Source organism: Strongylocentrotus purpuratus, unplaced genomic scaffold, assembly GCF_000002235.5.
Source record: "Strongylocentrotus purpuratus isolate Spur 01 unplaced genomic scaffold, Spur_5.0 spur5_scaffold_15, whole genome shotgun sequence".
Classification (NCBI taxonomy): domain Eukaryota; kingdom Metazoa; phylum Echinodermata; class Echinoidea; order Camarodonta; family Strongylocentrotidae; genus Strongylocentrotus; species Strongylocentrotus purpuratus.
The window spans coordinates 2,647,819-2,712,450 of record NW_022145600.1 but is presented as its reverse complement, the minus strand read 5'-3'; the positions used below and the strand labels follow the sequence as shown (position 1 = coordinate 2,712,450).

Here is a 64,632-nt window from a genome sequence, read left to right as displayed (position 1 = left end):
TTTCAAATAAATTTTAACCTGGTATTCGAGCCATGCAATTTTTTCAGTTTTAGATATATAATTTGACTGGATAATCAGATAAATATTGGATGATTTTTTATTTTTTTTTTTTTGAAAAAGAAAATATTCAGTAACCTTTCTGTTGGTGCCGGCAAACCACAGGAGGAGTCCAATCAATTCTTGGAGGACTTTGTGTTTTGCTGGACATCTTACGAAGAACAATTGAGCTGCTATCATTGTGAGCCGAACATCATCCTTCTTGCTGAGTTTTCTTTCCACCGTGCTTCCCAGAATGGTCATGAGGGTTGGACATTTATTCTTTAAACTTTTGTTTGCGGTTTTCCAGGAATAACTTTCAAATGACTTAGTCTTATTGCGGGAATCAATGTTGAATATGGGACCACTTGATTTCATCTCTTTTTGAATTTGCTTGCATACTGATCCAATGATAAAGTCGTTGTAAGTCTTGGATGATTTCATGCTCTCCAGCGACCTCTTATAACGCCCACCTTCGAGATGCCCTGCAGCCTGGGAAAGGAAGGAATTTTTCTGCAAGGATAATGATAAAAAGTTGCACAATATTATTGTTTTTGCAGATATTGTTTTACATATAATTACATAAGTTGAAACTTTTCATTATCGATTTTAATTGCAAATGTAAAAGGAATATCATATAATTGCCGCCCCCTTCCCACAAACACACACGCACACAAAGGAGTGTAGGGCCTACCTAAATCATATTAATTGCAAACTTCAAAGGTATACTGTAGGTAAACAGGAAACAGACTTCATTTGTTGGTGTGTGTCTGTGTGTGGCTGTGGTGGGGGTATGGGTATGATTTACAACAAATATGTTAGGGGCGTACAGGGCATACTTTGCAGGGCGGTGCCAGGACATTTTGATAGAGGGGCAAGATGACCCATATGTTAGTTTATTTGTATTGTAAATGAAGAAGACAAAAATGGTTACATGACCCAGCCTTCTTTTCCCTATACTTTTCTTTTTTCTTTCTCCACTTTTGGTCTCCTCTTTTTTTTTAATCACTTAAAGAATCACAAAGGAGGCGGTCGCCCCTGCCCCTTTGTAGTGCCGCCCCTGCCACCTGACCAGTGTTTAAGATGTTTAATAAATAAAACAAAATCTTGTTTTAACCTTTTTATACAAATTTCGTCGGCCTTATAGGTCCATGTAGTTTTTTTTTTCTTCCTTTCTTCACCAAAGGTACTACACTTTTATTTCTGCGGACTCCTCAGAAATAAAAGTGTAAATATTTTTTCCTAGTCAGCAAAAATTATATAACACCCCAAATGCTGATGCTCTCCCCCTTCTTTTTTATTTTATTTTTTTACGGGTGGGGGGGGGGGGGGGCCTTGTCAGACAATTTCCAGAATCTCGGGCCTCGGTCCTTCCTTCGTAAAATTCTATATCTGAAATCTGTAGAAATTGAAACTCTCGTGGTTCGCAGTCCAACTTCTAATCAACCGCGCCACAAAGGAGGTGATTTGATTTATTCTAAAAGATATGGGTACGCACGCCTAGGTTATGAGAATGTCTTTATCAAGCCGATACCATCGATTGTGAAATGAACAACTAGGAATGTATGTAATTTTCCCCAGCATGTCAGTTAAATGTGAAAAAATAAAATAAAACAAACAAACAAACAAACATAGAGAAATACCATGGGCGGCGATTTCTTTTCATGACGGGGGGGGGGGGGGCGAAATGCGAGGGACGAGGGAGCATTGGCGTAATGACCAACAACGTCTAGGGGGGGGGGGCAGAAAAAAAAATCCGCATCACCACCCATTCTTACATTTTATTGGGGGGGGGGGGGGGGGGTGGGGGGTAACTGCCCCCAAGTCCCGCATCAGTACGCCAGCGCGAGGGAGCACAGTGAACGATAGGGATGAAGGTGACGGAAGTGACTACCCCTCACAGTTTTTGAAGTTTTGTTGTATTAAAAAAAACTATTGTATAAAAACAAGCAATATATTTTGTTCACACTTCACTTTTCTACAATATCTTCTTGTACATTTTGAAGGATATTATGCGAGGGAGCGTAGCCCTCCAGAGCCTAAAAATGTGTTGCAGTCTTCAGTCAGTATTTGCTATACATTTTTTTTGCACTTTTTCAAATTTTCCATAAAAAATTGAGGGGGGAGACGTGTACCCCCCCCCCCCCCCGTCTCCCCGGGATCGCCGCCCCTGTAAAGTACAAACTTACCCGTTTCCTCGACTGTCCCGAGTGACAAGTTCCAGTCTGTGTTTGGGCCGTCTTGTGTATTGTCTCCTCTTTGACAGGCGTGTTGCTGGTTTTTCTCCTTTTCATTTTAGAGGCCGAGTGTGGTGAACGTTCTTCTCTTTTAATTTTCAATCCCACGTACGTGTGTGTTTTGGTGATCTTTTTGAGGTTTTTTTTTGATTCCTTTAAATTTGCATCGGACTCGGATAGTTTGCCGATCAAGTTGGAGCACGTGGGACATATTAGATTTACTTTTTCTTTACCAGGGGTCATTTCTATTCCTAGTGATTTAAGGGCATCTGCTGATGAAAATTTCTTATTTTTGATTTTAGCATTTAAAGTACGTCTCTCTGAATCATAAACCAAATCACAACCACAATTACAACACCAATGATCAGCCATGATTGTTGAAATTAAACCCTAACGGTTGTGTACTTAACGTTCGCTTAATTAGGAAAAGGTCGACCAGAGAGTTTAAACTCTCATCTCCCTGATTTGACCACCACCTGCACCCGTTACCACACGGTACTGTGGGGCGCCAAGTGTTACCCTAGTTTTTCGGTATAAAATCACCTCATTTTGTTACAAAATTTGTACCGAATTAATTTTGTTACAAAATGATTTGTACCAAATTTATTTTATTACAAAATGAACAAAAAAAACTTATTTTGTAACAACATTTTATTTTGTTAAAAACTTTTGTAACAAAATGAATTCGGTACAAATCATTTTGTAGCAAAATTAACTCGGTACAAATTTTGTAACAAAATGAGGTGATTTTATACCGAAAAACTAGGGTAACACTTGGCGCCCCATACGGTACACACCCAGTATCCACCATGCATTTCCAATGCGAGATGTACGTGCACGTACGCGCACGTCTATGAATGAGGTCAATGGGGTGGAGACTAAAAAACTTTGTCATGAATATTCATTACTTTGATTCAAGATGGCTGACGTCTGAAGACAGTCAAGTGGAAGAGATAATAACACTTTTTTGAAGAAGATTTCATATGCAGAGGTCCAAGGTACATATTTTCTTAATGTTTATCATGTGTGGTTTCATTATAAATGGCAATCGTATATGTAAGTGCATGCGATAATACCAAAAAAAGGATTTAACTTAGCGTCAGGGCAGTATCGTCCCGTAGACTGTATCTTCAACATAGGCTGGCATAGGCGATCGTTCAGTCTCTATAACCGGAGGTAAGTGGAGCCAGACGTAGTCTCAGTGGAACAACCGACGGTATAGAGACTGAAGCTTTCGGTCTATCCTAGACCTAGCAACAGTCGTTTTGGTAATCGAAAATAGCTATCGCGAGCGCGAGCTAGCTAGATGCCTCCCCCCCCCCCCGAGATCCTGCCACAAAGTACATAGGGGTGGTGGTGGTGGTGGGGGGGGGGGGGGGGGGGGAGAGACATTGCAACCGGCTTGTGCCCCCTTATAAGACAAATTGACCTACCTCAAGTACACAATCCCCCAAAATTGCAAAGTTCTCTTAAAATATAACATCCTGCAGTGTGGTGATACTCCTCAGTTAATTAACACTTAAAATGACAGCGGAAATATGATATAGCTAGCTATAGCTGGATAACAGCCCTTTAAATATTAGTAGGGAAAAGAGATCAGCCTTTTGGAGGGAGTTCATTTACACAAATTCACCTCACTCTAGGATCTATGTTACGTATATATAGGATTTTTAATGAAATCTTAGCGAGGATATTATACAGAGAGAGAGAGAGGGGGGGGGGGGAGAGAAGCCGGGGAAACTAGCGAGAGATAGCCATCCATACACAGAGTTTGGCCAACTTGCTTTCAGTTGGTCACTACATGTACATGGCATATATTATTCGTTTGCTTTGTGCTTGCATGGGCTACAACGCAGAGTCCACGGTGCCACAACTCGAACCGGATTGGTCAAACTCTCATAACTTCAATGACACGAAGATGTATAGTCAAACGGCGCCATCTCAGAGCACCTCCTATTGGTAATGCACGCAATCTTAATGCATCTAGCCCTTTTGTTGGTGACCAGCCAGCCCTTGATAGCATAGTTAACAGTGCATGTGCACAGTTAAAATCTAAATAAAAAACTCACCTTGATCATGACACCTGTTTTTGAACAAGTATAGATTAGCTTTTATTATTCTTTATATTGTAACTCCGTCAAAAATTATGGAGAATATCTATATGAAAAGTTGATAATTCGATTATCGAGAACTACTACAAGGCTTAACAAAAAGCAAGATATCAACAAGGAAAGTGGACAAGGGAGCTGCAGCCACTGAGAACGTTACATTACCGACATTCGGGTATCCGTCACTTCGTAAACAGGCAGCGAGGTGATCATTTTTCAAATTTGTATATTTTTTAAAGTGTGTTTGGATAAGGAAATTACATACTAAAGTGTATTAATTTTTGCTCACTAGCTTTGCTCTTTCTCAAAATGTAGAAAACAGAAGTTGATATGCGGACGAAATATTTGTAATGCGAATGTAATTTTTAGAAAAATCATGATTTTTCTCATACATGTTAATAGGTCTATATAAAATCATCAAGTCAACTTGATGATAAAGAATTTCAAGTTTTCAAGGACAAATTGTATTTTCATCTTACAGACTGCGAGCATGTAACTATGATTAATTTTCTATACGTCTTGTAACCATTTCTCATGATGTATTGGCAATCGGTTTATAAAAGTGCCTCACATAAAATATTTCAGTGTGTATTTTGCTATGTGTATCTTTATGGGTTGCTTAATAGTAAAAGAAAAGAGCCACTCAAGTTCCAACAGGCATTAGTATGGTCATCGCTCAAGACTAAACAAGACTAAGTTTGTTTAATCCAGAATTGAATGGACCGAGGATGGGGGACCGATGAAAAGAGCAAGCATTCTGTTTGAGTTTTGGTCATGAATCCCGTTATGTTAGCTATCATGATGACTAATTGCATATAGTGTGAGTAATCCTTGTACTCTTCTATGAAAAACTTAGATACGAAATTCAGAACGAAAAAGTTCAGTTTGTGTTGGAGATTTCAGCAGAAAAATGCATAATCATACAACGAAAATCTGTTAATCATTACTCCAAAACCTACATGCTACATAAAAGTGAGATACTATAGAAATTGGCTTCTCTTTCCCACCATGAATACCCATATCATATTTTGTAATGTACAGCAATTACTGTTCCTTTCGACAAAATGTTGTCCATGGGGCTTAATGGAGAAAAAAGAGACCCAAATTTGTAGGGGCTATCCGACATCCCAGCCACCGAAATTGGGGATGGTTCTTATGTGCCCCCCCCCCAAAAAAGTCATCTTTGGCCAACTTTCTTGCCACCTGTGTACCAAAATTCATGATAAATATCTTTTGGTTAAATCTATCATTGCACGGTATAGTAACCGTTGGTTGTAATCATTGCAATTGGGTAGTTGATGAGAAGCACGCCGTTAAGACATATGCATGAAGCTGATGTGTATTGTAGGCCTTGTTCATATTTCTTCCGTTATCTGTAAAGGAATTAAGAAAGAAGACATAATGATAACTTAACATATTTACGCCTGATTAAATCGTTTATTTTCATTAAAATAATTAAAGCTGTAAAGTATTGCTTAAGTTAGTTACTGAAGGTTGATACTCTTAAACGCATCTTAACAATATAGGTAAAGGTGAAAATAAGCTTGTCATTGTAGATTAGCACACCCAATCTCTTGTTCTTTTATTTTTTTTATTTTTCGTTGATTCTTTTGATAAGGTTTAAAACAGAAAGCGTCTAAAAAGGCTCACCATGAAAATGGTTTTCCTCATCTTTATTCCGCCATTGCAACAGATCAGCTTCATGATCAGTATGATGCTCATCACCACATTACCAACCAATATATTTGAAATACATTCCAATTTCATAGAAGCATTGTCTCTCATTTCTCCTATTTCACATCGCGATTAGGCGGCAAAACCCCTGTGATGTACTAGCCTACAACTAACTGGGCAAGGGGCGGGTAGCGATTGTGGCTCACTGATGCTGCTAGTTCACTGTTTGTAATAAAATAGGCGAGAACGGTTAACTTACTATATTTTCAACATCACTCATGTAGTTTTATAAAGCTTGCGTTGAATGCTGAATGGCGGCGATTCACCTTTAGCAGCAAAATGTAGGGTAAGTTTCAGTAACTTAGATAAATTCGAAAGAAATACACAGAATAATGCTTATCGATATTAGGCCGCTTTGTTTGTTTCATGTAGTACATTTTGCATGTCATTTATGATGTTCATCGCAATCAGCCTTGGCCCACCCCCGGTCCTGTGCGCTGGTCTCCACATTTTTCATGGTCATTGTCACTGTCCAAGGAAAGTCCTGTTGAGAGAACAAGGAGAAGAAAAATAAACTTGTTTAAAGATTTCGTGATTTGTATTGATGTTTGATTTGTCAACTCAATTCAATTCAGTTCAAGGTTTATTAAAACATATTTTCGCAGCCGTAAAAGGCTGAATTGCGATACAATTCACAGATAAAAACATGCACAATTACAAAAATATACATATCTAATTACAATGAACATAGTTTGACATAAATTAAAAATCAAATATAAAATATATAAACAGAAAACCTAAAAGTTCAAAGGTGGGTTTTAGAAAAATGGGTAGTTCAAATTACATTAGGAGTTTAGCGATTATTTAAATTTTAAAACCATTGTAGACATCTAAAGCCAAGATGAGAAATTGCAAAAGATTATATTTCAAATTAAAAACTCAACTTTGGAATGATAAAAGATAAGTTTGTTCATTTAAACAATAAAACAACTGAAAGAGAATTATAGAGGGGAGAGCCAGAGAGAGAGAGAGAGAGATAGAGAAAGAGAGAGAGAGAGAGATAGAGAAAGAGAGAGAGAGAGAGAGATAAATTATGTCGAGGGGGGGGGGTGTGAGTGATATAATCAATATATTCATAGGTGAGCTATTGAAGAAACGTCTAACTGATATCTTTTGAGAATTTATAATGAAAATAATGTAGAAATGATACACGAATTTGTTTTAAAAAAGCAAATAACAAGTAGATATTCAGCTCACCTGTCTGGTACATGAAGACAAGGTTAAATCTCATGACCATCACGACCTGGTCAGTCTGTGAGCTGCTCTCATCCTCACTGGACTCTTCGACTGCATCCTTGGTCTCTCTCTCCTTCTCATTCTGATCAACAGTGCACTCATCGTCGGTGTCTTCTCATCGAATAAGAAGCATGAAACTATGTAAAATTATATATATATATATATTTCTTTAGCTAATCATGAAATGATTTGATAGAAACACCGACCTGCATGAAACAACATATTTTGTTTGTTCTCTCTCTCTCTCTCTCTCTCTCTCTCTCTCTCTCTCGGTGCCCCTTTCTATCTGTTTCTCGCTTTCTCTCTATCCCTCCATCTGTATTCTTCCCCTTTTCTCTCTCTCTCTCTTTCTTTAACGTTACTTATGAAGCGCTTACCTCCGAAGTCTCTAAGCGCCATTTCATCAAATTTTTTCTTCCAAAATTGAATATGCCATCTTTTTTCTCTATCGGTTCATGTTATCTCCGTATTTCAAATCATACCTCCAAAAGTAATTTTCTTTCCCTACTCAATAGAAGTGAGTAATTAATACTACAATTTGACTCGTCTCTTGAACCATTTCTTCATAAGATCCTTACATTCATCCTCAGTATACACAAGGCCAGGGACTGCGGTCGTGTCGTCATCAGCGTTGGACTCGACGTCAGCATCGTTGTACTCGTCCATGTACTCGATGTCGGACGACACCGACTCGTCATCCTTGATGTATCGATCTTTTAGGAGTCAAATCGAAAAAGCAATTTCATATATCCATTTTTTCTCACAAGTTACAATTTTTTTCTTCTCATCTCTGTCATTTTTCTTCCCTCAGTTTTTTCTGCTTCATAATTATCATAATTATCTTTATAAAATGTTCATCTACTTGTTAAAATTACTCGTTTGCCTCTCATTTTTAAATATACTTGGTAAAACACTAACATGAATCATAAAGAATTAAAATCGATATTATGCGCAAGGAAATTACGCCAGTGTGTTTTCTTTCAGTCACCGTCATAACAATATTATGAAAAGCAAGAACATAATAACACATGTTTCATCCCCTTTGGCTTTGTGTGTTCATTTTTTAAACTGTATAATAGTTGCAACTTGTCTTTGATAAAAACATTGTTATATTCTTTTTCATGTAAAGTCAATTCAAAAGGATTGTAAAATTGAAAAATGATTTGGTTTATTATATTCTTTTTCATGTGATGTTAACTTTAATGAATTGTGAAATTATGGACATGCATAAATAAATAAAATTAAAAAAAAATGCAAGAGAATAGGTCTCGTGTGATGTGAGGTTTAAATCTAAATAACGAGCTTCCAATTTACAAACTGTATACAGACAATTTCTGACACATTTCTTCAAATTGATATGAAGGAAATAAATGTAAAATATAAAGAAACGATCACCGTGTAACTTACTAGAACATGAGGAAGTAATGAGAGGAAACCATGACGTCCTTCGGATAGGATATAGAGGGTAGCTCGTCCTCGGCCTTGCTGCTTTTATTTCCCCTATTTTATAGTTCCTTTTGTAGTTACATATTAGATAATTTAATTACTCATTATTCCCAAGTTTCATTTGAGGTGTCCACACTTGTACAAGCATTGCTTTTTAGTGGACCCCTCTGTTTCCAACATGTATTTCTTAAATTTGTTTTAAATGCTTATAATTGATTTGTAATGTTTTGTTAGAAACATGAATAAATTTGAATTTGAATTTGAATTTAGTGATGGCATCAAGAACTGGTGACAATCCTGGTCAAGTACAGCAGGGGCAGACCAAGATGTCTGAATTGCCCATGGCTCGACGCCAGTGGCCGATTGGATCGAAGTGGCAGATGACTTGCTGGAGTCGTTGACAAGGCCAGCGTAGACGCCTTCGTTGTCGTCGTCATTATACAATTCGTCCTCCATGACGTTCAATATCATCCACTTTGGCTTGAACACAATACATAACAACAAAAATATATACTTGTTATACAGTGCGTTCCAGAAAAAACGAAACCCAGATCTATCGATGTTTCATCATAACTTAGTCACAATTATAATTAATTTATGACACATAATTTGTAAAGCTTAGATCCTCCTCTTTCATTTTAATGCAACTCATATGATGCATATGTTAAACATGGGCGATTGAAAATAATTTTAAGAAAGGGTACCAAAAGTCATTTGGCGGACGGTATCTGAATTCCAAAGAGAAAATCACATTTCTAGAAGGTTTATTTTCTGCCCTTTCATAATTATGACATCTCAATCAGAAAAAAAATGAGCTAGGAATAACAAAGTTCTGTTTGTTTAAAGTAATGCTTGCATTTCCATACTTTTATTAAACGAATTAGTGTTCACTGGCTACCTGCCGTAGCAAAAAAAAAAGGATTTACAAAAGACTCACGATCTGTTCGGATTGTTAATAATTGGGGCAGGTCTTTTATGTGTTTTTCTTTATAAATGTATCTTCTTGCTGTTTTTGCTGTGTTCACCTGCTCGTTTCGTCTATAAAAAAACAGTTTGGGCTCATTAGATTGTTAACAAGTTGTCTTCTATTTTATTTTCACCGTGACTCATTCTCAAATTCACTATTCTGATCTCAAAAAATATCTATCTTAAAAAATATCTATCTTGTCATCCATGATGTCATTTTGGGACATCCATCTCTGACTGAAACTCGAAAGGTTTTGTGCTTTCTGTAACTTGATGTTGTCCGTTCAATTCCAACCCCTTATGCATCATGGTCATGATGATGCAAGATTGGTTGATTTTGTAGTAAGTTTCACACTTCAAGCTTCATCACTTTCAATTTGTTCTGCGGTCCCTTTCCTAAAGTTCTGTTTATTGTTTGAGACCGTCCTCGTGAAGGGAACTTTGTACTTCGATTATTTTTTTTTCAAGGATCGGACGTCATTCTTTTTATCATCATAAACTGTTTTTGCGAATTTTCATTTTTCTCTCCTTCTTGTGCATTTCATCTTGGTTTGTTAACTTATCATCATGTGAACTATTTGTACGTCTTGCTGTCTTTCCCCCGTTCTGATTATTATATTTCATCTCAACTCAACTTAACCATTGAGAGCGATGACAGAAACACTCCGTGGTGTTTATTAAGGGATGAGGTCTTTGTTTCGAAGAATTTCTTCTGAAATATTTCGTCAGCAAACAAAAGCACTTGGTTGAAAGATATATTTTGATAATCATAGCGTGCTGTGGCAAAACGTTATGATTTTCCTTTTAAAGGTAAAGACCAGTATTGGAAACGCCCCAATTTCAAAAAAATGAAATGGAAGCTCTCATTACCAATCATGTGAAAGAATATGTTTTGACTAATACATGATGATAAAAAAATTGCCGGGAAACCGCCTACTAATTCATATATTTGGTAAATTTGTTTCTCTCATGGTCTGTGAGAGATGTAGGGTAGTCCCATATACATCTTTCTGTGTATAGTGCTTGTAACTTTACGAAGAATGGGCCAAATTTCTTATCATTTTGATGATTCCAGAACCTTGCAGATGCTAGATGCTAGATGATCAACCTTTTCTGATCGATTCCACAACGTTTCTTTCACAATGCAATCGCATGACCAGAACTAGTCTTTACCTTTAACGAAAGCCTACAGTTCCGCCAATCAGACAGATTCCCCCTACGATCTCTGCGCGCGCACAGCGTACGGTCAAAAATATGACGTCATGATGAAGGCGACACAGGGCAGTATCTACTTCAGTTGAGTCCGAGCAAACATTATTGAGGTGAAAAGGAACAAACTCTTACTAAACCGATGTTTTCCCTAGCTTTTCATTCATGCTTTCCATGTTTGCACTTCTTTAGGACTTAACTTAACCGCTTTCTAAGGAGTGGTGTTTGCCCCCGTAACTCTGTATAGGGGATCATGCTATAAGTTAGAGGAAAACACCGTTTTTTGTTTTATTTCACTCCAATCATGCCAGTAAGCCGCCTCTATTAAAGAATGCCGAAAGTGAAGATTCGCGTGATATCATCAACGTCTATTGGCACTGCAGCGGGAACAAGAAAATAACCTGTATACTTGAACAAGAAACGGTGTTTGTTCTGTTTCGATGAATTTCATTGTAGCCCTGCATTGTAGTAATTAGAAATCTTAATCAGCTATGTATTTTATTCATCAGACTTCTAGTTTCATAACCCATGTAGTTTTCACATGGCACTCTATTCATCTTCTTCGTAATACTTACACTCCATTTTATATCATTATATTATATGTTAATATTATTCAATTTATAAATGTATTACTATTGAATAGCTGCCACAAAGAAGATGAGATTAACTGATTTTAAAATGATGTTTAAATAAATTATCTAATAAAAACTCGATATGTCACCAGAACATGTGATATTGGGTTGTGTCGAAACAATCTGATAATTGTCAAAGACTGAGGGTTAGACTATCTTTAATGTTGTTTTACGTTTACATTATTTGATATCATTTCAATTTTTTATATTGTATAACCGCTAAATGGGTCATTCTAACAAGCCAATTTCTTTTCACTAAAATAACTTGTCAATGATTTCACATGTGACGTTTTACACCCAGTGGAAAGTAAATGATTTAGTTTGTTTTAATATATTATTTTACCTCAATATAATTTATCTTATGGATAATGTACATGTATTGCTTTTGTAGCGCGTTTACTAAAGTTCAGTGACATGTATACGTTATGATCCAATACAATTGCAATGAAATTATAATGAAGAAACAACAAAAAACCCAGCATCGTTTATGATTTATATACGCCCAAACGTGTTTCCACATTTCATCAATATTGGAAAAAGAAAAAAATGAAACTGCCAATACTAATATTTTTTAAATCTCGAGATTCATCAACTTTGGCGCTATATCATTTGTAAAGAAAAAGATGAAAAATAACAATGTAAGATACTCTTAGATACATTACAAATAATATGAAGGATACTTTTATTTACATTGCTTAAAGATAAAATTCATAAAATTAATTAGAAGATTAGCCCAAAAGTACATCTCAACAAAACAAATGTTGTAAGAAAATGTCATATTCGATAACAAATTATAAGTATATAAATATATCTCCTGATCGTTTTTTGTTGTTGAAATAATACATTACCTCTGTAAGATCTCGCATTGACTGATATTAAAAACTATAATAACGACTGTTTAGTGCCATGATTAAGGCGCCAGAAAATCAAGGCCATACATGTTCGAAGAAAACCATCTAAGTTTAGAAACTTGAGATAAAAATAGAATACAATAACGAAATAAAAACAAACATATATATAACTTATTCAAATAAAATGAAAAAACGGTTCTTACCAAGCACAGTATTTTTAGAGTGTACTAAAAAGTCACATATAAAACTAATACCAACCTAAATACAATAATAATTAAAAATAAAAATCCTTTTTTAAAACATGTATATTACCTACAAATACAACATTTGAGTATAATATGTATTTCTTTAATGGAAGAATAACAAAGAAGCAAATTTGTTGAATATATGAATATAAATGTACATTTAGTTAGAATCAAACACATACACTTTTTAATATTTGTTTTAATAGTAATTTTGTTTTATTCCTCCAAATGTTTAATACAAACAAAAAGATAGTTGAATAAAATAAATAAACGTTTTCAATATTGATATTAATTGCTTATACATACACATTATTGAACATAAACTCATTTGCAGTATATAACCTGGCAACGAAGTAAATTTAAAGTATATAAACATAATTTATAGGTCAATTATACGTTATTCACTTAATATTTTAAAAAATTAACAAATCTGGAGGTTATCATACTGGTGCAATACCTGCTCCACCCTGCCCCCTCCCTCACACACACGCACACTCATGAACACACGCGTAAAACACACACACACTGCACACACGCACACCATACACCCACTCACGTTGATGTGAGAAAACTAAAGATTTATATTCTGTAAAAGATTGGGGAAACTTTGTCTTTTTTCTGTTTTTGTCTTCTAAATAGTAACAATACTTTGATATAAAGAATAACCTATCCAATAACCATCCTAATCTCGTAATTCTTTCATTTCCCTTGTCTTCCTTTCCTCTCACTGTTATAGATTTATTTAAAGAATATAAATATTGTTTCATCTTTGACGTTGGATAAAGTAATATATTATTGTAAACAGGCATTTCATACGTGTATATAACAATGTCAGTCAAACTATTGTAATGAAAAAGCACGAGAAGTGCACTGATTAAAAAAATAAAATCGCGTATCTCTTTACATGTATAATAAACCACCAATGTGAATGATAATATGATTAGCCCCTCTTTAATTCCCGGGAGAATAGCTGATTAATTAAAGAGCAAATTTAGTTGTCATTCTTTATCTACAGGGGGTGGGCCCAATGTGGTCTAAACGACGCGATTAAAAAGATAAAGAACTTGATACGATTGTGTTTTGTAATTTGCTGTGATTCTTTCCTTAAAGAGGATTTACTCGCGAGGTGTGTTGGGTAATCTTTTTAGAGCTCTTTTGCATTCAAGATTCTGGTACAAGTATAATACACGATACGAATGTAATTCTTACAAGATTAGTTCCTTGACTGATTGACTTAAAAGATTGCCTTCCCATGCATTTTGATAATGGTTTACTCATAATTTTGCCTAAATATGTCCAATATAAGTCATTATTGATAGAGATCAGAGATTTAAACAATATTTCCATTACTTGATTTTGTTTAAAAGCGGAGCTCGCTCAACTACTAATAACAAATACTGCCAGAATATTTATACTAATGATAATTTATAAAAATATTAATAATAATACCAACAAATATTAATAAATAACAACAACAAACATTTGTACTTATTTTATACCTCAAGCACAGCCGGCATACAACCAACGCTATATTTTTCATGCTTTCAATTTTCATGAAATAACCATGAACTTCGTTATCAGATATGAGGCTAAGATATCTGACGAATGATTTAGTCGATTTTCCTTTTACAGCAAAGGACTTGTAAGTACATGAGTGCAACGGAGCACATTTAAAAAGCATCAATAAGCATTTTTCGAATTTAAACAAGAACTGAGGTAAGATCCGAGTTCTACCTCTCCACGCTATATTTTGATACTTTTAAAAATTGTATTAATTAAGAAACCTTGTGTTGAAAGCATGCATGTATCACTAAAAGTAAATGTTCTAATACAAAGAAGCTCCGATACGCCTTGACAAAATAAAACAAAGCTTAAATATATCAATATTATTTCCTAAACGTATACCTTCTTTGTCATTCAAACAATGACAATAATGATCAAAATATTAAGGGAGCACACTTATTCAGTATATTGAAACACAACCTTACATCAGATGAGATGGAGTAGAAAAGGAAGAAGAAGAAGAAGAAGAAGAGAGAGAGAGAGAGAGGGGGGGATGGGGTGGAGTAAAAATTGCTCGTACTGAATCTTCAGCTTTTAAAAAAATAGAGAGAGAGAGACAAATGCTGCTGTTATCTTATCACGTGTCTGGTTGTAGTGGGCTGGTCATAGACTCGTCATAATACCGGGCGTCATATAGCAACCAGATTTTGGCCGTGTTACTCGCGCTCTCTCCGTCAATGAAAAATCACGCCGCTTTTTTATCTGCTCGAGGTACCGAGGGTTGGACGTTTAATATTCGCGGTGGAGGAAGGGAAAAAAATGCTTAATTAAAAACCGCTATGAGGAGAGGGGAGAATGAGAGTCAACGGACCCCGTTCTTTTAAAATTGTCTCATAATTTCTGACGTCTACCTAACTAGAGGGCTAGGGAGTATTAACCGCTCAGTGAGCTTTTGCACTTGACTGCCGTTTCAGACTTTATGCTCCAGTGCCTAGAATCAACATTATTTTTTAATCGTTATGCGAAAATTTTCCTTCACCTTACAAAATTAATTTAAACACAGAACAAGAGAAATTCGGTGGCTATACAGTGAACAGTATCACCTTTTGTTGGATGTATCCCCTTTACTAGCTAGTGGATCTTTCAGCTTAACCATGTTGTCGCCACAATTGAGTGAATTTGATATTCTACAGAATATGGGGATGGAAGCGAGTACACCCTTTTCACGTCCATCCCCGCGACGAGCAAATTCGGCAGGACCTCGGTCTAACAACACCTCCAAAATTGACCCCAGGTAAGGTATCTTTTAAAGTATCCTTCAAATCTGCAAATATCAATTCGTTGTCATTCTTTTAACTGCTTTGCCACGTTTCACAGCAACGCGTCCAGCCCCCGAAAATTTTCTTGAGTGTTTCCGGTATTTGGTTATTTTCTCTCTATTTATCCTCTCTCTCACAGTTCCAAGTTGGGAGAAAGCGAGGGATAAAAATAGGGCTAATACAGCTACTCAATTGCCCCCGCCATTGAATACTTAATGAAGCTCACGCGAGCTTGCTTCGTAGCTAACATAATTATGCATAGATCCATCGGCATGTAGAGTTCGTGTTCCTTAGCAATGCGACCCAGAGGTAGATTGGGTGCACCCCCAACAAAGCCACACGTTTCTAAAATCATTGACGTATTAAGAACAAGCCCAAACTTCACAACACTCAAACAGAGGGACAGACAGAGACGCCGCGACCGCCCAACCATCCACCTTGCTAACACGATCCCCCACTTTAGTTCCAAATCACAACTCTTCGCACATTTACATGCACTAACGAAACTTCAAACTCCATCTCCCCCCTGTCTTCTCGCGAAATTTAATTGTTGGCGATCAACAAGTTCGTTTTACTCATCATCTCCTCAACCTGAGCACGTTCTTATACTTTTCTTTGTTTCTCTTCACCTTTTTCCTCCCAAACTTCCTTGCGGACATTATCAACGTGGTTCTGAACGCTTCACCCGTCCATCACCCGTCGTCACCCCGTACCCTCCCGGGGCGTGTCTCTCCGTGTCTCCGGTGGGCGCGTGTTACTTCTCTTCGTTCCTTTTTATCCGCCACTACCAATCGCTTTTTCTACATCTCATCAACATCATCATGGTACTTCATGCGGACAGCTTCAAGTCCAAACGGTACCGGGACAAACTCCGGGAACAGATTAAAGCTTTAGAGAACCTTCTACCAGTCGACAAGGCTACACTTCACAGGAAACTGGACAGTCAGACCGTCTTTAGACTTGCCATCTCTTTCTTCAGGATTAAGAGTTTCATAGCAGGTAAGCAACGTCACTTTACCGATAGCTATTCCTACAACTTTACTCATTGACATTTTAGTCCACCAATTTTGTTCCGTCTTGAAATGTATGTTATGCCTACTCAGTCGCTTGTAACTTGAAGCCCACCCATGGTGTCAAAAGGGTTAAAATATATTGGCAGTAAAATCATATCTTCGATGCACAAAACAATATGGCTATAGAATCGCTGTCTTGTATATGCTTTTGCGAAGGATTTGTGTTATGAGACAAAATGTCTTTTAAAAGTTAAGCATATTACGAGTGATGTCACTATTGTACTCGATCCGTCTGACATGATATTTGATTGTATTCACTTTCAATGCATCAGTTCCTTTAATTGAAAGAAAAAAGAAGTTTATGTACTCATTCATCGGTGATTGTAAGCTAAGATCCTATATTAACGTACAAGCTTTGCCAACAATTCATTTTTAGGAAATGAAAATAAAGATGCCCAAAGATGTTAATCGAGGCGAATTGTTTGTACGATATAAGAGATTTAATATTTATATTTAGTCATAGATTTATATCATGTAGATATTTATTTTAAAAAACTGAAATAACTTAGATAAAGAGAAAGAAAAAAAGAACTACCCTCATCTTATATGTTTCTAAAAGTAAAAAGGAAAGTATTATTATGTGTCACCAATTTAAAACCTGACAAAACATGACAAGTAAAAAAAAAACGAGTACTGAATTTATTCAGTACATATTCAATATATTTGTATCATATTGTCTTACCGCAATATATGTATCATCTTTATGTTTATAATACCACGTCAATAACTGATTAAAGTTATACAATCTTCTTTCAAAATAAATATTCCTTAAACATCATTATTCTAAGCTCCTCGATACGCTTACTTATTGCGATTTCTGATATCTGTTTTGATAATCATGTATTTTGTAAATGAATATAAAATTTTAACTGAGGCAACGTCCTTTTTATTTCGTCATTTTATAAGGACAATAATATAAACAACAACAACAATAACAATAACAATAATAATAATGATAGTGATAAAGATAATAACAACAATAATAATAATGATATTGATACTTACTACTACTACTAATAATGTACTACTATTACTAATAATAATCATAATTTGGGTTATGTAGCGCCTTTTTAGAGGATACACGTCGCTGTCCCTTAATCCGGCAAGGACAAATTAACAATTTTAGAGGTATATTGTTAGATGTTTATTAAAGAAGTCGAGTACTTCACTTTTTTATAGTAAAAACTAAATATTTGAAACATCAGCAAAGAACCCGAGTTAATTGTATTGAGTTAATCGTGTTGCATATTGAGTTAATTGTATTGAGTAAGTTGTATTGAGCCCTGATTTAAGTTTATTATCATGTTGCATGAGCGGATTACGGATATTTCCTATTTTGCTTTATATAACAACTGTCTCTCTTTTGATTAAAATACGTGTTTTTATTCTTTAGTGCAATTTAGTATTTACAAAAGGAAACGAAAAAGATGTAATTGTGAATGATAAAGTAAAAACAACAGGCTGTATTCTCTGATTATAATAATAAAAACAAATAATTGAAACATAACTAAAGAACCCAAGTTAATTCTATTGAGCCCTAATCCACATTGAGATTATAAAAGAAATATGATTTCGTGCGCTATTCACAATGTCATCCCTTTAAAAGAATACAAACAAAAGCAATAAACATGGCGTTATAATGGCGTTATAATGGCGTTATAATTTTCCTGTTTTAAATCAAAAATAAACATTGATAAAGACACTCACAAAACGCAATGTGCTTAGACGAGACAAACAGTCTAATTACTTCACTATTTAACGTCATACAACCCTAAAAATACCCAAGCTGAAAAGTGTTTATAGATGTTTGAGTTTGTCGTCTAATATTTACAGAATGCCTAATAGTGATTGATCTTCTCATATTATGCACATGTGCGATGAGGAAATTAGGCTGTTGAAAGTCGAGTATTTTCGCCAAAACCTTCTGGATTTCTTTTCAGTGGATGCCAATATGAATCATTGACTATTTGCAAGTACTTTGAAAACTGTTGAAATTGCTAGCCCCTTAATAGCCAATGAGAAGCTGAGTCCAACAATTTGAGGGGCAAAAAAAACCCACACACACTTTTATTAAAAAAGAAAGAGAAAAGAAGAAATCACAATTTGGTTCAAAATGTTCCTGGTTTCGGGTATCTTTATGTTTCCTTAACAAACCTACTATCAGCATTTTATTTTTTGTTTTTTTATAAATCGAGGGTCTCTTCAATCAGAGAGAATCATTCGATATTTACTACTGAATTCGTACATGTACTTAATCAGGAAAATATGATAAAAAAAGAATTCGCATTACCCTACAAAAGCATAAAGATATAGGCTAGATTTTACTAGTCACGTTCGAAATTCAGTAACCCTGCGGGTCTGATTTGTCATATTCTACCCTCCAAATAATATTTTCTCTAATGATTTTTCATTTGTAGATAAATGGGGTGTATAAAAATGTGATTTACATCTCTGATTCTGGAAATGATACTCTGTAACCGTTCACCAAAATAATAACGATACATTCCGGGCAAAACTGGAACATGATTCTGTATTGAAACATCTTCAGCCCTCCCTTGTGTTTCCTTTTGGCCAGCAATCAGTTCTGATTTCCGATAAACGAGAAAGTAAGAAGATAAACGACCCTTAATCCAGCTAAATGAAAACATTTTGTGTTATGATCGTGCTGGCATTGAGCGCGATTTTTCAACCCATTTTTTTGCCCGCGGGACATTTTCGGGGCGCGAGCCGCATGTAAACTAGGAGGGGAAGATATTGCAAGGGACTTGATTAAATATTCGTCATAATTTAGCAAACTGAAAACGGGTGCACGTGCATTCTTACATTTTCATCACCTCAAATACATCAACTCTAATATCCATAACAATCTCCCCAAACCATGGTGGAGGGATTTTTCTTTTATTGGCATTTAAAATGAAGGAATGTACATGATACATAAATCACATTTTGATGATGTTTATCAACAAGATTATGTACAAATTTAACTCGACGTTCCATATCAAATTGGTGATATTATTGCATTTTTTGCCGCAGCAAGTGTATCTGTTGCATCTCTCAAAAGACAAGAGTTAAACAACAAACAATTATTGCTAGCTTCGGAGAGAGCGAAATATAGGTATATATATATATATATATATATATATATATATATATATATATATATATATAAAATTGTAGGTTTTAGTAATTATATTCTTTATCTTCATTACCTAAAATTATAAAATGTTATTAATGTGAGAGATGGCTTACCGCGGCCCAGGATTTTTTTTCTCATCAAAATCAAATTTTGTGCGTGGGTTGTCGCCATCCGGTTCCCCGCTAAAGTCAAGGTTGGAAATCTCCCTCCCCTCACACTGGCGTGTATGAAGCGACAAAGATTTTCAATGCGGTAAATTGATTTTCGAGAGTTGGTGCATGAAAGAGAACACATTACGGCCCACGGCTGCTTCACTAACCCGTGAGTTTGCCGCTGTTTTTTGCTCAAGATACCGCTCCGCCGCACAGTCTTAAACTGGTCTCAGACATGTTAAAACAAAGGATAGGAAAGATCAGAAGAAAAAAAAGGAAGAAACATTCGATGCTCTTTGATGCGAATTCATTGAAATGAAGGACTATACTAGATCCCATACAATTATTGGAATAATATAATGGACTATTTTGCTATAATCATTCCTTCTTATCCAATATTTGCCATATTGTCTTTGTTGTCCTAATGTTTATGATGGTATACACAATTTAGCTGAGAAGTTGTTCTTGATCTGTCTAATATAAGCAGGAATAATAATATCGTGTTCCTGATTCTATTTTATTTACTTTTTTATGTTTTTTCTGTCGTTCTTTAAATACTTACTATTGTTGTTTATTTTACAAATTGGTATAGACTCTTATAATTCACGTCTTTGTTTTTCCTTTCCAATAGTTTCTGAAGCTTAGGAATGAAACTTTTTTAGCTTTTATTTTACAAACAGCAATTGGTTAGGCCCCTTAAAAAAGATCGTTTTCGAAATAAACCTTCGTTTGACTATATGGTCCAAGCCGGCGTTTAATTTGAGATCAAAAGTAAATTTAAGGTAATTTGTTCCCTATGCATCGCAAGTTGATTTCTTGTTGAGTTGTTGAGGGGGTTTCGAAGGGAGGGGTGTCATCTGAAGTTAATGAGCCAATACAAATTGATTCTTAAATGCCTTAATGGACATCATGCATACATCTTGCTTCATTTTGCCATCTTAATAAGGATGGTCATTTCCATTGTCTCTTCTTGTGCTTTAGATAGTTTAGTCCATGTATTGCGTATACGTTTAATCGCCTCAATTACAAGTATGAATGCGATTTTAATTTGATCGTACCGTTGATCTTCTTTATATTTTACCGGACGGAACTAAATACCGGTCATGTCCTGCCCCTCTTTTAAATCGTGAGATGAGCCGCGGCGATCCCAATATTTGTGAGCGTGCTGCCAATCGGAATTGAGATTGCATGAGGAGACCAACAGGATGATTTCTTCTCTTTTTGGGAGAAAATAGAATCGTTTAGTGGTGAATGGTAAAGACAGTCGGAGGAAATTAATCAAGGAGCGATTAGGGATGCAGAAAGAATGCTGGTAATTATTGCGCATTGCTCATGTCCAACTATAATTGATTCGAACCACGAACTATCTATCAATGGAGGGTGGGCTAAATGTCGTTTACCCAACAATTTGGGGCTTGTGTTTCAACTTGTGTTTTGAGTGGAAAGACGCCAAGAAAGAATGTGGAGTTATGACAGGGTATATAGGGAAAGCGACCGACTGGGATATAGTAGAGAGAGAGAGAGAGAGAGAGAGAGAGGGATACAGACACAATTATACGCAGACAGAGACAACTGGAGAAATGTGGATTAAGAAAAAGAAAAAGAAAAGACAGAAACACAGCTCAGAAGGGAAGAGAAAGAGAGAGAGAGAGAGAGAGAGAGAGATAGGGAGAGACGAGACAGATTGAGGGAGAGAGAGAGAGAGGAGGCGGAGAAAAATGGAATATGACCTAAAAAGAAAAGAAAAGGATAATTCATAGAGAGGCAGAGTGAGAGATAGATAGAGAGGCAGACAGATAGATAGATAGATAGAAAAAGAGAGATGAAAGTATAGGAAGAGACGGATCAAGTGGACAAAAACGAAGGACGGCAAGAGAATGGGAAAACAAAGCTGTATAGGAGTTCTGCTTGACTTGTGCAAGCATTGAAGCCTACTGAACGAACGAAGCTTCGCGCCGCGCAGCCGCGGAACTCGCGGAGGAGAATTCGAGAATGCCCCGTCTAGAGCACACCATCTCGCATTTATGAATTCGACGACAAAAAAATCCCACATAATGCCGTGATTAGCATCATAAACGACGATCTGAGAGAGAAAATAAGCGCTTCAATAGATTTGACAAGTTAAAAGTGACATGCTCCCCATTTCTCCCCTTCGGCGTTGTGTTTTTTCTATCCCCTTCCCTTTTCCAGTGTGTCTAAAATGAAACGTTTCTGGCTCATGTTAAAAGTATTTGGCTTTTTATAGTTAACAAGAAGATCAAACTCCATTTTTGGCCTTATATTTCATCATATCATAATGTATCTTTTGATGTTGTAAATTCAATTTTTAATTTTGCAAATAGAAACCATTTTAATATGACCCATTTCCTTTGATAATATAATTAATTTTTCTAAACCGTAAAGTATAAATTCGATGTATACACAAAAAATAAAGCTTTACACGCCCAGTGCCAATTTTTCTAAGTGGTAAACAAACAATGTAATAAATAAAACGTACATAAATTATCATGACACTCATATATTACATAAAGAATTATTTTGTTTTCTTTAAAACGGCTAATGATTATATTAATTTCGCAAAACGATGATGGCGAATTCACAATGTATACAGAAAAGATGAGGTAAGAAATAATGAATCACTTAGTATTTTTGTTTTACTATGTATATTATCACAGGCTGATTGCTTTATATTACCAATAATAACCACTAAATAAACCAATAAAGAACTCTTTGACAGATTTTTCCAGTGTATAGGGAAAATGAAAACATGAGATCACCATTTTAACCGTGGCGTAAAGTTTCATCATATTGTCATTAACCGAAATGTTCAACTTTTGACAATAATGATATCATCGACAATCCGAAATCATTGCACGCACTTCAGAAGTCAATGAGCGGTAATTACAGTAGCATTAGTGCGTGTAATTCACGAATAGAAAAGTTGAATGCATGCCGCTTCAAAGTTAGATCATTGCACCATTATTACCTCAGATTGTGGGCTTTCGTATGTCTTTATGACGGTAATTACCAGTGTGCATTGTGAGATTGCTCTTTATTGTGTATTCCAGAGGCCTAGATCAGTTTAATTGAATTTAAGGGGAAAGGGTCATTATCGTTGAACCCCAATTTTATATAACGGTCCTTGGACTACCATAATGATATCTGCTTAAATACGTGTAGTCCCAGAATGTTGGTTTATAATAATTATTACGCCGTATTATTTGCATACAAGGGTTGTATTTTAGTGCTTGGATTGTAGATATTGAAATTGCTATTGGTCTCATTATTATATTTAACAGCAGGTTTGTCAAACTTATCCACTATGTTTTGGTACTGTTCTTCAATCTGTGTACAATGACAGAATGATAGATAGAATTAATTATTAGCTCTTTAACCAATAATTTCTTGTTGTTTCATTACCTCACTCTTCTGTTTGTTTATCTATCTGTCTATCTGTCTGTCTGACTGTCTAGCTAATATCACATCCCCTGCTCTCTCTTTGTTAATATATATATGATTTTGTCACTATGAAAGTATCTCTCTTAGTTTTCCTTCTTGTACGTGATGCTCATTTACTTTACACAATCTTTAAAAGTCTTCCAGGGGAGATTAGATTTTCTTGCGTTGAAATAAAGGTGGAATGGATGGGGGACTAATGGATATAATACTGTATATAAAATCGGAAGTATTACAAAGAAAGCTGAGTTCTGTGAAAAGATTACAACAAAATGTGACCAGTCCTTCACCGTATCTTTAGAAAGAAAAAAAGCACAGTATTTCTTATCAAATTGCACTGTTTCCAACAAGTGTCTACTTCAGGTTATACTCGAAAATCTCTCATATGGGAAACAAAAGGGGTAGCTGGCAACGGATGCATAGACAGATCTGCATACATACTAATCATTCCGTTTGTTCCACAATCAATCCCCCTAACACCCAGCCGAGGAGTAGGTTGATAAATCTGGGTTATGGCTAATGTAATGAATTGACTTTTAATCGGTCCCTGAATACCGGCCACCACGATTCGTAGAGCTTTTAGCTTCCATCTTCCCCGACCTTATGCAAGAGATGAGAGACAAATGGAACATAAAAAGAGAGAATTTACTTTCTGTGCGATTATCCAAATTAATTTTGTAATCACTCATGATGTATTTCTCCTTTTTAGTTTTAAGTTTGCCTAATTAGAGCATCCGTAGTCGGAATAAATTGGTTTAAGAGTTTGTGTCAATAGCACTGCCATTACCTCTGCGTCCACAAGTCGCCGCCCGCTGGAGCTCGGGTAAGAGATACATTGTATGCGGTGATACAGGGCTATGACTAAAGCTCGAGCCTATTTAGAAAACCATTGGTTGACATAAAGAAAGAGATCCGATTTTAAGAGGTTTGTCTTTCAGTCGAACAAAGCATGTGTCCACAAATTAAATCATCGGATTAATTTTTGTTGAAAGGTGCGCCTAATTGTTATCTACACTTGCTAATACCGCTCTCCATTGTTTAGCGATGATTGCTCAAGCAGAGCTTGGTCTTTAACACACTTCTCTATTTCATCTATCCCTGTTTAGTCGGGTTTTAACTCCTAATGATATTAGCCAATTAACAAGACTCGTAAAAATGTTTCCATTGCACAATAAACAAGGTGTATGCTTCTTTCTGTCTGAAGGTTTAAGTTTCATGGCTGCATGCTGTGCGCACTGAATGTGTGGTTTGAGATGTTTTTTTAATTCGATTCCATTGGCTGATTGAAATAGATAGCGGGATTATGGCCATAATGGACCTAAATAGAGCCTGGTCGTACTTACGGCACGTGCACCCATTCCCTAAGATTGATATAGGCCTGGTTTCCACCGCCTCTTGCTCAGCTATACAATGATGAGCATTTCCAGAAATCAACCCTAATTTATTGTTCAAAAGACAACTTCATTCAATTTTCAACAATGCATCAATTTTGGTCAATGATGGAAGACATCTTCCATTTATTTTTCCTGTGCAGAAAAGACCATTCGTTATCGACCATCTTCTAAGACACATGACAGACGAATATTAATGGGATGTGGTCCCTGAAATTCGATTGAAATTGGTTAAGTGAGACAGACGACTTCTTAAAATAAACAAATCGTAGACCAGACGTTAAAAGGAGTATCTCGTGCTATCTGGGTTCTGTTTGATAAAACGTGTTCATGTTGTTATTGATACCAAGTTACAAGAAATGTAATACGCTACTAAATCATTTGTTTTGATTGGCTGAGAGACAGTATAATTCGTTATTGATAAGCAATTTTAAGAAACGGGGTACTATTCTTGGTAATATGATTTGTTATGTATGCATGCCATACACTCCATTGATACTATGTTGCAGCTCCAAGCTCTCTATCCTCCTCTCCTCTTTGCCTATCCCTTTCTCCCATTTATATTGTATAATATTGTATTTATGTATTCGGGCGTGCCCACTACAAGCTATGCTTTTCGGGTTTCGCGCCTTCTTCCTTGTAATACAAGTTCTTTAATTATATTTATGTTCCTACTTATAAATTGTATTATTTGGAAGAAAATAAAAGTTCATTTGAATTTGAATTTGAATCTCATTTACATTTCATACTGAATTAAGATGTTTTTATTTTAGCTGTTTAAGGAAGACTACAACCAATGGCGTCCCTTAGGACTTAAGGTTTAGGGTTAGCCACTGACCACCAATCGTATGCAGTTTACTCAGTGTTATGGAAAATGATTTAATACTGATGTACATGAAACACTGCTATCGCTTACGGATTATTGATAGTCATGCTTAAAATAATTCCAAGAGTATTTATTCGGTAATTACCAAATAAATACTGGGTGTAAGCCAAAATGTATTTAAACTATATCAAAGGACTTGTATGTTTTAAAAACACATTATCATTTTAGTAAAGCTGTGTGTACTCTGATAAGTGTGATGTTAAACATTAAATTAAGATTGCACATGATATTGACATTTGTATTTGAACATATAATTATGATGCAGCTGCACATGAAGGGTAACAGAGTACGTAAAACACTTCTAAAGCCACCTGCAAACAATTATCATAAAAGTGATGTGAATTTATATTCAATATATTCGAAATAAGTTGCTTAAATGTCAGTGAAAAACAAACATTTTTGATAGCCATAATATTACAACATAAAACATTGGTGTTTGTGTATCTTTGATGTATTAGGACTTTCCAATCGCTTCAAATTTGATTCTAGCGTACTAGGGCGTTTACCGTTTACAAATGATATTAGTGATTGATGAAGCACTTCAGCATAATACCTCCGGTCATTGGTTTGATATCATCTCTCTAAATTGTGTGTACATCACGACCACTCATATGGGTATAGTTCATTCTTACTATGCACCACCAGCGCACGCATCACACTCTCTCATGGGTGCGGAGTGGCATTGTTAAGTAATGCCTTGCCTATGAGGATGGTGGTCCCTCAGGGATCCCAACTTGGTCCAATGTTGATCAGGAATAGTGCAATATACACTGGAACACAAGGACTGATAGAGTACTGACTGAGGAGGAGGAGAAGAAAGGAAAATAAACGAGGATAAAAGATAGAGGAGTGGAAGTGAAGACATATTGTTGAAGAGAGAGGGAGAGAAAGAAAGAAAGAGATAGATAAATATGAAAAAACAGCAATATACTGAGTTTATTTATTTGTATTTTGTTTACCTTTACCGATCTGCCCAAAGACGTGCAACCAATACAGACAATATGAAACAAATTAGGGGGTTGCTGAGAACATATTTGCATCTTGGTCATATTGGTGGCCGCAATAAATATCAAATGAAAATCGAGTGAGAAAATGATTTAGGTTGAGATCAGAAGATGATTCCCAATCTTAATATGACAAATCAAACGAAAACCGCAAGGAGGAGTGTGCGCCGCATTACGCCAGACCTCTACCGAGCGTCCTTAGGCACACGGCCCCGCAGGCACAGTGGGAATTAATTGTGAAGTGACCGGTTGGTCGTTGAGTTTTCGTGCATCATTCTGGGCTATGGATCTCAAGACGTCAATGATTAATAAAAAGATTCTATAGAAAGGTGGTCAACTTTTCTTAAGACTATAAATGTTTCAGAGCTGCAACTGCGATTGGAGAAATCATCGTAACCTTTACAGCGATATGTAAACGAAACAGTGGGTGGCTAGTTCCAACGGACTGGACGGAACATGCGTCAGTATAAGATCATAAGTCATGTGCACTCTTTCCCAATAAGAAGTTCTAACATTCATGACAAATGATTTCTGACAGGACTTAAATTTTCGATGGTACATTGTATCAACAAGATTAGGATTCATAAGAATTTCATTGAACTGATCAAGTGTGGTCAATTTTCGTGCAAAGAATTACCGAAATATGACAAAATAATAGTTTGTAATAATTTCATGATTCAGGGTAGGCTTTAGGAATATTTTGGTTTTCGGTGGAAATGTGTGTGCGCGATCGCGCGTGTGCGTAAACTGTGGGAGATCTTGTTTAATCTAAAGTTTTTATGAGTTAGGGGTAATATCGATTGGGAACTTTTGTTGGACACACCCCATTTGTTAAAACTTTCTTCAGATCGCAATGAACAAAACGAAATAAAAAGGAAGAAGAAAAAAAATGTTACCATTGCAAATTTACCGCAAACATCAATCATCACACAGGATAAGGGATAATAGTGCTGTTTTTTAATTTTTTATACAATACAATGGCATCAACAATCAGGTATTCTTCAATATTCATAAGGAAAGTATGAAAAAAAATCAATCTGAACGCTATCATGATCAGCATTAGAAAATTAACCAGCCATTACTTTGAAGCCTCCAAATGTTTTTTCCCAAAAAAGTCTTTCTTGCTTTGCCGGAAAAAATAGATTTGTGCTGTGTCGTCATCACTGTTGCTATGGCAATTTATCACTTCAAGAATCCTCAATTACCATCCTTCTCAAGTGAAAAATATATTACTTTTCTATCATCTTCGGAAGATATACGAGGCCGCCCATAATGTGAAGATTCTGAAAGCGTGTTGTCGATAATCTCATCATAAAATGAAAGTCTGCTGCCAAAAGTGCACTCGTGAAACTTGCATTCCTTGTTGCAGTGCTTCGTTTATAGCAATGAAATATAGCGGTTATAACAGTTAGGGCGAAACGTTTCATTATTTTGTAAAAGAAAGATTTAGAGAATTACTTTTAAATGCTTATTGTGCTTTCCGATGATAATCATTTTAGTATGAGATTAGACGAGATAGATAGATAGGTATATACATAAAGATAAATATATATATATATAGAGAGAGAGAGAAGATATATATATATAGAGAGAGAGAGAGAGAGAGAGAGAGAGAGAAAGGAGGGAGTTTCATTTTTTAAACCATGAAAGTTGTAATAATTTGATTGGCTGTGCCTATTTGTTTGATAAAAGAACGTCAATTTGGAGTAATACTACATATTTTGCAGCAAGTATTTCACACGCTCAGCACCAGAAAGTTTCATTTTGTACCGTTTAGTGCATTCTAAATAGTATTGGAAGTTTGCAGTGAGTCGACAGTTAGCCTGTGCATGACTTTGTCAATATTTCTAGAATATTTGTGAAGTTTTAGTACCTGACGTAGGTCCATTTCTATCAATGAGAAAATTGCAATAAATGCATCAAGACAATCGTGTGTCTTGGGACACACGGGTCTAAAATTGTCCCAACTAACTACAAATGTTCAAGAAGTGTGATGATAAGAAGTTATACTTAATTCCACTTTAACCTTGCATCCCATTACACTCCTGATTAAGATTTATATTTCAATTGGCCGTTACATGGGTTACAAAACGATCATCACCTTCAGCAGAGACACTTGCCATTTTCCCTTTGTTTTAACGTCCGTTGACAAACAAAATAATTCCACCTGTTGATCCTAAACCATATCATTTCCTGTGATTCATTCCCGTATCTTCATTATTTATCTGTATCGAATATCAATATTTATGCCACATCTGTTTGTCCACCCCCGGTGTTTTCTTTTTCACGCGCTATCGTTCACACCCATGTTATTTTGCAGTACTCGAAACGGTTTACTTTTGCACTTCAATTATGGCCGCTCCTCTGGGAACCAGTCTATATTCACAGTCATAGCGGACTGGTCTAAAATACTGCAAATACATGCCGAAAGTGTATTGAGTCGTAATGCCTACTTGTTGGTTCATTATCAATTTATCATTTAAAAGTGTAGCTTGTAGAAGTACGAACCGTGATTCAAGTGTTTGTCCATCTAGACAGACACATATAAATTGATTTTTGAGAGTGTTTTGATAAAAGGGTAGTTTTCTTGTGTAAAAAGTGTGCTTGAAATGTTATCATGCAAATTCGGATTGGTGGAACAAGAATGACTTGCCTTTTTTGGTCTTTCTTCATTCCCCCTTCCCTTTCCCTTTATTGTTCGGTGTATATACCTTCACACGTATGTGAGAATATCAGATTGGCTGTCGATGGCATATTTCTTTTTATCGTAGGCATAGGCCCTACATGTATAATAATTATTTTTGTAGATATTTGAACGAGTGTGAGATAATTTATTTGATATTTTTCCATCAAACCATACTTTATCATTTCGCATATTTATTGCTAAGTGTTAAATGTCGGAGTTTTTTTAATGAAAAGGAAATGAAAAGAAAATATGATGAAAAATCGTCATGCTAGAATTTTGACAAAATTAAGTACATTACGTACACAAGGTCATTTTACGTGTGTTATGGAGATGATTCATGTGATGGTATCCATAGCAATAAAGGATGACTGCTCCATTGCTTCTTCCAATGGATTTTGATATTGAATCATGTGTATCGACTACACGAGAAAGATTAATTAAGAAAAAGGACAAGCGATTATCATTTAAATGAAATGGAGAATTTCAGTTTTCAGAGAATATTCTTATCGCTCGACTAGTCTAAAAAAATTAGTGTGTGTTTTAAGTTTCGAATTCTCATCAGGAGGAAGAAGAAGGCAAACATATTACTCATCAGATGTACTTTGAAAACGGTTGTCTTTGCCTAAAGTGTAGTTATTGCAGCATTAATTATCGTATAACCTTTTGCGTCACTTTTGGTCGAATTAACGAACCAATAAACTAGGATTGGAGTGCTTATAAGGACCTACGCTAGATTCCGAAAGGCACTCTTAAAAAAAAAGGGGGGGGGACCCGCTTCCCATTTCCAATGAGCTGTAAACGAACCTAGCTTAAGAAAATATGCGACCAATTAGGAAGCATGATTCTGTAAAATCGAAATGACGATGAAAGCACAAAGGCAATATGAGGGGTATTAACACGCTCGGTTTGCTTTCAGAGTAGGAACCAAGTCATAAGTCGGGTCTACACCGAGCGATCGAAGCGAGTGGTGGCACGCGAAGGCTGTTCTCCATCCGTGCTCGGCTACCATAAAACCACCGCACATCTTACCCTCGTAATCGCATCCTCAACTTTCAAAAAGGGGGTTGATTTGATTTGTAGTGCTTGCAAGCGTGCGACTGTCAGTTTGATTAAACAACAGTTCGCCAAGGATTCGTTCAAAAGTTCTCTTGATTAAATGTTATTTCATATATCATTATTTGTTTTGCAGTACGTCACACAGTTCAAATCGACGGGGCTCCAATTTCTGCACAAGGACGATTAGATTTGTCCCCTCCAAATAAAATAAGATGACTGTTGACATTGTAAAAACATCACTTTATGACTTTGAACAAATCTTAAGAATAGTGTAATGAAAAAACGTAAGATTTGTGTTTAAAATATAGTCGGCAAGTTGTCTCACTGTCTTTCTCAAGAAGTAACACAGGAATAGACTTTTATGGAAACAATTTCTCTTCATCTTCCTTTGATAATGAAAATGTAAGTGAATTGATTTGCCCTAAACTTATCAATAAATTCCAATAATGAGTTGATGATTACAAAAAGGATACGAACCGCGATTTTTCTTTAACCATAATTATAACGAAGGACGAGAAACGGGTTTTCCAGCAAAGAGAACATAGCATCTTGCAAATTGTTTCTGAAATCTTATGTAATTATTCCGCATTAAATATTATCACCGTAATAATTCTCAAGGCGGTTGTTGCCATTTTCTGTTAGTATGGTTTCATTTTATTTTTAAAGTAAGAGGGCACATGAGACTCGTAAGCTATAACATTAGTTTACAACTACGGATGTAGATAGATGAAAGAAGAAAGCCTTACTCTGCTACCACTTACGTTAAAAATAAAACAAGAATAGCATCAAACAAAAAGTCACAGAAGCTATAATTCAACTTTAGACAGCAAAATGATGGGGCGGATCGAAGTTCATAAACTTTGCTGATATTTATTGGGGTCAAATTCAATTCAATAATATTATAGTTAGTTCCATATCTCAATCAAAACATTTTTCTGAAATGATTACATAAAATTAATATCAAATGAATTTGCAATATAACATAGAAAATGAAACTTCTTTGTGATTATACAAAATTAGATGTCGATAAATAATCAAAGCATATTAGGATACAAAATAAATAAGCTTAATATTATCATTAATTAAGTCGAATTTTAAAGGAAATTGAGAGATCCACAAGAGAACAGTGTTTGTATTCATTTGGATTACTCGAAAGAGAAAGAAAAATGGGGAAAAGGGGAAGAAGGGAAGAAAGAAAAAGAAAATACACACGTGCAATGCTCGAAAGTATGGTTATTTATAGACATAAGAAAAGTAGAGCAGAGCAGTACATGTGAGGATGAGGACCAAACCGGAGTGATGGATATCTGAATTAATATTAGTCCTTGAAAGTCAGTCAAAAGAACAGAACAAAATTTTAATGAACATCTTTTCGTGAATTAAGCAGACATTAAGAATGCCGAGATGGCCAATTTTTTTAGTTTATTATATGCAATATGATATCAAGAATAGATAACGCCAAGGATTTTTTCAAAACAAGAGAAAAAACACGGTTAATATTAAAATATGATCAGAGCAGAGGACTAAGTGAAACATTCGAAGAAAAATAATGGAGGAAAAAAAAACCGGCGACGTCTCGCGTATGCTATTGTGTCAACGTACACGTTACCAGTTTCTTGAATAGCAATGGGCGCATTTGTGGTCCACACGTTTTGCGCGCGCCCTATTCTTTGGGCGGGAAAATAGAGAACAAGAAATCCTTTCTCCTTCGGCCTAGTGCTATTAGGAAAGCTTAGCGTACTAATTGCGATACAAACATCTCAAACATCTTGATATGAATACTCCCACCAGCTCCCGATTGAAGAATAGCAACAACGGGAAATGCAGCCACTCGCTACTCGTCTGACTGCTAATGGGAAGATAATTGCTGTCGTATTATTCAGAATTTTGTAAGAGTTTCTTTTGGTTTTGAAATCTATTTTCCTGTAGTGCGCGTGCAGCCAGAGCGAGATATGGATGGTATTTTACTCTTGAACGAAAGTGCAACAAGCTGGAAAGCATCCCTCAAAGATATCCTTACAAAATCATTTTCCAGTTCGAATGGAGATGAAATGAAATCGTATAGAAGGAAATCTCGGTTGAATTATTATTGTAATGTGTATAAATCTTCAGGGTCGATTTTGATAGACAAAGTTGGTCGAAATGCAGGAAATTGTAAAAATATATCTTACGGTATTACGCTAACTACAATATTAAAAAGAACAATTCTTTCATTTTGAGCCGATATTTTCTTAATAAAGATCATTAAATTTAACCTAGTTTTATATTGATCATAATAATTAAGTACCGATCGAATGCATTTTTTGGAGACAATATAACATTGTCTACATGCAAACAAATGACAACTTTACAAGAAGAAAGTAAACACTTGCACGGTAAAATGAAAAAAACTTTCAATAACTTATGAATACTGTTAATAGGCTATTCCAATACTTATGTGGCTATTAGGGTTATGCTTGCCGGAAATCAAACAATGCATTGATGTAATTGAAATAAACCAAAAAGGGAAAGTGACAAATATTATTTAGATTTATATATTATTTAGATATTTGTGTAGACTTGTACCATGTTTACTTAGTCTTTATAATCATCTGTCTTTTTAACGTCAGAAATGATCATGAGATTGTTCATAGCAAAATCGCATTGATTCCTATCAATATATTTGTTGAGAGGCTCTCACATTTTGGGCGTTTTGTATTATTACGTGATATAAAAACAATTGAATATTAATCTGATCATATGAGACAGAAACAAAAAATATAAGTGAATGAATACACACTTAATACTACAACGTCTACATATTTTTCATATTCGAGTTTGATACAAGGCAGGAAGATCGTCTTATAAAAACAAGATGGCCGCCGTCTCCCTCTCGGCTAGCCCCGTGGTGTTTTGATTTCGATATTTTTTTACACTCCAGTAGTTCGCTTTACTTTCCGCGTTTGGAAGCAGAGGGATGTTTATAATAGAGCGGACTTTTGTGGAAAACAAACAATCATAGCACGGCTGACAATCAATATATGACACATAAAATACTATTTTCTTCTTCTACTTACCCTTCCACGGGGTTCCTTTATACTAAAATAATGTTTACCTCAAATACTTTTAGCAAAGGTTGTTACTACCACTTTTTTTCCCGACATAATAACAACATGATACACGATAATATTCTAAATAATCCGAAGTGAACTTAGTAAACAACATTAACAGCTCATAGTGCTAAATATCATAATTTCAAAGTTTTTTTTATAAGACATTTTTCATAGATTATTACATTTTCTCAGAACTCGCTTTAAAAGTTAGATGCTTTTGGACAGATTGGTAGAAACACGGAGTTTTAATGCAAAATAAGTACACGTATGTCTAAAACCATTAGGGAGTATGTTTACTCTGCATATTATAAGTATTGTGTATGATGGATGAATTATGCAACATTTTCAATTTTCTTTCTCCTAGAATACTTTTCATGAAAATAATTTGTGCACAATATTATACTTTCCATTTTGTGAAAATTGAGATCTGATAGAACAGCATTCTCAAGAAATACTCGTGGTTTTAAGAACGATTATCTTTTTGTTGAACTTTAATTATGAGGGATTTATTCTTAACGAGTTTTAAAAGAATGAAGAGTTCCATACAATCGCTATGCAGGGAGAATAAAGGTATTATCAGTGAAATGAAAATACGTATATGAAAAAGGAGGCAGAGAAAGAGAGAGAGAGAGAGAGAGAGAGAGAGTGTGTGTGTGTGTGTGTGTGTGAGAAATAGAGAGAGAGAGAGAGTGAGGGGGTGGAAAGGGGGCGAGAGAAAGGGAGAGGGAGTGGAGACAGATTCAGAGAATGGTAGAAAGGGATGAAGACGGAGATACGGAGGAAGGGAGGCAGAGAGAGAGAGAGAGACAGACAGAGACAGACAGAGAAAGGAAGTGACAGAGAGGGGAGTGTGATATAGAGATAGAGAGAGGGAAAGAGCAAAAAAGAGGGGGCAAAACACTCGAGACGGTCAAATAAAATATCGTTAATACCGTTCATACCTGCGAGCAATCTTTAAGGAAGGATTTTTATCCGATAAGCCTTCGCGCTAATGATCGCATTTAGAGCTTGAATTTAATTTGCTCGCTGTGATATAGGAAGTGACATGATCTCTCTCTGTTTCCCTCAATTTCTCCCGACGTGGGTTTGTTATCCCGGGGCTATGCGATGGTACATAAACTCACAACGAGTGCTTTTTGATATTACAATCTGTTTGTTCCTTTCCTGCATTAAACATATCTTATTGGAAGCCTTCTTAAAAGTCGAAAAGTGGCTATTTTCCGATTTGGTTTTGTTTTTATTTCACTCTTCGAGTTACTTTTTTTTTTTTTAAACCCATGTTGGGTACAAAAAGGAACATACATGTTTGTCGGGTATACAATTTTACAAATCAGTGGGTAAATTATATTGGGTACATCATTTTTACCCAAAACTGGGTAAACATTAACCCAACTCTTTTGAGAGTAATATTTCTTGCGATGATTCATATATTCCTCCCATGCTTTCAACACCAGTCATGTTTATGTGAGTCAACGTTACGTATTGTCTTTGGAACAGGATTTGGAAGAGCAATAACCAAAACATGCACACTAGTCTTCCAGTGTTGAATATACACATTGAAGTGTTGATGATGATATGATGACGGTAGCAATGATATGTTCCATTAAATTGAGCTAAATCTGAGGTTAAGTACCTCCCAAAGGTTGCTCTAATCAAGCCATTCTCACTTTCCCACACGTATTACACAGCAAGCCGTACACGGCTTTTGCGGGGATTTTTTAATCACCGTTTTTTGGCGCCTCCTCCATTGTGACCGTGTGCACGTTGCGTCGCGCCTGCTTTAATTATCGCGAAATAAATCGCCTGATATCATCGGGTTATTTGGCATTGATCTCTTTATCAAGCTTATTATGTTTGCTGTTTGCTGTCATATTTTTGCTAAATGCCAAATTAGTACCTGGGCATTAAGGTGGATTTCATCAAAATGTGGATATCCACTCGTCAATTTCCCACGAGGATGAATAACAAGGTGCTTTTTAATTCAATCAATGACCGTTTGGCTGTCGAATAGTTATATTTCAGAATAAAACGACGGTATATTGCTTTGTATGATAGCAAGGCGACCAAATATATAGGCATGGATATTTCTCCTGATTTAACTTGATTTAAGTACTGTAATTGTTGTTATTACAGCAAGTATGATTTTCTGCCTTGACAAATCTGTCAGTAGTGAGCGTTTTGGAAACCGCTGGTTATAAATGTATATGACAACTATACACAAATTTGCAGAGCATGGTGAATTTCAGCCAACTTTTGTTGAGAGCTAAAACGCAATTTACTAGTAGACATTCACATAAAAAAATTAACGGCCCCCCCCCCCCCCCCCCCCGTTTCTCAGCAGATTTAAATAGGCAATTGTTTAGCTTATTCTGATTATTGGCTTGAAACGATGTCTGCATATCTTAATACTTGTGTTCAGAACGTTATATTCAATATTAGATTTTTTATTCTTGCAAGTCCAACACACCGTAAGTACATTACATTAGTAACACATAGGACTAGAATGTAAAAAAATGGTAACAAGTCATGGACCAGGCCTATAATAATTGATCCAGTGTGATTGCAAACTTGCATACTTACCTCTTATATAAAAAGATTTTCGATTGGTATCACACATACATTTCCTAAATTCTTTTGCGTGTCTTAATCGCAGATAAAAGGAATAGGCATCGAAATTCATTAAAATTAATGTTTAAGAACAGCAGACAGGAAGAAGAAAAAGAGAAAGGGGGCATGGGAAAGCGGAGAGAAAGAGATAAGAAAGCGAAATACACCATAAGATAATGAAACGTGCAGAGTAACATTAGCAGATAGAAAAAAGTGATTATCATCTAATATTGTGTGGGTTCGTGGTGTGCGTGCGTTTGTGTGTGAGTGAGTGTGAGTGTGTGTGAAAGAGAGAGAGAGAGTGCATGTGTGTGTATATGTGTGTTGTGTGTGTGTGTGTGTGAGAGAGAGAGAGAGAGAGAGAGAGAGAGAGGGGGGGTAGACATACACAAGGGATGAGAGGGAGTGAGATATTATAGAGGGGATAAAACCAGAGAATATAAAAAGAGAAAGAGAGAGAGAGAGATATATATATATATACTACAGTAGATTTATACAGTCTGTATTTGCTTAAGACAAAGCAAATAAGATAATCTAGAGAGAGATAGAGAGAGAGAGAGGGAGAGTGGGGAAGAGGGAGAAGGGAAGAGAGATAGAAATGAGAGAGGGCAAAAAGGACGGATGATACCGCTCAGCATGATCTCACATCGGAGGAGGAAAAAAAAGGTAGGTAAAGACCGATTGGGCCGGCGACGTTGAACACCGGAAATCGGCTCGAAAGCGCAGATACTGTACGTATCCTAAGATATAGGGGGCCCTCTCGACAAACGCCATAACAGCCCCCAGGGCAGATAGGGCGGAGGACGGTGGGATAGAAAACAAAATATGGCGGCCCACTTAAGCTGGCTGACAGAGACTGATTGTAATGACAGTACGCTAGTGGGATCATTAGCAGTAATTCACCACAATGAGTCGATGAGAAGAAGGGTACTTAACAGCTAGCAGTGCCGAGACTGTTCACTTTCGACATCACTCATAATGCGGAGATAAAGGTACGACTGATAAAGGATGTATGTACGTCTAGACTGTTTTCACAAATTTCAGTATTAACTTGCTATACTATATGAGAGAGAAAGAGAGAGAGAGAGAGAGAGAGAGAGAGAGCGAGAGCAAAAGAGGGGGGGGGGTGAAACATTACGTACGAATGCGGTATTAAATGAGCGGACAATTGAAGTCATTTCATTCCATTTCATTAAAACGATCGGATTGTGTGGGTTAGACAGTCGCATGTAATTTTGTTTTACTGAAACCATAAACAATTAATTGATTTGGGTCCCTTTCCCCTCTTTTTTTAAATGTGCATGCAACAAAGTAATGTATTTGATTGTTTAGCTAAAACATGTATTAATACTCGTGTAGACTACTTCTTCAAAAATCACTTACATCGTCATTAATTAAAATGTATTATTGATAGAAGTTTCAATGCTTTAACAATTTAACAATTAGGCAGTGGCAAGAACGATGTTAAATTTATTTCTTTCATAAGCTAGATACTGAAAGATATAAGTATACTTATCATGTCGCCCCCCTTTTTCCTCTTCTCATCTAAGATGTAATGTTTTATTATTTTCCCTCTTTCTTTTTTCTCTTATTTCATTGATTTTATGTTTTTATTCGATTCCTTGAAAGAAAAAAAAAAAAAAATCGTTTTAATTTCCCTTCTCTTTTCTCACAACTGCAAAATTGTTTTAGTTCGGCCTCATCTATACAAATGACCTCTGCCTTTTCCATGTCTGTTATCGAAGTTATTCAAAATGCTTTTGTCGTGGTTATTATCCAAAACAAAAACAGACCTCTTTCATTTAAACAGAAAAGACTGTCAAAATTGCTTGGGCAGCGTATGCACTTGTTTTAGCGAATGCCCGCGAGCTTACAAACCATTAGCAGCGCCTAGTCATCAATATCCCCCGTAACTCCTCGCATGGAGAGTGAAGAGCGAGGGGTGGAACTACCGCGAGGGACAATGTAGTAAATAGATCATTCGAGTAATAATCACCGATTTACGCTGGTTTTTCCTCGCATTATCATCGTCCTGAAATATTAAGCAAGGGGAGTATATTATAGCTACTGCGTTAACGATACAGCCTCTTGGTTTAACAAAACGCCATGCAGGCAGCGATACATCACTCAATGCGAAATGGATGCATTAGAAAGCAACCCGAACGAGGCATAAAATAGGACAGAGGTTGAAAGTGAAAGAGTACCTTTGCTGACAAATCTTAAAAGTCTTTCTTTTACAGACAAAATACAGCGGAGTATATAATTCATTTCCGAAGGGGGAAAAACGCATCTCGCTTTTGTCTAAATGACTATATTATAGTCTAACCTGCTTTTCTTAACAGTCAGGTGAAGTATATCATCAATAAAATCTTCAAGTTTGAGCCATTAGAAGAAAGAATTGCGCAAATGGAAAATCGATTATGAAAACGGAATAACAATATATATTTGATATTATTCAGAACGTCGAGAAATTTTGAATGGCAAGTTTTAAAATATTTGAAGGATTCGATCTCGGCTTTCTGTTCAATCTTGCGTCTTGCTCCCATGCTTAAAAGACAAAAGTTTGTCCGTAGTCAAAGATAGTCTAAGATTTAAATGAGTTGACGTCAATGCATAAAATATACCTATAAAAAAATGTTAAAGGCTATAAATACAGAGTCCCTTCCCCGATTAGCCCATGACAACTTCTCCGATAGCAACTTTTTAGGATGATTTGATGGTTAGAATATAGGCCTAGTGTATTTAATGACTTCAAATCTATAAATCTATTTCCTGAATTTGGAAATGTTAACATTATCATTATAATTCGTTCTCCTCAACATGTCTAATGTTTGTTAAATACGCTACAAACCATGTTTCTTGAGAAGAAACTTTCAAAAGACATGATTCTTAAAAATGATCTGATCGAGACACAAAATGTCAAAGAACGATGCTGGCTGGCAAAAGAATATGATCAGGTATCTCTGTGAAGATTGGCACAAACATGTCCTCCAAATTAAAAGGCGAAGATCATAATCCCTTTAAAATATATATAAGATGGGAACCGGAAAAGGGTTTAGATAAACATTTCATTTAAAGAAGGTAAGGCACACAATTGCCCACACAAAATAATGTAGTTGTACATATACGTATAATAGGTTATGTCATTTCCTTCAGCGCTTGATTTTTTCCTTTTTTTCTTCTAGAAAGGGTGGACAATTCCCAGTAAACATGTGTCGCATTCCCAAGGCTCATCGGAGAAGTTGAGGGAGGCAGAGCTCACACGCGCCGCTACTCTGATAGCCACTTCAATGCGTAGCATCTTTAAGAATTATTGCTCTTCTAAAAACGAACCAATTCTCTGCATGGCTCGTAAAACACTGAAATTCACACGTAGCCTGCCTGCCTGCCTGCTTTGAGCATTACCTTTTAAAAATGCATCTTACCTTTCTTTGTTAATTTAGACTTGAAGTCATGAGTGATTCTTTGCATTGTTGGGGGTTGGGAAGCGGGTGGGAAGCGGGTATGAAGTAGAGCAATTCATTTTGAAAGCGAGAACATTAGGTTTGAAGTGCACCAACATTAATTATTAGTGTACGACCCTTAAGACAAATAGCTTGAGAGAAGCCTGTTCATTAAATGTTGTATAGTACTTTCTCCCACTCTTGGAATTAGAATGTTGAGAATTGTATCACATGTGAATCATTGTGGATATTTTTCAACATGGGAATCTCAGCACATGATGAAATAATTTCAATGATTTCTGGAGTAATTAAGATTATTTCACCTTTGTCTATTAATGCCAATGTCATGACACAAGAGAAAAATAAAAAAATAAAATGCTAGAAAAATAATCTTGGACTCATGTCGGGGAGAAACTCATTAGAGATCTAAATTGAAATCACGAATGTTGTTCTCAGTTTTGAGAAACATCATTTACTTCACGTAAAATGAATTGACTAATTACAACCATAATTATAGTTCAGACGTTTAAAAGAAATGTGCTTTTTCAGCATAGGATATGCCTGATAATTAAAAAGAATATGGGATGAAGTTCAAAAGGCCAGTTATGGTACTCGTTCTTATGAATTTCTCGGTTTTTTCAAGTGCTTTCACAAAAAGCCTTCGGAATATCAGAAACACGCATATGGGTTATACCAATGAACTTATAGACATACTAGTTGAATGAGAAAAACTAGAAAATTACTTAACACGAAGACGGAAGTGATACTTTGTAGACAAATATTATAGTAATTTTAATAGAGAATACATGCCAATTCTTAAAACAATAATTTTATTCAATACAAAAATTGTATTAAATCAATATTGTTTTGGTAATCAAATGGGGGAAATCTATACATCTTTAGAGACTAGAACAAATTATGTTCAGCGATAGAAAACTAAAACGACAAGAAGGAAGAAGAGGACTGATGTAGATTAATTATGCCATAAATAGTGAAAGATATATGAGACTCTACAAATCATAACTTTGTCAAAATTTATTATTTCTAGTCGCACTCGGAATATGAGCGCAATTCAAGCGGAATAAAAAGAACAGCTCACAAATTCGTTTGCACATTAGTTTTTATCAGAACTCAGTCTTAAAAAAAACACACGCATCCTCCTTTTCAGTGTTTTCTGTCCTGTTTTCGTCTGGCAAGAAGACGGACCTATCAATCAAAATGAATGACAACCTGAAGTTTGAATCTGAGAAACAGAATTGTTAATTTGTAAACCGTTTAGATCTCAATTTATCCGGATTAAAAAGATTATTTCAGCTTGTTTGTGGCGGAAGACAAACAGTATGAGAGGGGGTCATGGGGTCACAGCGGAAACCCGTCAGATAAGAACCATGTCAACTGATGTAGTCCTCAGAAGATTATATTTGTTGCTGATTCATTGACTGCTCAAATTTACAATTAATTGTATACCACAAGCGAAGGTGCGCCAGTTTGCACTGATTTCCTTTCTTTCTTTGTGTTTGTTTTTGGTGACGGCAATGCTGGCCATTTGTTTCATAATTTCTAGTGTATTTCTATTCTAATTTTCTATTTTGTTTCGTTTTATCTGTTCATTTCTGGTGTTTTCTATTTCTCTCCTATGAACGTATCATTAACATTTAACCCTGACCAAATTAAAATTACTATACCTCTAAAAAAATATCGCTGGTGACTTACCACTAATACACTTGTAATCGTAATCATTTTGAATCATCAAACTCATAGCAAATGTATCAGCAGTACATAATTATCATTTATTATAAGATATTAATGTTATATGTCACCAAAGGAACAAAACTTATTTTTAACTTTTGAAGTTCAACCACATGTGAAAACAGGGTTCAAGTTGAAAACACCATGCAGACAAAAACAGACCACTAAAAAAATATGAACGGCTTTGGAGGGTTTTTCAAATAGAAAAGGGTGTTATGACGTATTAGTCTCGGAAGTTTTTAGAGTGTCTCGGAGTTGTTCCACCACCATACTTGAGGGTCCAAACATGAGAAGTATGAGTGATCAGGTCCTTCTGTAGTAGACGAGGAGATTTGTCCAAGTCCTCGACTGCAACGCCTGTATGATGGGAACGGAAGGGAATAATGTGAGCTGTGCTGGGTATGATTATGTGCTTGCTTGGTGGCGTCAACGACAGTGTGTAAGGTAATACAATTTGGCGCCGCTCAATGTGCGCCACTCCATGAACATGAACAAAGTAATAAAAGAGTGCTTTGAAAATGATGGATATTGCATTCTGCGTATTGGAAATGAGAATGTTTTTCATCCGGTTAAGGTATGTTTATGTACATACCAAGAGAGAGAGATAGATATATATATAGAGAGAGAGAGAGAGAGTGAGAGAGCATGACAATTTTAATCTACACTTTTAATACCCAAAATTATCTTCCATCATATCTGATATTACTTTCTTTTCTTTGGAAGTCTTTAATAGTCACGCATATATATATATATATATATATACTTTAAGCTATAATGGCATCCAGTTAGGCCTAAATAGTAGATATAATCTGCGCATGGGCAGATAAAGGTCATTTGTACCAAAATTGAAAACCCACCGAGACGAATATTGAATTAGTGCTCTAGAAAATTATACGATCATTATTCATTTATTCACCGACAACACATTTTCTGATACACTGGTGGAAGTATTCTTCTCAACAGAGCAAAAATAGAAGGTATTCATGGAGCATTTTCATTACTTTGACAGTGACTATTCTAAAATGCAAAAAGTGCGACGTCTCCATGTGTAAAAGATCTCTGCATATTTGGGGGTCACTCGTACCAAATCAGAAGTCGAATGTTCGAGAATGGGATCTAGAACTTTAGCATAATATGAGGCCTTTCATTTTAGCAGACTGGAAGCACAAAAACTGATCACGAAGGTTGCCCCTAGTCTGTAAGTTTAATGGGTCACGTCTAGAACAGTGCCCGTTAATGTCATCATCATTATCTTATTATTTTGAAACAGTAATACATCCACAAATCCGACATTTTTAATCCGGACATTTCTCTTATCAAGCGTATTATGTAATCATCAAATCTTGGTATAGTAATGATAGCTGATGCTATAGCTATGTTTTGCCAGGTGAAGCGTTTGTATCTGTTTAATATGTGATTGTGATTTAGTTGTATAGTTTGTTGTAAATACACACATCTTTTCCGGTGGATATTAGCTGTCATTCAATGTCAGGAGGTGTAAAATGTTGACAAAATTATGCAAGCTTACACAATAATTACTGAATCTGTCATTGTGAATTTATACACGTCTCTGCTTTCCCTGTATGTTGATGCATACACTCTACTTCTCTCTTAATTTATCCGTCCCATATCGTTTGTTTTTGTGTCTCTGGTTGTATTTGAATTTGATACACCCCTTTCTTCTACTTCACCAAATGAAATGACAGTCTCGTTGTTTCTCTTATGTTTATCTTTCAATCTTTTATCTAAGTTTCTCGTTGTTATCTCATCTTCTTCCCGCTTCCCCTCTTTCTTTTCTCTCTTTCTTTCTTTTTCTTTTTCCTTTTTATTTCCTTCGCCTTTCCTTTCTTCTTTTTATTGTTCTTCTTCGTCCTTTTTTTCTGTCTCTATTTATTTCTGTTCGTATAATTTCTTACTTACCAAATACCCCATACCAATGTGCCGTTTTCGGGGGGACATGTTTAAAATGATAAAATACGAAAATCCAGAATTTCTCTGTTACAAACATGTACAATTTAAATTGGTAAAAATAGATTACAATCACAAACTGCAAAGGTTATTACCCTCCTTAATTACAGCACGAGTTGATGGATGTGGATATGATACAGCAACCTTGTCGACCACTTCAGTCAAATGTAAATATTACTCTTCCTTTCCTTTGTTTTTACGAGATTTGTTTTGATTTGATGCAAAATTAAGCAATTATTATATGCCGCTCTGTACCGTCATACACCCTTGTAAATCTGGGGCGTTTACTGGTTCCTTAGTATTAAGGGGGATGGGGGGGGGGGGAGATGGACATCGTTTTTATATGAAAATATGCATTGCCTAACGTGGACATGGCTACCAAGTATTCAAGTATTCAATATTTAGGTATTTGTGAGGACAGAAGTCTTCTTTCTATTTCATCTACGTGTTTACAAGATTGATAAGCCGAGTGTTGCACTGCAATGCATATTGGAAATGCATGTACACATATTACCCAGAGAATCTAATATCGCAAGACTTACCTACACTCAGTATTATTTTTTGATACTAATATCATCTATTTTATCTATATGATCAACGTGAAACCCATTCTAAAATCACATGTAGGAAGGGACGATACAAAAACTTAAGCTCTTATCGTGTTTTATTTTGCAATATCATAATCGAGAGGTGGGGGAACGGATATCCAATGCCCCTTCCTCACGTGTCTGACTCCAATGCCTTATCATTTTCATAATGATTAGCGATTACCTCGATAAAAGTCATGACGATAGACATCCACTCGGGATTAAAAAGTGACGATAATCACATTAATTGAAAATAATCAGGCCACAAAACTGCACCAATTATGTGCTAAAAAAAGAAGGTCAGATATAATTATCGCCTCCATTCCCCCTCCATTCCGGAGCATTAATTTCATGTTTGTGTTCACCAGCACAACTCGCGGTGTTATTGTTTCTCATTTTCTGGAAAGGACAAATATATTCACTTATCGAATTATTTTACCACAAGTTAAAGCTTGTGGAGATGTATAGAATTTATAGTATGTTGCTTTTCTTACTGCAAATATCTTGCAAACACACTGTAGTTATGATATACCTAATTACAAAACAATCGAGTGCTTTAAATCATCACTATGTGTACTTTAAGAATAACACCAAAAAAATCGACATGTTTTATTCTATTCTGTTTTTCATAACTTCGTTTGTTTGTTTTATTTCAATACGGTATAAAAAAAAAACCTACCTTCAGCCACAAAAGAAGACAGCTTTACAAAAAAGAACATCAATAACAATTACATATTATCTACAAAGAAAAAAAAATGAATTACAAAAAAGATAAATCCATGTTACATACAATTGAAGAAAAAAATAAAAGAAAAAACAGGATTAACAAACAAAAAAGTTCTTCGACAAACGTTCGAGAATGGTATTTATATAATTCATGCGTGTATGTACGCTTTGACCGTTTTGGTAAACAATAATAGATTAGATCGGTTTATTTCTTTTTACTCTTCTTTTTCGAAGAAATATAAAGTGATGGGAAGGTCAAAAATTATTATATTTGTTTTTAAACAGATACTTACCTATATAGTACAGAAACTTAGTGAGATACATCTGGCTTAAAATGCATTAGTTCAAGATTGATACTAAAGTTTATTTGTAAACAATAGAATCTGTGTGCTTTTGATCGAAAAGAGGTGCGATCATTCATTTTACCTCATTCCAAAATGGCGCCTTACTCTACACCATCGGCTGTATCAGAAACCAATCACGGGCTTGCTATATTAATACTCTATTCTGAAAGGGGATTCCTTCTTGGTCGGGATAACAACAATGGCGAGCAAAATGGGCCATTTCCCTGGGCTAAGTTTCCGGTCTTTTTCTCTGTAGGTATCATTTCTTATTTCCCATTTTAGAGTGTTGATTAATCAAAAAGCAAGGCGCAGAGAATGGGTGTTGGCAGGGTGTAGCTCCTCCCTGTAAGTGAATTAGACACTCCATTTCCACAGAAAATACACGTAGATCAGGTTTTATTTGCGATTATTCTACTTTTCCAAGGGTGTTCATTTTTGTACTGATTTTCTCTATTTCAAGTGTAATAACATTTTGGTAAAATTTTGCAAAGTATTGATTATTATGATATTATTTTTTGGAAATAAAAACTAAAAAATCAATGCAATGAAATGAAATAAAACGAAATGAAATAAAACTCATCGAATAACTCTCATCGTCGTCCTTAGATAGAAATAGAATATCACATCAGTATAACTATGCAAATGAGGGGATGCATTAGATGGGTACATACTTCAAAAATACAAAGAAGCAAACGAACCAAGGACACGGTGCATGTTGTGTATGTTTAGTTAATTATTCTTATACGGTGTTGCTGAAAATATGTGTATGTATATCCGATACACTCTATGGACTCCACACTACATGGACTTAGTAACGTTTGTAATATGTTCATTTGAAATATAGAAATTACTCCTTATATACCCGTACCTAAGATCTAGAAATAATGACGCTAAAAGTTGAGGATGATCTTATCGCATGTATCTGTATCATCATAATACCAACCCCCCTAAGCCCTAGCCACCTTCCTATGCCCCTGATTTTTGACGCAAACCAAATATGATTTCGGGCTATCCCGGAGAAGCGATGGATGATAATATAGAGCTCCTTGAGTCGCCGCCGCAAGGAGGAGGGTTTAGTTAAGAACCCGATGGCTTCAGGGACGGATAGCTTCCCACCATCTAAACGCAAATTTCGCCATATTTAATATCACCCGTTTTTTCTTTTCATCTTTAATTGAAAGAAAATGGGCTTCAAAAGTACACGTTCTATCATCGGCGCGAGAAAAAGTGCATTAGCAGGTTCCTCTCCTATTACGTTGTTATCACAATAATCATTTCATATTCTATTGTGACTAACTGTTTCATTTGTTGAATTGGTGTATAAAGTAAAGGACAGTTATGTGAGACTTGTCTTGTGCTGTGAATATCGAAACGACTTAATTGTTATTAATTCAATAAAGCATTTCGCAACTTTCAGGAGTCTTGTATTTATGGCGCACAATCCACAATTTTTTTCTCCATCTTTGGAAGATGGGAATAGTATACTGATGGGGTTTCGAGATATAAGATTAGTATTAAAAATATACTTACAATGATGTAATTGCTTACCCAGTACTCATGAAAAATAAAAATTCAATCATTCATCGATAATCAGCAGTAGCTACCTTTGAAGGGCTTGATGGGGGCAGAAACAGAAATAACATACAAATTACTATACTATGCGTTCATTCTATTCATCAGGGATGTACGTTAAACAAACATCAAATATCATTCCATCAAAGAGTAAATATCAAATACCTGAACCCCCTGCCCTATCTCTTTATTTCTTTTCATTTCAAATAGCTGCGGGCCTCGAGTCACTCCAACCATCGTCCGATGCGGCTACAATTGAACTACCCGATGGCAGCATTATCAAGGAAGAGTTTCCCGGAGAACAGCCCATCTCTGCCGATGGCTCTCCGCTACCAACCAGTCGACTGGAAGGTCAGCTAGAGACGCAATTATCTCTGGAGGTAAGGGTGTGCCCAGGATAGATATTGTAGCATAATAATAAAGGTGTGTGTGTGCGGGGGGGGGGGGGGGGGAGTAGCCTTTTGATTTTGTTTAAACTCTCTTGGAAATGAGGTATAAACATATATTACAGAAGTAAACAATTATTTTCTGATTATTACGAACCTCTTTTCTCAGCGTCTTGTCATTCTCTTAAAACGAAAATCTCCGCCAAAGCATCCCCTATTTCAGAAACAATCTTGTTTGATTTTTAAAAAACTTTTTAGGAAATGAGGTATATATATATATATATATATATATATATATATATATATATATATATATATATATATATATATCACTGAAGAATATAATTCCTTTTGGTTATTCCCGGAAGCTCTTTTTTCAGCGTCTTGTCATTCTCTTAAAAACAAAAAAATCTCCGCCGTTTCCTCCTCTACAATCATAATCATAAGAAATAACAAGTTGTTCTCAACTCATATTTCTAATTTCTCAAACTTAACGTTTGACATCACAATTCATATCTCTACCGTCATTATTTCTCTCGTTAATAACTTTTTTCAAAGACCCCGACACATCTTTTTCTGTAATTCTTAATTTCTAAAGTTTTCTCAGTTCCTCTCTTTATCTGCCTTTCTGTCTCTTTGCTATCAACTTCTCTCTCTCTCTCTCTCTCTCTCTCTCTCTCTCTCTCTCTCTCTCTCTCTCTCTCCTTGTCTTCTCACTCCTTTCTACTAGATTTTCCTCGTTATTCGTCCTTATCTTTACATCTCAGATACCGAATATGGGTCAATAGTGTAACTTAGGTCTGGTCAAACTCTCAAACCTTCTTGAGCTAGCCGTCATATCTAACAGTTTGTTTAAGACGAGTCGGATGTTTTTACCAATTCTCATTCAGTTCGCGTCGAAAACACTCGAGAAAATCTCCCACAATGTACACAAGACGTCAAGGGTAGTGGCCTTTTTAACACCGTCATCGGGAATTGAGGGGGTGAGAGATAGAGAGACAGACAGAATGAGAGAAAGAGATAGAGAGGGAGGGAGGGAGGGAGAAAGAGAGAGAGAGAGAGAGAGAGAGAGAGAGAGAGAGGGGGAGATGGAAGAGAAACGGACAGAGATACAGAGAGATAAAATGACAGAGAGAGCGACAGAAGAGGACAATCATAGGAGATAGATATGTAGAGATCGATAAAGATAAAGATAATTATATAGAGAAAGAGAGAGGCAGTTATAGTTGAGGGGGGAGAGATAGATAGATACAGAGAGAGAGGGAGAGAGGAGAGAGAGAGAGAGAGAGAGAGAGATAGAGAGAGAGATAGAGAGGCAAATAGAGTGGGGAGAGACAGATGAAAAAAAAGGATATGCAGCTCTTTGGTTGATGTTTGCTAGATTAATCTGATAGACAAATGCCCATTTCAGACTTTGATTCTTTAAACAGGCCCGGCCGCCCACTCCCTTGTTAAAAATAAACCACACACACTCAACGTGCCTGGGTGCTGTTGATACATACACGGTATACAGACATCTTTCGATGGAAAGCAAGATAACAATCTGTGGTGACAAATTCTAAAAGTATATCACCCTTTATTCATGTAACATGAGTAGAACACATGTACAACAACATGTATTCAATATTGATGAAAAAACATGTAACCATAATAATAATTAAATCTACCTCATTATATCTATCGATGGCAACTGCATGTGGCTAAGGTGAAAGGCGAATTAAGATAATATCACATAATCATCTTCTATGAGAATACAATTAGGCCTATTCTGATAGACTTAACATTGTACATATATTTCAGGATGAGACTGCCACGTCTATATGTACCTGCACATGATTTAGATTTTGCCCATACTGTAGAACCTAAAGCGGTAAAACAAACATACACATTTTTTTATTGGCATAATCTCTACCAGGTCATTGCATAATGAATTCCATATGTAACAATAAAAGAACAGTGTGTTCAAACCCTGTGGTTAAGAGAATTACGTTTACACTACATGTGCTGTACTCTTTACAGCCCTCATACACGCTTAACATGTTTGATAAACTATGTAGCTAAGCTAGACATCTATATAATTATATATATATTTGAAAATTCATGAATGTAAAAGAGACAATTCCATTGGACTTTATACTGTCAGTTATCACACAATTGATTATGACTGGATATTTAACATTACAATATTGTATTATTTGTAAACCAAATGAACAAAACATTGACTGTAAATGAAATGAATGAACTCAAAACATCCAAGCTTTTACAATGCATGACTTGCAAACACTTTAGTTTTACTTTAAATAACATGCAAGTAAAAAATGTACAGTAAAAAGACAACAAATGGCATATGCAGAGATACCTTGTATCAAAGTAAAAAATCATACTCTTATTATACATGAAATTTTATAATAAAAAAGAGGGGGGGGGGGGGGGGAATGAAAAAGAAAAAAAAATTACAGAAGGGATACTTCTTCATTTCATCCGTAATGCAATATCAAGTTCCTTCTCAGTTTGTTTGATTAAAGCATGGTTCATGAATATAATGCGTCCAGACGGCAAGAAATGATGAAGAACTGCCATAACACGGTCCCCCTTCTCAAGCACTTCAATTGGTTGACGTACTGCCTTCACATGCTCCTGCAAATTCTTCACCAACAAACGCAATTGATTTTCCACCTGCAGACGATTTTCATGTGTCTCACAAACAAGGATAAATCCTGTCTTTCCCGCTCCTAACCAGACGGCGATTTTCTCTGTCTTAAAGGGATCGCCGGCTGCTAGTCGGAACATCCCCAGCTCTGCATCTCGCATCCAGTCCTCCTGACCACTGCTTAAGCCATCACTGTAGGTTACTCGCTCCGACACTGCTTTCTGGAAGGAGAATTCTGATTGAACTTGACGCGCCACTAGTGCCATCTGTTCTTTCCGAAGTGTTCTCATTTCTGTGACATCGCCCTCGTTCTCGATTCGATGGTCGTCAACCCCGGCATCTTCCAGTCCGAATGTGCAAGAAAACAGCACCCGACATGTATCAGGAGGTAGCGTGTGGATGATGAAAGCATACACCATGTTTGTTCCCTTATTCCTCTCTGCAAAAAGTCACACTTCGTAGTCGTACGCTAAACAGCAGCGACGCGACGGCCAATCAAGGGTTTCATCTAAACACTACGCAGTTCTAAATGGCACGGGACTAAACAGACAAGATCAAGCAGTTCCGTGTTACCCATTCAGAAAGGAGACGGGAAGCGTAGCTATTTCATGTCACTGATAATTGTCTCAACAATTAAAATAACGGAAATAACACAAATTGCTTACGATTGGTCCTAGGAAATCTAGATTAGAACGATATTTGTAGAATAAAAGTTAAATGGTCACAAGCGGGTGAGTGGGCGTCGCCATCTTTTGTTTACGCCGTGTTTTGTCTATGGCAAGCTATTTGTAGAGGTAAATAAATAGATAAAATAATAATAATTAATTAGATCATTCAAATACTTCGGTGTCGCGGAGGAAGGAGTCGGGGGGGGGGGGGGTAGTGAAACATTACGTTTAGCAAGAAGGAAGTGTGCTTCAAGACGATAATTGTCGGAAACGGGTCACTAGAGGAATTTTGTGTGAAGTTTTCTTGTTACAGATTTCCCTGATATCTCGTTGTGTATTGTATTTCGTCGACTTTTTAAATAAAAATGCGATTCCCGTGTCGGCACCCGGTCATCAAGATATTAATTTCTCCGGATTGCCAAATTCAATATGGTTGTGATGTCATTCTAAGGTCTGATCTTTGTAGAAAGCTAAGAAGCTACACGTGCAATTAAGAACCGTAAATAGCGATTTTATACATTCTTGATTGGGGTATTACCGGAGCACATTATCGAATTTCGGCATTTTATTGTCATGATTGTGCACAAGAAGTAACCGTATTTGAACTCGGTGCTGGAGTCAATGAGTTGGAGCTTCCCCAGCGTGTTTTTACTTTCTTTTTCTTTTTGGTATGCTGACAGATTTTTGGGGCGGTTTATTAGATCAGCATTCCCTTTGTATTAAGTAATGATGATTAAACAGTCTCGTCCCATGCAGTACGAGTTTCCTTTTCCACTCCACTTTTTTTCTCTCTCTCTAGCTCTCTCTTTCTTTCTTTTATCCCCCTTCCATTCTCTGTCTCCCTTTCCTTCTCTCTCTTTCTCTTTCCTTCTCTCTCTCTTTTTCTTTCCTTCTCTCGATCTCTGTCTCTTTCCTTCTCTCTCTTTCTCTTTCCTTCTCTCGATCTCTCTTTCCTGTTTTCTCTTTCTATTTCCTTCTCTCTCTTTCTCTTTCCTTCTCTCGATCTCTGTCTCTTTCTTTCTCTGTCTTTCTCCCTCTCTCTCTTCGTCTTTATCTCTCACTTTTCGATTTCTTTATTTGTTAGAGTTTCTAAAATATTATTGATCATTATCTTTCATGATAAATAGGCCTTTTTATGAGCCTCTTTAGATTGTTGTATAATGATTTTGAATAATCTATCTTGATAGTGATGATGATGATGATGTCAAAACAAAAGTCTATCCAAGAATCTTATAAACTTATTCCTATTTCAGTGATTTTGTTTGGTCAAGTTACCGACAAATGAATAGGGAATTAAAGGCAGAGTATTCTACTAACACTTCTTCAGATTACTATACTGTCATCTGCTGCTCACAATGTCTCGATGTGTCGATAGTTACAATTTAAAGCGCTTAGAAACTCAGAATTAAGCGCTATACAAATGTGACTATTACTATACAAATATACACTGCCTTGAGAGGTTCTGGTTAAAACTATGCGCAAGAGGTGACTCCAATAGTACTATTTGCTGAGGGGCGCAGCCCCGAAGCAAATGGTACTTTTGGAGTCACCGAGGCCCATAGTTTAACCAGTACCTCAAATAGAAGGCAAAAGAAAAAAAATTTAGAACAAAAAAAATGTCAATTTTTATCTAAAAAGATTTAAATATTTTGTTTTCATTACATTAAGATTCGAAGAAAAAAAATTGATTCAATTAAAAAAAAAAAAAATCACATTTTTTTTTCAACTCCCAAAAAGTAAACCAAAATAGTACTTTCATATAGTACTTTCTAAAAATAGGTCAAATATTTCTGGTCATGTGACGAGCTCTCAACCAATCAAAAGCCAACAAATTTTTGATGCAGGATATAATAATAATTATGAAGTTAAAAGGTAATTTTCCATTTGTGATATTTTTCTCTCTTTTTAGGCACTCGACGGGTTCCTCCTCGTCATCACGGTGGATGGAACAATCCTCTACGCTACAGACAACATGTCGAGTCACCTTGGCTTTCATCATGTCGACCTCGTGCACCGGTGCATCTACGGGATCGTTCACCCCGACGATCATCAGGAGCTGCGCGTCATTCTGGAGGAAACCTTGGGTGTATCACACCAGAGACAATCCATGCAGGTAGGTTACCCATCAATCATCATTATGGGGATATCTTTATTATATTTGTAGGTAATAAAAACCGTCAGTAGCCTAAAGTTGTGCGCATTGTAATAAATTGCCATAGAAGAACAAAAAGGGGAGGAGGAGAGGGGAGAAGAAGAAATGCATTGGACGCGAAGAAAGAGAAGAAAATTGGGAGAAGGAAGAAGAAATGGCAGAAGAAGAAGGAGGGGAATGGGTAGAAAGAAGAAAAGGAAAGAAGAAGAAGAAGAAGATTGTGTTTATCACATCAGAGGCAATCTATGCAGTTAGGTGCTTATCATTACAACATTTTTGAGTATAGAAGTAACAAAATAACCTTAAAAAGTCCGTAGCTGTTATCTAATTTCTTAACCTTAAATCCATGGTTGTATAGTGATTGTACGGATCGATAGCAGTGGATCTTCACTTTTGGTTTAAGGATCTGTTTTCAGACTTGAGTTTTGTTCGCATACAGATCGTGCAAATAACGCCAAAATCTGATTAAGAAATATTAATTTGAAGTAATGATTATGGGGGAGTTTGTGAAAACAAATTTGTGATAAAAATTGTACAAATAAATCTCTGTGATCTTTGTGATCTTTAGCACTATCGGTTTTAACTCTCGTTGAAGGTAGTCTTACAACACTTACAGTATGAACACTAATGACGTTACCTGGTTCTTAAGTCTATATTGTGATTAAGGATAATGAAAATGAAGACAGAATCTAAAAGCTTTTGTTATAAGATAGTATATCCTCTCGGCGTGAAAATGAGTTTTTGAAACAAGACAATTTAATGTTTATATTACAGGGTGCTATGTCGGGAGCTGAGACCACAATGCCCTTGAGGGGTGCCGGTGCAAGCCGCGAGATTTCATTTCTCTGCAGAATGAAATGTTTCAACGGCACAAACACTGGCTTCGTGGTAAGATTCTCAACTTGTTAATAAAGAATACGTTATTGGTTTAGTCAGCCATTATTTTTTAAATGTAATGTTTCTGTCAAGTCTTGGATATTATAATGTTTTTGTGTTATCTTTTGAATACATAATATTTCTTGTTATTTAAAGAGAAGAAAGGTTTGAATAGAAATGGACAAGAAAGAGAAATTTGAATAAAAGGATTTGACTGTTGGTTGACTTTTTTGAGTTTATATGCTATGGTAGTATTAATAACTATGATGAACAAAGCAATTACATGGGAATGAAGACTCAAACTTAAGAGGGATTAAAACGAAAAGACGAGAATAAGAACTTTAGAAAGCCTAGACACCGTTGCTCATGATAATTAATACGTATGAGATGCACAATGATCCCCTTTTACCTGATCTCTTTAATTCATTTTTTTTTTATTTTATAGAAAATGCAATGTACAGGCACGATGAAGTCGCTGCCCGACGCGCAGCGGGTTGGCCACGCTCCTCATCAGGTACTGTTTGCCGCCTTTCGTCCTTTCATCCTCCTTTCGGCAGACACGGACATAGAATCAAAGCCGGGTACATTCTGGACAACACATGACCTCGATCTCAACGTCGCCTCCGTCGAGAACAGGTATATAGTCCTCACTGTCAATGCTCCTTTATATTTATCTAAAATCTGTTGCACGAAAACATTATTATTATTATTATTATCACGATTTTTAATATTATTTTTCTTATGATTATTATTACGCAGTCAAACATCATTAAAATGACGCACCGTGGGCAATAGTCCTACGATTGCTTCATGCACACGTACCTTTAATTGATTCTTAATTCTGACGTATTATTCTGCAATCTACCTCAGTCGGCAGCTTCATTGAGACCTCATCATAATTAGAGACATTAAAACCCTATATATCTTGGCGCAATTGATTTTCAAAACGTACGATTTAATGAATTCACTTGTTATTAACAATAAACTAACAATCATTACAGCAATCGTTTTTCATACAAAAAATACGACCTCTCATCCCGGTTGGAGTCGATAAGCCAACGCCAAAAAAAAATCTCCAAAGAAATAAGATTCGATTGGCATATAATCTTATACAAATGATGAACAATGTATTCAATGATGCACTAAAGATTAGATGCACGAGTTTGAAATTTCATTGTTCAAGATTCATTGTAGAACAGATTTTAATTACCGTCGGACCCGCCCAAGGTCTATCAAGTCAAAGGCCTTATCTTGTATCTTGTTAAAAGTAGATGTAATACAAAAATACTTCGTGATCAAAATACAATATTCTTTCCTCGGCTGCTAACGACGTTCGGAGACAAAGTGGACAAAGAAAGATTTTTCTTTTTGAAATAATATTCTGATCGATAACTGCTGTGGTCTTAGATATGTATTGTTTAAGTATTCTTAAGAAGATAAATAAATATCTTTCTTTTTGTTGCTGTTAAGAGGGCACGATACACCTTCTAACTTTTAACGCAGCCTTTTAAAAACTGCATCCTGACTACTATCTTAACTTTACCTTTAATTAAAAGCAAATCTCATGTCAACCTTTCTTCTTTTCCTTGGGATGCATGACTACTCATTTTGGTATTGTCATCTTTCAGGCTTTCAGCTCAATTATTGTTAATACAATATCAATAAAATGGCGTATTTTTTGCAATATCTTCATGGTCTTATATTATTTTATTTCCTTTATTTACCAGGTATTGTGAGATTACTGGTATAGACTCCTCACATCTGGAAGGCAAATCTTTGTATCATCTTATTCATCCTGACGATCTGCTAGCCGTCTATGTCTGCCATAAAACATGTAAGTATTATCTTTATTCAAGGTAAAATTTTGATATTAATATAATTTTTTTGTGGAAAGCAGTACGATCTTTTTTTATTATATGGGTGGTGGCATCTGTAAAGGATTTCTTTGAAATAACTTCAAATGATAAAAAATGATAACTGATATTTTTTTAATACCACCTTTCCTGTTGTAAAGCTCTTTACAGCGCATTATTGCCCTCTCCTATGATTCACTTTCAATTTTGCAGCAAAATCTTTAACTCTGCTATTAAATCTTAGGCCTATATATTTACTTGGAAAAATGAATACTAGAAATGAAAACAGCTAACATTCATACATGCTTCACATGAGTGGACAAGGGACGACAGTGGTTATCAATAGAATGTGGTTATCAAAAGTAAACATCATTTTATCTCAAACTCTTACTCACTCTGTCATTCTCTTTTTCTCTCTCTCTCTCTCGCCTTGCCCCCCCACCCCATCTTTCGGTTCCTTTCGTTTCTCTCCATGTAGTGATAGACACGGATGAGGTCCATACGATGTTCTTTCGCCTAATGCGTCTGGATGGCACCTGGCAATGGCTCCACACTAGAGGGCATGCGGTCACCAAGAATGGCCGAAAGAATTCTCTTGTCTTCGCTCACAGTCCAGTGAGGTAAGAAAGAACAGAGTGCTTTCATATTATGTTGTATGGAGTCTATGGACAACACAGTCTCTGAGTTGTATATGATCTTTAAAAGAAACCCCAAGCAAAACCTCTCACTGCACCTCAACAGTACGACAATACACCTGACGGTGGCCTGTACTGCAACTGAAGAAGAAGAAGAAGAAGAAGAAGAAGAAAAGAAGAAGAAGAAGAAGAAGAAGAAGAAGAAGAAGAAGAAGAAGAAGAAGAAAAGAAGAAGAAGAAGAAGAAGAAGAAGAAGAAGAAGAAGAAGAAGCAGAAGAAGAATAGGAGAAGAAGCAGAAGACAAACATTGGAACTGTATTTTCAAAAAAATATTTATATCTGTCGTTTCTTAAATTTAACTTCTTTACAATTTAAACATCCGGCTTCTGCCGAAGGGAATGGCTACATGTAAAAGACTCCTCTACCTGAGCGTAATATATTGACCAAAATGTAGGCGTTGTGTGTGGAGGCTTCAAGTTTCTTTTTAATCTATATTTCAGAGAGGAAGACATACAGTTACTGCGCCAAGAATCTACATCCAGGAATCGTTACGGACAGGAGGACCTTTTGAAGATGTTCATGACAACGCAGTCGACGGATCAATCTGACCAACTCAGTGCAGGACCGTCAAGCAGTAGCAGTACGAGTACGAGCAACATGGACAGTGTACCGCGGAGGAGGTGGATGAGTAATGACACATACGTAGTAGCGAGTCAGACAGGCCCAAAGCTCAAAGACGACTACTCCGTGTCGTTGCACAGTCCACATGGCACTTGTCCTTCGACGTTTCATCAGGCATCGGATAATCAGGGTCAGGACAACCCTGAGCATGGAGTGTTTTCAGCCAAGAGGAAGATTCAAGAAGATGCCATGAATGAAGATCATGGATTCCAAATGAGTGTTGGGACAATGCCACAGACGGACATTCCATACGCCATGGCAAGCAGTTACTACAGCCCACCGCAGTTGGGGTATGGAGATCCATCATTGTACGGCGGGTTTGAGCACCAGCCGTTGTCGATGTACCAGATGGTTGCGCACCTTCCTCCTGAGATGTACGATGCTGATTCGTATCGGAAGCACGCCATGCGTATCAGCGCAGAGATGCAGCAAGAAGACTTTCTCATCGCTTCACATGGAGGCTTCGGCTCCCAATATCACCTGCCACCAACACCACAAACATCGCCACCATCTGCCTACCCTGGAGAATCTTCCTACCACGTGCAGTACATGCCTAGCGAGCCCATGTGTGGGGTGACGGCGCCACCGTCACCGCCACCGTCGCCAATTGCGTCAGGTTACCAGGGGACAACATCAACCCCTTTGACAACAGCTAGCACCACGTCTGGTGATTGTAGCAAAAGTGGCTACGCGATGGACTGTTGCACAGGACATGTTCCTTCAAGGACAGAGTATTGTGCGTCGTATATAGTCAATGGTGCAGTACAGGTCAAGCTTGTCAGTGGTGCACAGACGGGTAACCATCCTTACACCGACTACGAGTCATCGTATTTGCCGTCGTCGTCTGCAGCGTACTCGCGGAGAGACCTCTACGACCAATGCGACAAGAAACCGTTCCAGCATTATCAGGACAAGTCCGTCTTGTCCGAGTGGGAATCAGCTGTCCGTGGGTCCAGTGACTATACTGTCGGTGGGTCAAATCCTAGCTACCTTCAGAAGACATTCCTGCCATGTCCATTGGCCAGCACGAAGTCCGGTTGCTTGGCGCAGAAAACTTTCCGCCTGGATGATGCCGATTTTAAAAGCAGAGCAGCTGCCCTGTTGCACCAGGGAGCTCTCTCGGAACTGCCCCCTATTGGTAGTTTTCTCGATTTTCTCAATGAGGAACTTAATGCTTTACAGTCATAAAATGTCAACTAAAATGTATTCATTAGGATTAAAAATTATTTATCATAATTATTCTTTACACTTTGTTGTTTGGTTGATTTTTCACTAAATCAGTTTAATGATGCACTAAATGCACTGTCAAGTGTCTCCAAATTTACCACAAAATTGTTACTAAAATGACGATATTCTTAATTACTTCGTTGGCAGAAATAATAATGTAGCACGGGCTGTTGGCAATTACATATGGGTGTAGGCAATTTTGCTCTTTAAGATTGCCATTTATCTTTTAATTTGATATGAAACGTCATTGTTGTTACAAAGATAAGTGTTACAAAGATAAGCTATATGCGCATAAAAAAAATGTTTCCTTGGAGCTGGTCACAAATTTAGGTCTCATGCTCAAAAATGCTAAAAACGTCCTAACAAGGATATTAATATCAATATCAAGTTCTGGCAAGAGTTAACAAAATGACATTTTTATGCCACGCGGAAACAACCATTAAAGAACTAATAGCATATTTTGTCTCAAATGTGTAATGGTTGCAACTGTATTGGACATGGCGGAGTATGTCATGATTTATCTTTCCATCTCTTACATAATAATATAAATTAACAAAATTGCTTAAAATATGGAAACAACCGTGCAATATATTTGTGGCCATTGCAAAGTGTGCAACAAAACAATAATATTATCAACCACCATTCTGAACATGACTGATTATTTAACAAATAATTAATCTTTACGTCACCAAAAATGTACGATAATAAAGATTTAAAAAAAGCAAAATGAAGTCAATTTAAACCATGCTGTCTTTCCTTTGCCATGGATTTGCTTGAGGAGTAAGAAAACGTAATGAAATATTGAATCTTAAAATTGCAGACAATCATTAGTATGTTGGTTTAGCTAGCTATAGTGAAATAGCTAAGAAATATTTTTTAATTTTTCTATTTAATTTTATTGGGTGACATAAGGTCAAAATAACGTAATATACATTCTTGTGTATCCTTGACAAGTGGAATTTCCGTAAAAACCTTTTAATTTATTATTGTCTGTCATTTCGAGTATCACAGTATATTTCATATTCATCTGAAGGAACTCTACTTATGAATTGTTGAGGTATAGCTCCTACCTGTTAATTTTGATATATGTTTTCTTTTATTTGATTAACGAAGCCAGAGTGAGCGTCATATCTGCTCTACCACTGCCTATGCTTCACCGTAGTACAACATTTGGGAATTGCTAGCAGATAACACGATTTTTGTCCTTGTTTATCCCTTTACTATATAGCCTATTTTCATAGGTGCGCTTTTAACATTACTATTTCATCATTTAGAGACTATTTAGAAACTTGAGTATTTGATATGTATATATACTAGCTCTCATTCTGTATAAATAGATCTCAGTTTTAAGATACTTCTTTTGTACGATTCATTATACTGTATGTATATATCTATAACTTGCACTCGAGACATTGCCAAAATACCATTTGCCAAATTTGAACAAGTTTTATTTTGTAACATATTTAAATGTAGTAACTATTATCATACGGTAGGAGGAAGATTGTTCATATTGATGCCATTTTAGTGTAAGTGCGTGGAATGCTGCTCTGAATGAAAAAGTTGAAAGAAGAAAAAAAAATCAAAATTGGACTATGCTCTATTGGTTTCAACTACAATTTTTAATGGGCATTAAGATTATGTTAGGATTGGGGTGACGAAAGTTTATGTCTGGCCTATATACATAACCAGATATCCCAACCTCTGACGCGCATAAAATGCGGGGGGGAAATACGTTAGCATCAAAGGGCCGAAGATGACCCGGACGGACCAATTTGATGTAATTAACACTGGACACAAATTAGCATGCATGCTGCTATAAGAATGAATATTGTTCGGGATATTAGCTCGTTTGGATATTCCACAGGCAGCATTCCATAGGAGGTTCACTTAGTAGAGGAATTAATGGCCCTCAAAATGTAGACCAGTACTTTATAACAGACTTTAGAGCTGAAATCATATTGATGAATTAGGGTATATTTATTTGTACATTCTTCGATAAATAAAAATCTAGATAAAAATACTGTGCCTATTTTGCGTTGGGTTGTGTTTAGCCATGTGATCTTGTTTTGTTTTGTTGACACGTTTAAAAATATTCATATAAACCATTTAGAAATCAAGACAATTCTGGAACATCTATATATTTTTAAAGCCAATTAGACCGGTCATGGTAGATATGAGGAGAAAGAGTGTTGATTAGTGAATGGCTAAAAGAGGGGATAGAGAGAGAGAGAGAGAGAGAGAGAGAGAGAGAGAGAAAGAAAGAAATCAACAATAGAGTAAATATAAAGGTGGTCAATAATATTCATGAATTTCAGTCCTAGTGAAAACGAGGTAAATATAACTATATAATATATTTTACTGTGCTTTAAATGAAAAAGGCCTAGTGACGCTTTTCAATTCATTATCTTATAAAGTAACCGGTTATAGTAAAGTAAAGTGACCAGTCCTCCCAATATTGCCCGCATATTTTAGGTGCATTGTTGACTTACATACCTTATCAAAGTGATTTGATTTCAAAGTAGATTTAACGATATAATTCAAAATAATCCGTTTGAGAATATTATATGATATCTAGAGTTATCCAACTTATCATGATGTAGAAATGACATCAAAATATTTGACCTGCATGACTCTTTTTAAGATTCATACATTGCGCTGCACCTGCCAAACTTACTAAACTTTTGCTGCGCGCGCATCCTTACCATTGTTGACGTAGAGGCAAGCGCGCATCATGATTAACAATGCGCATGCGTATATCTCTGGTAACCACTAGCACTGCCCACACAAAAATGACAATCTAAATTCATTTCTCTTGCGCACATAGCTTTCGGAGAGTTTTTGAGCGATTTTCGAAAATTCTTTCGAAACCTTTTGGCAATTTTCAAAATGGGCTCTGCTAAATCCAGACCCCGATCTTTGTCTTTCGATGAGGAAGTTGAAGATCATTCTGAGACCCCTGAGACCTGCTGTTGGGCAGGAATCAGAAAATTGTTCTCCAAGAGCAAGAAGGTAAGGGCAGATAATGTTTGCAAAGTCCCATTTTTTCCGTTTCTTACCCAATCTGCAGTGGCGTATCCAGCAAAAAATGGGGCTTGGGGCTCCCCATACTTTAGTCCCTTCATTTCTTGGCAGGATTTGCCCCTTATATTTTATCGACGATTTTATTAAGATTCACCACTGATAATTGATATGCCATGTCCTTTGTAAAAGGTGTAGACCTATAAATTCATATTTTGAATTCAATCTGCAACTAGGTGTCTGTCGAAGAAATCATATATTTAACGAATAATTAATGCGACTGGCGATACATAGATCTAATATATACAAAATTGTTGGAAGTTTAGAGAATGAAGTTTCAATTAGATACAAAGTCTGTTAATTAAATATAACCACTTATTTAAGCCATGTAGTGTGATACTGTTCATTCTTGTCTTAGATATAGTCTGCCGTGAATTACATTATTTAGGGGATAATGCAAGATAAAAATTTGATGAAATTTCAATGGATGATTTCAACAACTTTGAAATAATCAAAGTACTTTCAATCTATAATTAATTTTGTTTAGCTATTGTATTATAATTGCACATAATGGGGATGAAATGAACAGTGATGACAACTGTTCTTTAAATTGACAGAATATACCTGTTTATACAACATGAAATGCTCAGATAGCTAAATCCGTATAGCAAGCTTTAATTATTGAAATGAATCGAATTGAATCGATAAAGTTTATTGATAAACGGCTTTAAACTGTCACATCTTGAATTTAAAAATAAAACTGCAACATATAGACTAAAATACATCCAAATAGTACACTTTAATATACTCTGATATGAAATTAAGATATGCAGTATTCAAATTGATATGATAAAAGGAATCAAAAGAAAGAAGAAGAAGAAGAAAAATAAGGAGGAGAAAACAAAACATAAACAAAACAAAAAAAGAATGGAAGAATACGAAAATATGGTTGACAGTAATAAAAGTTTACAATCGATGTTTATAAAACCAGTAATAAAATTTAGTTTACAATTAGAAATTCAGTAATGAAACTGTTCATGACCAGTTTAACATTATATAAATAACTTTTTGATTAATGCAATCGCCTTGCATTGTCACTAAAACATTAACATTTACAATTACACAGTATAACTAGAGAGACAGGCTGCTATATTAGAATTATAAATATTCGTATTGTTAAGAACAATCGTTCTATGCAAGTATTTTAGATTGATATGACATAAGTTAGGAAGTACATATAAAAGTTTATACTTTAAAGGTTCAGTAAAAAAAAAAATCATGCCTTGGTTGACGAAACAAACAGAGACCCCCCCCAAAAAAAAAAGGGAAAAAAAAACAATCTGTACAGCTGATTCCACCAATTTAGAAGAATCGAACTAGCTCCAATCTCAAAATTAATATACAGATATATCATGCCACAATATGCAATATCATATAATATATTTGTTTATGGTAAATTATCATAGCCAAATTCGATGGTATTGCACGTGATGGAGGACGATATGGACAGTGATGACGACAATGATGAGGCCGTCCTTGTCAACGACTTCAGCAAGTCATCTGCTACTTCGATCCACTCAGCCACTGGCGTCGAGCCATGGGCACTTCGGAAATCTTGGTCTGCCCCTGCTGTACTTGGCCAAGATCGCCACCAGGCCATGATGCCAGCAGCACTGAGCAAGGTCGAGGAAGAGCTACCCTCTACGTCCTATCCGAAGGACGTGAGGGTTTCTTCTCAGTACTTCCTGTCCTACCGTAAGTTGCGCGGTCGTTCTCTTTGCAAGTGTCAAAAATTGCTCGTTAACAGCTGTGGCTTTGAAGGTGTCTTTTTAAAATAAATATTTGTTTAAACAACACTCTATTTATTATAAATTGTTTGTTATACCAAATAGTCTTGTTTCTGCACGATATCTAAGAAAGAAAACATGATATTGACGATGTGTGAATGAAATCAAACATATTTTTCGTAAGGAATATTATGGATTTTCTTTATGCATTCATTGTGCTGCTTTTGCATAAAACAACACGAGACAATACTTACAGTCTGAACGGTTAAGTATATATTTAAGTCAAAATTTGTGATATTAAGTTTCGAAAAAAGGTAAGATGAAGGAGAAGCAGAAAAAGGAGAAAGAAGAAATAATAAATAAGGGATAAGAAATTCTTAATCTTTGAGAGGAGAAAATAGATTCACATACGTATTAGAAATCGGTATGTTAAGTCTAGTTCACGTCCCTCACGATAGATCGTTTCATCAATGACGAGGAGAACGATGACGAGTCGGTGACATCCGATGTCGAGTACGGGAACGAAGATGCGGACAATGCCGATGTAGAGTCCAACGCTGATGACGACAAGGCTTCAGGCCCTGGCCTTGTGTATTCTGAGGATGAATGTAAGTAATTATAAGAAATAATATATTAAAAGAAGGGCAACCGAGAATAATTAACTTATGCTGAGTAAGAAAATTCAATAAAACTAAAAGAGATATATTTTTTTCGGGAGATTTCTAGAATTAGGACAGACATGGAATAGATAGACCAAAAATAAACACTAAGGAAAAAGAGAGGAGAGAAAATATATCAAGGGATATGTTTTTTCTTCTTCAAATGGAGATTTACAAGAGAGAGAGGGAGAGAGAGAGAGAGAGAGAGTGAGGGGGTGGGGTAGGAGAAATACTAATTTGGTGCCTGGGAGTCTTAATATAAAACTTCTTTCTTGATGCGCTAGTAATATCTTAAAATGACTTTACATGGCTCATTGTCAAATCTGTATTGTGTGGTATTCTTCATTATTTCCATCTCAAGACACCGACGACGATTGCAGTGTTGATCAGGAGGCCGAGCGTGAGATCAAGTATACAAGCGAAGAGTCCAGTGAGGATGAGACCAGTGAGGATGAGACCAGCTCACAGACTGACCAGACTATGATGGTCAAGAAGTGTGACATTGTCCAGATCAGCAAGGCCAAGAGTTTGGATCAGACAGGTAAGCTTTTTGTTGTTGTTATTAACTGTTATATTTCAATTTTACAAATACGTGTATAATTTCTACAATATATTGATAATAAAGCATAAAATGATATTACTTTGAGGTTTATCCAATTGACTCACCCGGCTGTGAATGTAATGATTTACATGCTCATAAATTTTCTCCCCCTCCCCCCTTCCTCTCTCTCTCTCTCTCTCTCTCTCTCTCTCCCTCTCTCCCCTCTCTCCCTCCCTATCTCTCTCACACACACACACCAACATGTTGACCCTTTTTACAAGTTTTGAGATTTTCACCCTTTAATATATATTTTTAAATTTCTTATTGAAAATAGAGGAGGGTAGCAGCAGCTACCTGTCTAGCGGCCCCTCAGGAAATGACGTCACCAGTGACGATGAGACAACGTCACAGGTTGGTGAAGTTCGTGTTGATGAAATCGAGACCATGTTTTTGATCTCCCTGATCTGGACCCTCATCCGCAACCCCTTAGTATATGGCGTCTACCGGACCGGGCTCCACTTCCTCCAGAATATCGGGATTGGGGAAGGTGAGGGTAAGATGGACGTCAGCGAGGAGAGAGCCGTGGTCGTCCATGGAGAGACAAGATATCGTACCCCAAAGGTTTGTCCATGATAAATTTAATAATGATAATAATAATAATGATAATAGTCATGATAATTATTGCTAGTAATGATGATAATTAATGATGATTATGATATTAATAATTATACTATTAATAATAACAATAATAATAATAACAATAATAATAATAACAATTACAATAACAACGATTATCAAATACAAGTATACTACTTTCCTAAAGCGACCATCTCATTCAGTCAATGAATTTAAATTTATTTTCTCAATCAGGCCACCCAGAAAGATATCCTGACTTCACATTTAATATCCAGGCTTATATTCGCAACGCGTGCGACAGCGTCTACCAGACCGGGCTCCAGTTCGTCCAGAATATCGGGATTGGGAAGGATGAGGGTGAGATGGACGCCGCCCATGAGGAGTGCACCATTGTCGGTAGTGAGGACACAGGA

At 36.2% G+C, this 64,632-nt stretch overlaps 3 protein-coding genes across 3 annotated transcripts in view; 1 reads left to right on the top strand and 2 right to left on the bottom strand.

Annotated features, from left to right (window-relative positions):
* Nucleotides 1–2,627, bottom strand: part of LOC100893591 — a 10,528-nt gene extending 7,901 nt beyond the window's left edge. The window contains exons 1-2 of the mRNA XM_030985342.1: nt 2,226–2,627; nt 136–549 (exon numbers count right to left, since the gene is read on the bottom strand). Of these exons, the coding sequence (XP_030841202.1) occupies nt 136–549; nt 2,226–2,516 (705 nt within the window). The 5' untranslated portion in view covers nt 2,517–2,627. The remainder of the gene's footprint in view (nt 1–135; nt 550–2,225) is intronic.
* A 39,647-nt stretch (nt 2,628–42,274) lies between these two features.
* On the top strand, nt 42,275–59,605 carry LOC115918622 (single-minded homolog 2-like). Its single transcript, XM_030985341.1, has 8 exons — nt 42,275–43,388; nt 46,661–46,830; nt 52,064–52,267; nt 53,081–53,194; nt 53,628–53,818; nt 54,910–55,016; nt 55,514–55,655; nt 56,171–59,605. The coding sequence occupies exons 1-8, from the start codon at nt 42,953–42,955 to the stop codon at nt 57,537–57,539; spliced, it is 2,733 nt and encodes a 910-aa protein (XP_030841201.1). The 5' UTR covers nt 42,275–42,952; the 3' UTR covers nt 57,540–59,605.
* LOC752258 (AP-5 complex subunit sigma-1) lies at nt 48,361–50,267 on the bottom strand. The gene has a single exon (XM_003730556.3). It carries the CDS (start codon nt 49,903–49,905, stop codon nt 49,309–49,311), a length of 597 nt encoding a protein of 198 aa, XP_003730604.1. The 5' UTR covers nt 49,906–50,267; the 3' UTR covers nt 48,361–49,308.
* Nucleotides 59,606–64,632: the final 5,027 nt, after the last annotated feature.

Excerpts from the sequence above, each read along its gene's own strand:
- LOC115918622 (XM_030985341.1), top strand. The coding sequence starts at position 42,953 with ATGACAGTCTCGTTGTTTCTCTTATGTTTATCTTTCAATCTTTTATCT. Across the intron at positions 52,268-53,080 it reads ACCAGAGACAATCCATGCAG|GGTGCTATGTCGGGAGCTGA; the intron begins GTAGGTTACCCA and ends TTTATATTACAG. Across the intron at positions 55,017-55,513 it reads CTATGTCTGCCATAAAACAT|TGATAGACACGGATGAGGTC; the intron begins GTAAGTATTATC and ends CTCTCCATGTAG.
- LOC752258 (XM_003730556.3), bottom strand. The coding sequence starts at position 49,905 with ATGGTGTATGCTTTCATCATCCACACGCTACCTCCTGATACATGTCGG.